General features: G+C 30.9%; 7 protein-coding genes across 12 annotated transcripts; 1 reads left to right on the top strand and 6 right to left on the bottom strand.

Annotated features, from left to right (window-relative positions):
* Positions 1-168: 168 nt before the first annotated feature.
* LOC103490941 (general transcription and DNA repair factor IIH subunit TFB5) lies at positions 169-2,654 on the bottom strand. Of its 2 annotated transcripts, none has more exons than XM_008450697.3 (3): positions 2,434-2,654; positions 1,946-2,039; positions 169-578 (listed from the first exon to the last, which is right to left on the bottom strand). In XM_008450697.3, exons 2-3 carry the CDS (start codon positions 1,978-1,980, stop codon positions 401-403), a joined length of 213 nt encoding a protein of 70 aa, XP_008448919.1. In that variant the 5' UTR covers positions 1,981-2,039; positions 2,434-2,654; the 3' UTR covers positions 169-400. The 2 variants fall into 2 exon arrangements, with proteins under 2 accessions (XP_008448919.1, XP_008448918.1); XM_008450696.3 differs by having other exon boundaries at positions 2,439-2,652.
* A 324-nt stretch (positions 2,655-2,978) lies between these two features.
* On the bottom strand, positions 2,979-5,736 carry LOC103490942 (probable nucleoredoxin 1). Its single transcript, XM_008450698.3, has 4 exons — positions 5,515-5,736; positions 4,700-5,179; positions 4,138-4,617; positions 2,979-3,924 (listed from the first exon to the last, which is right to left on the bottom strand). The coding sequence occupies exons 1-4, from the start codon at positions 5,611-5,613 to the stop codon at positions 3,295-3,297; spliced, it is 1,689 nt and encodes a 562-aa protein (XP_008448920.1). The 5' UTR covers positions 5,614-5,736; the 3' UTR covers positions 2,979-3,294.
* A 5,105-nt stretch (positions 5,737-10,841) lies between these two features.
* LOC103490943 (serine/threonine-protein kinase rio2) lies at positions 10,842-23,398 on the bottom strand. Of its 3 annotated transcripts, none has more exons than XM_051086501.1 (15): positions 23,232-23,398; positions 17,210-17,336; positions 17,054-17,100; positions 16,854-16,924; positions 16,662-16,775; positions 16,372-16,547; positions 16,168-16,256; positions 14,996-15,113; positions 14,527-14,600; positions 14,348-14,395; positions 13,411-13,579; positions 12,673-12,777; positions 12,422-12,511; positions 12,050-12,100; positions 10,842-11,300 (listed from the first exon to the last, which is right to left on the bottom strand). In XM_051086501.1, exons 2-15 carry the CDS (start codon positions 17,291-17,293, stop codon positions 11,106-11,108), a joined length of 1,431 nt encoding a protein of 476 aa, XP_050942458.1. In that variant the 5' UTR covers positions 17,294-17,336; positions 23,232-23,398; the 3' UTR covers positions 10,842-11,105. The 3 variants fall into 3 exon arrangements, with proteins under 3 accessions (XP_050942458.1, XP_008448921.1, XP_008448922.1); XM_008450699.3 differs by lacking the exon at positions 23,232-23,398 and adding an exon at positions 18,431-18,591; XM_008450700.3 differs by lacking the exon at positions 23,232-23,398 and adding an exon at positions 18,485-18,563.
* A 3,800-nt stretch (positions 23,399-27,198) lies between these two features.
* Positions 27,199-30,098, bottom strand: LOC103490944 (ACT domain-containing protein ACR8). Its single transcript, XM_017045092.2, has 7 exons — positions 29,540-30,098; positions 29,334-29,379; positions 29,115-29,229; positions 28,959-29,026; positions 28,210-28,782; positions 28,009-28,113; positions 27,199-27,922 (listed from the first exon to the last, which is right to left on the bottom strand). Exons 1-7 carry the CDS (start codon positions 29,611-29,613, stop codon positions 27,560-27,562), a joined length of 1,344 nt encoding a protein of 447 aa, XP_016900581.1. The 5' UTR covers positions 29,614-30,098; the 3' UTR covers positions 27,199-27,559.
* A 13,390-nt stretch (positions 30,099-43,488) lies between these two features.
* Positions 43,489-46,220, bottom strand: LOC103490947 (uncharacterized). The gene is made up of 4 exons (XM_008450707.3): positions 45,625-46,220; positions 44,996-45,074; positions 44,498-44,566; positions 43,489-43,682 (listed from the first exon to the last, which is right to left on the bottom strand). The coding sequence occupies exons 1-4, from the start codon at positions 45,927-45,929 to the stop codon at positions 43,575-43,577; spliced, it is 561 nt and encodes a 186-aa protein (XP_008448929.1). The 5' UTR covers positions 45,930-46,220; the 3' UTR covers positions 43,489-43,574.
* Positions 46,221-47,206: 986 nt separating this feature from the next.
* LOC103490946 (probable sodium/metabolite cotransporter BASS6, chloroplastic) lies at positions 47,207-50,594 on the bottom strand. 3 transcript variants are annotated; one of them, XM_008450705.3, is made up of 8 exons: positions 50,255-50,594; positions 50,080-50,177; positions 49,181-49,311; positions 48,870-49,063; positions 48,538-48,790; positions 48,199-48,452; positions 47,849-47,931; positions 47,207-47,457 (listed from the first exon to the last, which is right to left on the bottom strand). In XM_008450705.3, the coding sequence occupies exons 1-8, from the start codon at positions 50,427-50,429 to the stop codon at positions 47,374-47,376; spliced, it is 1,272 nt and encodes a 423-aa protein (XP_008448927.2). In that variant the 5' UTR covers positions 50,430-50,594; the 3' UTR covers positions 47,207-47,373. The 3 variants fall into 3 exon arrangements, with proteins under 3 accessions (XP_008448927.2, XP_008448926.2, XP_008448928.2); XM_008450704.3 differs by having other exon boundaries at positions 50,080-50,186; positions 50,255-50,540; XM_008450706.3 differs by lacking the exon at positions 50,255-50,594 and having other exon boundaries at positions 48,870-49,074.
* Positions 50,595-56,207: 5,613 nt separating this feature from the next.
* Positions 56,208-59,507, top strand: LOC103490948 (uncharacterized). The gene is made up of 4 exons (XM_008450708.3): positions 56,208-56,898; positions 57,657-57,893; positions 57,993-58,210; positions 58,888-59,507. Exons 1-4 carry the CDS (start codon positions 56,602-56,604, stop codon positions 59,066-59,068), a joined length of 933 nt encoding a protein of 310 aa, XP_008448930.1. The 5' UTR covers positions 56,208-56,601; the 3' UTR covers positions 59,069-59,507.
* The last annotated feature ends 11,805 nt before the right edge of the window (positions 59,508-71,312 follow it).

Here is a 71,312-nt window from a genome sequence, read left to right on the forward strand (position 1 = left end):
AATTAGTGGAAGGTTTACTATAATTTTGTAAATAGTTGAATTTTATTGATATGAATTTTGAATCACAAAATCCTTTATTTAAGTTCTAAATTTCTAACTTTTGGTCGAAAAAGTTTTCTAAAAATGTAAACATATTTACAAACTTTCAATTATGTATCCAATACGTAATTACCTTTTTAAAGAGAAATATATTATTTTAAATTTGGTGTCCACCTTAAAAATGACCAGTCTCTGCCATTTTAGATCTTCAAGTCAGATGATATACATTGCATAGTGGAGAGACATCACTACAAAGTAAAACTGTTTAAATGCACAATAAATTTTAGAAGCAAAATCTATAACTCCAAAAAAAAAAAAAAAAAATACAATTATATAGTGAAACTTCGATTAACAACATGGCTCAAGTAGGTTTCTCATAAGAAATCTGATCTCGAAATTCTGAGATGGCGTTCCGAATCATGTCAGCTACATGGGGTTGCACAAACATGTGAGTGTTATCCAGTATATGGATTATAAATCTATGGGATGCAGGCAAGGAGGCATTGTAATTGATGATAAATTGTGCCATAGGTACGTCACTGCATAAAGGAAGAAGTTAATTTATCTTAACACAAGAAAATGCCAACAATTCTATTCATCCTGAAAAGCAAGAAGTTTTGCATTTTCTCCCAATCCAATCCCCCCTTAGTAAAGCTAGCATGAAGTTTTGCCAAAAGTTGCAAATTAAAGATGAAAGGAAGGCAACATCAAATGCATATCAAAAACCATTTACCGTGTTCACAAATGGTGTATGATAGAATACACAAAGATATTTCAAGCTATACGAACTGCTGCTAATAACAAATTCTACCACATCATTGCAAAATGGATAACTGCCAAGGTCATTGTGCCTCGTTATTTGAATAAGAAACAATAACTCAAAAGTCGTACCAACATCCCAGTGACCTATTCCAATGTTTAGAAGAGAATATAATCATCAACAGAACAGGGAGAAAAAAATGAACAAGATCCCAAATGGTAAACGATATCACAAAGTTTCGAGTCTTCTAAAAGTGTTGTCATTTTGATTGTCGTACTAATTCTAAAGGCCTATCATAGTGTTCAAAAGAGATCATCCAACAATGACTAGGGAGGAGCAGGGGGAGAGAGAAGAAGAGAACACGACCCCAAGTATTGGTAGACATCATCAAAGCTTTCCTTTAGAATGACATAATGATCACATAAAGGCATGTTTGACCCAAGGAGTCGGAGTTGGGGGAATGGAGTTGCTAACTCTGCTTCTCGTTTGGCTTAACGAGTTCTTAGACCCTGACCCACTATGGTTCCCATAACTAAAAAACATTGATTTCATATCCAAAACTAAACAACTCCACTCCATGCCAAACTCTAGCCCAACGTTTAGAAACAATCATTTAAAAATCAGGGAGAGAAAAAGAAAGACCAACAAAATCCCAAGTAACCAAACAATATCACAATGCAAGTTTGAAGTCTTTTAAAAGTGAAGCCATTTCGATTGTCATACCAAGTCCAAAGACGAGATTATCATCCGACAAGTACTGAGGAAAAAGAAAGAAAGAAGAATCTTATAGCCCCAAGTATTAGTAGACTCCCAGTGAAATTTCTAAGAATTATAAGAAGCTCCACCATTTAAACTGTCATAATAATCACAAACTCTATTACAGTAATCAGAAGAGATCATAAAGAAAAACGGGGAAGGGGGGAAGAAAGATTGAAGTTGAACATAACCAAACAAGAGAAATAATAAACAAAATCGCAATTGAAGTCTCTAGTCTCGTAGAAGCTGTGTCGTTCAAATATCATAGCAATTCCAAAGAGATCAACGAAACAACTAACAGAAGGAAACAAAACTCCATAATCAAACAGAAGAAAGTACACCCAAAAATAGATATCTATCTTTCAAGTAATGCAGAAGAAGGCATTTTACCAGGAGATGAACATCCCTTTAATAGCATTAACCATGATGTCAAAAACGCCGTCCCTCAAACAGCAGCAGAACAAATTTAACTGAAACTCAGTCCCTACATTCCAATTTCAATTGATTAATCAATAAACAAGGCTGGCTCACTTTCTAGTCTATGAAAAAGGATCTTCTTAGGAAGTATGAGAAGAATCTTCAAGCTTCTAAGGCAGCCCTCGTTATAGAAGAGATTTCTAGTTGAAGTGTTCTAAATCATCTTCCTTCGAAACTTATGAAACTTTAATTTCTTCTCATTCTTAATAAAGACGGCAGTAGAGAAGCATTCCAAGGTCAATTTTCAGATTAATCATTTCATGGCTAATAAATCTATTCTAGGGTTAGGGAATGAGAAGAAACCTATTGTCGTAGTGCCGATTGAAAATTGGAAGGCAATAGATCATATTTTCAATTGAAGCTCGAAAAATGATGAGAGAGAGAGAGAAAGAGAAAGAAACCTTACCTCCGGCGGACTGCTGGCAATTCTACACGACTGGCCGGCCGGCAGCAGAACGATCGGAGATGGGGGGATGGCCTTGCTGTGCGATCAAGCGAGAGAGTGTGGCCGACGGGAAGAAAGACCTTTTCTTTCTTTTCTTTAGAGGTTCTCTTAAACACAGACTCCCAATGTATATTTCATATATTTTGGTTCATTTGAAAATACCTTCGATTAGTCTAATTAACTTACTCTTGTATTTATAGTTTCTCTCGAATTTTGTTTGCTCCTAGTCTTCATCCTCGATGGGATTGTACAAAGAGTGTCCAAAAAATTGTGATTTAAATGTACGTTAACGATTTAGTTTCGATTGATCATAATCGAGATATACCAGAACAAACCATTTTTGACGCTAGACCAAGAAGGATGCTATTTTTGACCCTTTGACTACTATTTGTGACAATTATCCCATAAATAATGTTATAATCATCTAGGTTTATTGTACATAACCGGTAGGAAAGAATATCTAAACAATCAATTAACAATATAAGAAATCATGTCGACAGATTGACGAAATCTTAAATATAAATATAAATACTAGAAAAGTAAAGGGTTTTTACTCATATACACAAAGAGAAGTGGAATCTCAAAAGAGAGAATAAGATATGTAAGAAAAAAACCAAAAGTATAAACAAGGTCGAGTTGTCTAATTCAGTAACCTTAGCTCAAGGGAAATCGACATATTTCCCTACTCTAGTAAAAGCTATTTAGAAATCGAAGTTCAATATCCTATCTTTGTAATTATGGTAAATTATTGTACTCGAACAAACAAAAGTTGAGTAGGGAAAGTGTGCAGACTTTTTCAACATGAATGGAGTAAACTTCAACCACAACAACTCCATGCTTCCATCTCATCTTGGTTTTCTGGTCTCTTTTCCAAAGCACACCTGGGATGGAGATCAAAGTTACACTTCTTGCAGCAGTACGACCATAAACGCCCGTCCTTTTCGCATCCGTCGCATACATATCCTTGTCGAGACACAAGTGAAATTGGATGTTCTTCATGGAGTATATGCTTCACCTCCTGCGGCCAATTCTTTGCCATCACCTCAATTTCTAACTTCAACTCTTCAATTCTACCAGCATTGAATGGATAAGCCTTAGCACCATAATTTGAAATAAGTTCAACAGCATCATCTGTCACAGTGCGCCCATCTTCTCCGATAGAAATGAGTGCAGGCATTCCTTCCACTTGAACCTTGAATTTACGCCTTATTGATGCTTTCCTTTGGTCATCAAATGGAACAGCCAACCATGGCATTCTAGAGAACATATTTTTGAACGATGACTCATCCCTATCGCAAGAAATGAAGATTACTTCCAGATTGTCATCCTTCTTCTTTACATTGTGATATGTTTCAATCAGTTTTGGTAGAAATACACGACATGGTGGGCACCAATCTGCTGAGATGTAGATGAGGATGTTCTTACCCACCAGATTCGACACCGGAATCTGAAAAATCAAACATCCAATATAGTTCTTTATGCACCAATGACTTTTATTTTGTCAAGTAAGGAAACTAATTACTATGGCTTACAAAGATAAGTATCCATGACCATAAATGCAGTAAAGAAGTTGCACTTTTATCTTAAAGAATGTCATGTGAATGTAGAGTCGGAGTAAATTCAAAAAAAATTGCATATCCAATTGATGCAAAATTCAAACCTTGGTTTCATCATTCTTGATGACATAATCATGCTCCCCCAAAACTAAAATCGACTCGAGAGTTTGAGCTTCCTCTTTTGCCTTTTCAATCTTTGCAAGCTCTGCAAACTTTTCTTCTGTGAATGGATACGGTAGAAAACCGTGTTCTGCGACAGCATTAGCAACATTAGAGTGAAGAGTTTTTCCATCTTGTCCAATTATGACCAAGGTGGGTAGTGTCGAAACCTCAAAATATCGAATCAACTTATCACATCTATTATCTCTGAATGGTAATGCAAACCAAGGAACGTTTCTCAAAGCTTCTTTATACAATTCTTCATCTTGATCAATGGCTATCAACACAATTTCAAATTTCTCCCCCTTCGCTTTCAGTTTCTCATAAGCATCCACAAGCTTTGGTGTAAAAGCTATACATCGTTCATATGAAGACAACGAAAAATAAAGACCTATTACCTTCCCTTCAAGCTCAGCTACAGGTACCTGGCAAGTAAAAAAAGAAGATTAGAAATAAGTTAAAACAGGTTTTGAAAGAGCAATGTTGAGAAAAATGATAGGAACTGACTTTCTCTCCTTTAGATGTTATTACAAAATCACGTGAGGAAGAGACCATGATAGATCTCAAGGATTCATTCATTCTGGCTACTGCTTCTTGGTTCAACAATTGAGTGATTTTATCCACCGTAAAAGGATACCCCTCAGCTCCGAATTCTAGTACGAAATCGACTCCACTATCAGTAGAAAATTTCCCATTCTTATCAAGGATTATGAGTTGGGGTATTCCCCTCACTTCGAACAAGCTATCCAAATGATCCCTTCTCTCTAAATCCGAAAATGGGACAGCAAGCCATGGCATCTTAGAGAAATATTTTCTAAAAGACTTCTCATCATCATCAGCTGACACAAAAATGACCTCAAAATTGGCTTTAGAAGAGAGTTCATTATACACTTCCACCAAAGAGGGGGTGAATCTTTGAGATTGGCCACACCAAGCTGCTGAAAAGTACAAGCCAAGAGTTTTTCCCTTTAGCATCTCAATCTCAACCTACAGAGTTGATGATTTAGCAGCAACAAGATTATTAGAGCACTCAAAATTCAGGGGAACCAAATATTAAACATCACAAGCTTCATCTCAATTAACTATTTTATATCTATAAACATTATGTTAGATTCTCCATAACAGTTCGTTAGATTCTCCATAACAGTTCGTTAGATTCTCCATAATTAGTTTCAGCATACAAAGTACAGAAACATTGAACAAAAAGAAATTTAAAGAAGTAACAAAATCTGGTTAAAGAGGGTAGCATCGGCAGAATTGGGAAATGCAAGAAATGGATGGAAATGAAAGAATAATAAGTGGAAGAATGAATAGGGGGTTACCTTTTCGCCATTATTGCGGAGAAGGTAGTTCTGAGTCTCAGAACGGAAGAGAGCGTGAAGAAAATGGGGATGGGGAACGGCGCCGTCGAGAGCGGCCATGATCGGTGTTTGTTTAAGGTTAAAGACAAAGAGAAGACTTTTTCTTCCCTGTGGTCAGCGGTCAGTCCTACAATTTCCAAGAACCGACATTTTGAGCTGTTAGTCTTTCCTTTCTATTGGTCCGGAAGAAATGTTGGAGTTCTAATATAAATAATATTTTTTTATTCATTTTTAAATAATAAAATCTATATTTACTAAAAGGAAAATCATTTGTTATAAATAGCAAAAAAAAAATTATCTACAAAATATAGAAAAAAATTCAGATGAATGTTAGAGAGTTTGATAAATTCTACTATGTTTATAAATAGTTTTAATATTTTGTTATTTTTTAGAATTCTCCCTTGATTTAAATTTATTTAAACTCTATTTTATAGTTTTTCTAAAAATATCAATAATTACATCAAAATTACTATAAAATTAAGACTTTGATATTCACGTTAATATTGATATTTTAAACTTTGGTTCTAATTATTATTTTTTTACGTAATTCAATAAATTTTATTTCAATGTTATTATATATATTATGAAAAATTATTATATGCATTTTAAGATGTTCCTATACATGTGCTTCTCGTCTTTCCACAACACAAATTTTATTTTTTAAAGTAATTTTTTTAAAAAGTAAAATTTATCTTTATTATGAAGTTACAAGAAGTGATGCATTGTTTCATCATTTTAATTATACTTTTTTTTTCCTCTGAACTCTAATGCCGCGGATTTTTTTTTTATGTAGGTAAATGCAAGTATTTTCTCTAAATACATGTGCATCATACATATATATTGGAAAAATCAATGTAACCTATCAATTCAACCTGTGTAATCACCTCCACTTCGAACAATGCATCTAAATAACATCTATTGCAATCTATCTCGAAGAGTAGTGACTCGTCAACATAAATTGTATTTAAAAGTCAGATTTACTATCTTTTAAATGAACACTTACACATAAGAAATCATAACCACTCAATCAAAACTAACACTCTAAAAGTCACAACCACTCAAAGGCAGGTAAAGATTTTCTTGACATAGCACTTTTGCACTTTTGATATAGGAGAGATTTTTGTATCGCACAAACACAACTCACCCTCATCCATTGCTCGACCCGAAAAGTGAAAGCTCAAGCTCGACCCAAGCCCAAGCCCAAGGACTTAAGGCATTGTTGAAGTTATGGATTGGGTCGGTCCAACCTTCAATAGTCAAACCCATGATCCAACCTTTGGACCGGCCCATTGGATGAGTCTGTTGAATATTAATGAAGTGATATTAATTATTAAATTTTATATTCTTATTGCTTCTTGTAAATGAAATTATTGATATTATAAAGTTTTTATTTAGTATATGATTATGTCAAAAGGTTTTATGAGTTTTTAACGCTTTTTAAAAGTTTATGTTAACTAAAACTAGAATATACTAAGTATATTTAAAAGGAATTTTACAAATTCCACTTTTTTAATATATATATATATATATATATATATATATATATATATATATATAAATATAATATGTGAAGATCTTCAAATATGTACATGTAGCCAAAACACAAGTCGTTTCATAGGTTAGTTTGATCATAAAAAGGGTGATTCATATCCAATTTAATGAACAAATGAATCAATCCTCGAGCCTGGGTCGGTCTTTGGACTAATACTTTAATAGGTTAATATTGCATGCATGCATACATATATATACCATAAATTACGAAGAAACAAATGCATAATAGACAAAATATATGCTTTTACAAATTGCAGTTACTTTTATACTTAACCAAACACGTAAGAAAAGGAAGGTAAGAAATGAGGACTTAGATCAAGATTTAGAATCCAAATTTACCAAACCACGAGTTATTTCAGCATGTTTTATCCTCACTACTGTATATATTCCTAAGAAAATTCTCATCAGATCACCCAACATAGAATTGTTTCAAGCTAAAAATGTTTAACTTTGAAGTTCCTACGATTGAACTATCGGATTGAAGGTGCACCTTGCTAGTATAGGTAGAAATTCTAAATTATTTTAAACCTTTCTTAACCTTGCTTTCATGTCTTTACAATCCATGTCATTTAAATGTTATCTTGGTTAATTCATTTCTTCCTCCTAAAATGTCTTGACGACAAAGACCAAGTAACCAGACACATAATATATATCCATTCACAGACATTAAGACTCGTCGACTAAACTTTATTACAATATATTATATTATTTATTCACACACTGTGAAATTTAATTTAATGACAAAACTTAATTACAATATATTTTCATGGAAATGAAGACACATACAATAAATAATGAAGAAATTAATACATAACAAAGAAAAGGAAGACAACAGAATAGAAAAATTAAACAAAAAAAAGACACTTTATTTGAGATCATAGAATTAGTATCATAGAATTAGTTAATCACATAGAAATTAAAAGAGTAATTTTAAACATAGCATAAATGAATTTAACAATGACAAAATATGTGATTAACAAATGTTTAAAAAAAATTGCTGTAATCTAAGTTCATGATTTTGATTTAATTTAAATTTTCTAACCAATCAAACAATAAAAACCCCATTTGTTTTATTTCTTCATTCAAATTAGAAAGAAAAACTTTAGAAAAATTAAATAAACCAGTCAATTAATTATTTGCTTCAATTTATGTCATTCATGCATATGTAAGAGAAGGATGTGAAAACCCCAACATGAAATTTAATTAATAGGGTTTATATAAAGGAATAGAAATCTTTAATACATACATATATACATATAATTTCGATCATATGGCATCATGCAATAATAAAGTTTGATCATATAATATTAGTAACCCAAAAAAAGAAAATAAAAAGTTTGATCATATAATAAATGAGAGTAACAAAACAAAGTTATGAATGGAAAATGTCACAAAAGAAAATTTTGATTTGATTTTTAATTTGAGGTATTACTGATAACATTAGTAGAACAAATTTGAATAAGCAAATGGTCTCTTAACTTCTCTTCTCTCCATCTCTTGTTCACCTTTGCTATAAACTCTTCAATCCTCTTCTCCAACTCTTCATCTTCTTCTTCCTCGTCCCACCTCTCGGCCTCATATTCATCTTCTTCACCTTCTTTCTCATCCCATTCCTTCATTTCATCTTCAATAATATCACTGATCAACTTGTCTTCTTTCTCATTTCGGTTGTCATATTGATCATCAGTATTTTGATTATCTCCATCATCGTCATCTTCTTCTCTTGTATCTTGATGATGAGGCTTATTATGATAGGGAGATAATCGAAGAATAAGTTGATCATCCATTATCTCAAATTGCTCATGAGGCCGTTGTGGCTCCTCATGGTTTCTCATAGTTATGAGAAGAACTATGGAGTTGAAGATTGAGAAAATGAAATGAGGACTACCAAAAAGTAGAAAGCATGGAGATGATTTTGATGTTACCAACAAAACCATCACCACCAAAATTGGTATTAATCCCAACATAATTCTCATTCCCATTTTTCCATTCACTTTCTCTTCAACAAATAAACTCATCCTTTCATTGCTATTTATACTCAGCCTATATATATATATATATAATTTAAAATCTATAGGTGTATTATATGCCATAATCTTTTTAAAGTGTTTTACTTGTATGTTTTAATTAAATATGTGTACTAATTTTGCTCCTTATTGTCATCCTAACTTTAAGATTCGTAAATAAAATGATATTCCACCATAGAAACTTAGTGCATATACTGTGAAAGTGATTTTAAAATCACTTTTTTTAAAAAAAAAAATCAAATTCTAAAACTAAACAAGTTTGGTTGATATGAAAAACTAAATATGAAAATCAATTTTGAGGGATGAAATATGTACAAACAACACTTGAGATCATGAAAAGAGAAAATAGACTTCCGATAAATGAGTTCAATCTATCATACAGTTTTTTTTTGCGATAAGATTACGTTCGTTTTTTCTCATTGAGATTCATCAAGATTGTTCAATACTTCTCTATATGAAATTTTAACCTACAAATAAACTCATCACCTATAATAACATTACAAATTATGAATATTAAGTAATAGTAAGAACTTGTGTTATTGAGAAAAAGAATAAATGTTGCATTCATTTTATTACGTTCCGAATTATTGATTGCTTAAAATAGATTCATAATGAATAAATTTAGGAGAGAATGTAGAATATAGAATATTAATTTGGCTACATTTTTGTGAAGTAATGAAAACTTGCAAGCATAATATGGGGAAGAGAATGGGATTATTTGTTAATTAAGTAAAATAGAAGAAAAGGATAATCCATTGTTCTTGCATTAACATAAGGGCATTAACCCATTTTATTGAATTTATTGCCTCCTATTTTGAGGAGAATTTATAAGATATCAAGTTTTTATAATATTGCCCTTTAAGACTTTTCCTAAAGAAACAAAATTTACCCAAATAGGGGAATGAATTTCTTTAAACCCTATATGCCTTTGATTATAAGAAACCCTTCTTAAAACCATGCTGTTTTGTGTGTGTTAAACATCATTATCCCATTTCGTTTTTGGTATCCAACAAGAATTCTAGTGTTAATGATTTAGATTTATAGGACATGTTTTAGAGTGAATTTTCAAAGTGTTCAAATAGTGTTTCAACTTTATTTTTAAATACATAAAAGTTGATTTTAAAGAAGTTTATAAACATCGGTAAAATTCGATAAGTAAAAATATATTTTCTCGACTTAACAAGTATATAGTTATGAAAACATTGATAAACATTCAATCACTATGTGACTTCGACATCTGACATTGCAAAAATAGAATACCTTCAACTCGCAATGAATCCAATTTGTTAATAGATTTAAGACCAATGGTACATTTGAAAACAGTCATATATGATTCAATATTTATTATTATTATGATTTTGTTACAATTGGACCAAATTTTATTGATTTTGTTTTAAAATCACACTTTTGCCAAATTATTCCAAACAAACTATAAGATATAATTGTAAGAAAACCTAAAAGGCCTTTTTTATATTGAAAAATATGTTCAAATATGTAAATAGTACTAATAACATCGCTACAAATCATTAATATCAACAATTATCATCCTTCATAAACTATTATCCTTTTGCAAACTACTAAACTTTAATGGATATTACCCTTCACAAACTATTTATTGCCCAATCAATATTGTAATTTTGACAATTATCTTACCTATTGAAACGCAAATTAGATTAAAATTTAATTGCAATATATCAAATGCAATGCACAAAATTAAATCACGGATATATATTATATACATATGTGAAACAAAAAATTAAATTAAGTTTTTTTGTCAATATACTTTCATCATCGTGTAAAGTTCATCCTTACATATAAAAAAAAATCAAATAAGACTTCTCAAAGTAGAGCAGTAGAGGAGGGAAGAAGCCGAAATCAGAACCGAGTTTTCTTCCTGAAGTGCAAGGACAAAATTGACACAATGGTACACCACGGTACCGGGATGTGAGCATCATCAAGTATGATAACAAAACTTCACCAGATGCTGATTTGTTTATGGATCTTGGAATTATTAGAAGACTTTCTACCTTTGTCTTTATATGTGTTTCGAGAAGAACGAGCCTTTCTTCCTCCACTGGCCGATGCTATGGCACGTCTTCTCTGCTTGTTCAATCGTTTGTTCAGTTCTTCGTCTTCATTTTCATCTCTGGACTCACCTCCATTGTCCCTCTGTAATCCAGAACAGACATCAAATGTTACGTTTGCTAATACTTCTTTTCCTAATTGTTGTGACTACTTTTTTCTTTTCTATTATGCTTAATTGCTCACTAATCCTTATGGTCCCAGGGATGTTGACCACTGGACGGCCTAAACCTATGACAAGCTTTTGAGGTTTTAGTGAACCCAAAAGGTTAGAGACATTTCCAGACTTCCAAAAATCTTTATACTTTTTTTTTTTTCAGTTTAGGCCTTGAGCCGAGTTTTCTTTCACCTCAACTGATCTCATTAGATCTCATTGGACAATTGCCCCATCCACAACATGTACTCGTCAAGAAAACTCAAATAATATAAAATGGAAGGATTTAAAAAGGTCAAAGGCGTTGTTTAAATCCATTCCCCTTAAAGATTCACACTGGCCTTAATTTTATTTTATTCGGTATCCCTAGTGACCAAGGACAACCCTGGATGTAAAGGATATGTGCTTAATCTCTTCAACGCTATCTATGACCAACGTGGAGATAAGCAAGCCCTAAAGTTACTTTGGATTATTTCACAAGTACTAATTTCAGTGATGGCCAAGGAATAGAAGGAAACTTTTTAAATTTTTTCTACGGCTAACATTCATAAATTGAGGACTACATTCTCAAATTGCATTGGTGATATTTGCTAAAGCAAAACAAACTTTGCAATTAGACTCTAAAACCAATTTAATGGAGACAAAAAAAGGTAATAGGGTTATAGATTGTGAGGAAAGATACCATTTCACTTGAGTTATTCCCGGAGATTCTGTTTTCATTTTCTTCTTGGTTCTGCAAGGTAAAGGGGAGAAAAGACTATCAAATATGATTTAAACTAAACATACTATTCATGAGAAGCCAATAGATATCATAGAACCTATGTGTTTTCCTGCTAAAACTGTAAAGAAAAGATGTACGTGGTTTAAAACCAAGCAGATAAGTTGAAAATCTTGCAAGGTCCATTACCCCACTCAACCCCCCAAGGAAATTTCCAGATTAAACTGAGTTTTATGAAAATGGGAGATATTAGAAATATATCAACAATGTGAGGGATAAAGGAGTTTGATTAGAAACACCAAGCAAGAGAATGATAGTAAAGTTTAGAAAGAATACATCTGAATCTGAGTCATTCTCAGACACATCGATCTGACATGCTTCATGATTCCTTTGACGCTCTGCATTTTCATCACCATTCAAAGTTTCCTAAATTACAATTAAAATGGAAAATTATCAGCTCCATTTTCATAAACAACACCCACCCATGATTGGACTTCTATGGCATCAGAAAAGATGAAAATACGACTTGATTGGAAAGCTCATCCTAATTTTCAAACATAGTTCAAGTACAATGATAAAATGAATACCTCCTCTGAAATGTGTAGATGTTCCACTTCCACACCATCAGTGTCCTCCGCTTCATCTTCTTCACCGCCAGAATCTGCATCTCCCTCAAGTCCATTTTCAATAAACTGCATATTGTACCCATATTGAATGGTCAAACTTGATAATTGCCAACCAATCTAGATTGGATAACCATGTGGTCAAAATCATTCTGAATATCCACAAAAAAAACTGACATAGAGTTATCAGAAGATACACTAGAAAAAGATTTTACATGAGGAAGAACCGACATAAATTACACTAACAGCGGACAGCTCAGACAGAGACAGTAAGCACGGCAAAAGACCAGCAATTTTGTCAATAAGGTCAATGATATCCTGATCTCAAGTTTCCTTCATATATTCTCTTTACTGTCTCACATTCAATTACTTAATCGTTGGGGAACTTGTGTATTGCTGAAAAATCAGCAATGTTTCCTCGGCATATGGCTTGATCAGTGGTCAAGTTGGCCATAGGTCATTTGGCTGACATATCGTTAAAATATCGCAATAATTAGGTAAAATACACCTCCACCAATATCGGGTATGAGAACTTCACGAAATATTTTGGTCATATGTTCATCATCACTTAGGAGACGTATCTAATATGGCATACCAGTGGCCTCAAGAGTCGAGGGTTTAGAACTACATTTCATTCTAAAACTATGTTTACACAATATATTGCAATACCATATCTCTGTACTAAAAAATGGTGTTCTTTACCTTTTCGATGTCTTCCTGATCCTTTCGTGTGAACCCACTGGCAGCAAGTTCCTTGTCTAAACTTCCAACACCTTTAGATATCGAAGAAAAGCAAGGCCTTACACTTTCATCATTGTCAATTTCTACATCATTTTCATCATCCACGGACTCATGGAATGTCAAGTTAAACCTGTGAGATAAAGGAGCTCAAGTCTTTAACATAGCAATAAGAAGAGCCATTAACCCTCTGGAATAATGTGAGTTGGCTCAAATAACCTCCAAACCTACTAGTTGAATTCAATTGTGAACTTAATAGGATCTAAAATAAACATAAAAAACACCACCAAAAAGAAATTACAGAAAGAACTCTTGACTATTTAAAATAATTGACTCAAAACCCACAAGGAAGCCTGAAGACTGAAAAGCTACAAACAGGAAAGCTATTTAAGTGGAATTAGCAAAAGTCTCCAAGCCTTAAACGGAGGTGTCTGCTTCCACTTATCAAGCGTAAATTTGAACTTGTGGCAAGTGAATCCAAAAAACTTGTCATGCAATAGTTTCATATTATCGGAAGGCAGTTCAGTATTACCACAAAAGCACCTTGATCTCTAGATAAACACTTCCGGCTCCTCTCAACCAAAGTCATAGCAAACATTTTTTGCAGGAAAAAGACCATAGTTCCATATTATTGGAAGGCAGTTCAGTATTACATAATGGTTAAGAATTTCCACTTCTGCGTTCAAATTAATTATCGTGAAGAAAAAATTCCATGTGCATTGTAAAACAGATTTCCTACCAAACTCATTCATCATGCAAATTTCAAAGACTTCTTACAATATCAAATATTCTTTCATAGGTCAACAAGCCATTACTTGTAGTATCATAATCCAAACACAACTCAAGACAGTTTAACAATGAACATACACAATTTCGATAATCTTAACAACTAGGCACCAACCTTTTTCTGAAAAACTTAAAGATGCATTCAACATCACGATCAAAGTACCTGAAATTAAAAAAGATATTTTCAAAAGATTGTCACTAAGTAAAGGCTAATTATATGATTCATATGACATGAGAATTTCTAGCCAAAAAATCAATATTTTATTGTACTTCTAGTCATATTGCACTCCTTACATTTGTGCATTACGATGCGAGACAGAAACCATTTGTGGAAAATCGATCATGGTGACCTTCTCATCATCATCAATCTGAAAAGCACAAGAATAGAAAGATTGAATAAACAGTAGTGAGCTGAAGACAAATGTTGAACTGCAATTAGATTTTTTTACTGAGACAGTATATTGAAAAACATGTGAAACAAAAGGTTGTACGATTTCTTGAAGGAGATGACCACCCCCCCCCCCCCCCCCCCACCCCGAGGGAAGGCCAATTGGTCAGTCAGAATATGCACAAAATCAAAATTGCAAGAAGAATTCAAAATAGAACACCAGATAGTTTACAAGTTCAAAAAATACATTCACAACTCAAAAGACAACATATATGAAGTTCAAGAAAAGTAAAAGGCTGTTTGAAAGGAAAAGGAACAGTAATAGAAAACAACAATCGGTTTTTGTTTCTTCCTCAAAATTCCTCAAGAGCATACCATGATGTTAAATTCGTTGAAGTCACAATGAATGAGTCCATGTTCTGCTAGACGAACAACGAGACCAATGATCGTTTCGAAAACCACATCTGGATTTTGTAATTGTTTTACCTGCACCCTGCATTAAACCAAGGATCCGTAATCTAGACTGAACAAGGAATTAAAGGAATGGTACACCATAGAGAATTTATAATATTCATCAAAGCATATATGCTCATCAAAGCTTGCCTAACCTACTCTGCCTGCTTGTTTCCAAAACTAAAATTCAAGAATGGGCCACTTAGATCAATATAAATATTCATTCGTTTTAATAGTTTGAGAAGGGCTTATTGTGTCATCCTCAATCAGTTGTGTCGTTCTCCCTTTAACAAAATAAAAATCCTGGGTTAAGATAATAATTTTGGTGCCTAAACTTGAACTTTATTTCTGTTATAGCTATACTTAATAAAATCGCATAATATGCAATATTGAAAATTCCTCTAATTAGTTTCTTCAGGAAAACTGCAAGCCAAGAAATTTGGCAGTCAATAGATTCGACATTTGAGAGAATTATCAATTTGTAAGAGGATTATTATATAGCTTCAGGTGCAAAAACATCTAGATGGGACTATTTTCCTTGAAAATATGTTCTAGCTTGATTTTTTCCATATTTTATGACACTAGAAATTATGGGATATACGATATAATATTGTATAAGATGAAGTGAAAATCTAAAAAAGCTCAAAGAACAAAATATCACCAAAATTTTTCCATGTATCCTAAAACATAGATGCCCTCTAAGTTTTCCTCTCTGCCATGAAGACAAGCTAAAAACTTCATTTAACTAACAGAGGAGGGACCAACAATATAGCCACGGTTAGAAACATAGAACCCCACCCCTTTACACCTTTAGTTCCAAATCATGTGTTAAAATTAGGAGCTACATGAGTAAAAAGTTGTTTCTCCTTTGTCCCTTGTTACAGCCATGTTGCAGTCATATTATTGTCTCTCCTGTACTGTGATATTGTTATCTTGTATTTTCTTTTTACAAATTTTCATATTATTGTCTCTGCAGCGGCAGTTGTTGATAGAAAAATACCATGTACAAGACAAAGACGAATCTAAAACTTTTGAACATAATATTGATGATGAATGATTAAAAACGAAACCTTGTTTGGCAATGAAAGACTTACAGCGGATAACCTTCAACAAGTGACATAATGACACAGTGCCTATTACAGTCTACTGCACTTGGAACAGGAAAACCATGTTCTTCCAAAGCCTATTGCACAGAGCAAAATAATCAAGCCTCCACCAATACCACAATTCACGATAATAATTTTTTAAAAAAACCCTAGTTAATAAAATTCATATCTAAAATCAAAGCACAAACACACCTTCATGAATGCAAATTCTTTAACTGCTGCAAGCCGAGACAAGTAAAGCCAATTGTAACTACTGCGATGCCTCAAATAATCACGCTTAGATTTAACCGACCTAAAAGATATTCTACCGAGTCTATGCAACTTCATGGCAAGCACGGTACCATCTTCTTTGGCAACCTCAAAAATATCTATAAGCAGCAATAACAACCCAGGAAAAGAGTAATAATGGGTCAAACAGTATTCCATCTCATAGATAACAAAAATGAAACTACTTTTAAAGTTCTAACTAGCTAGAAATTTACCAGACTCTTTCCCAACTCCAATTTGTCGACCAACAGCCACAAACACTCCACGGTTGACCAAAGTTTTGATTGCAAGAAAATCATAGCCAAGATAGGTAAGTCGAAACCCATCATCTAGACAAACACAAGAAGGATAGTGAGATAGATTGGTACAGTTAAGAATGCCCACACCATAATTTAATAACAACTCACATTTAGAAGAGTCGTGGTGCAATAATTTATATTTGAGTAAATTCTTCAAAACTTTGTAAGTGCCCCCGTGCCTATACATATCAATGTAAGACATTCTTATTCACCATTCACCGGTAAAAAAGGGTAATAGCATTAAAGACATAAGTTATGAGATGCAAAGGAAGAAATTTTTGTTAAGGAAAACAGAATTGAAGTCGTACTTAAGAGACGCTATACGTTCCACAAGTTCTGAAGGAACAATTTCATGCTGAAACAACAAAAAAAAATTACACTAGAGTAAGAAACAAAGAGAGAGAAAAAGAAAAGGAAAGAGTGAATGAAACTCTCTCCCTCAAGAGAAGAATGTCAATACATACATTCCGCATTCCCATCTCAACAGCAGTAAGAACCCTAAAATCATCTTTTGAGAGATAGCGCAGGGCATTAACGTCCAGCTTCATCTTTAAGTTTGTCCCAGACCAAGGCAAGTCCTAAATACTCAACCTATATTATCAAGCACAATAGAAAGTAGGCATCAATAGAGCATAAATAAGTCAATGAAAACAACTTTGTAAAACAAACGAATCAAAAGAATGATAAGAATAATGTGTTTTTTCAGAGGGAAAAAGTTGTTCTCCCCTCCTCCTTTCTTCTTCTTCCTCCGATCACCAACCTTTGCCTCCTTCATTCTATCAGTGTTCACATCCAAGTTTAAGAAGCTCATCTGGTTTTGAATCCTCAGGTAAGTACTAGTGTTACTTTTCAGATTCTTTTTAAGTGTTGATTCATGAATGTACTTTTTTTGAGTTATAGAAATAAGGAGGCACATTGTATCACAAGTACTTTAGCAACTTTAACATCTGGTTTGAGAATGAGACTTTCTTTGTTGAAGATATGATTAACAAGCTACAAGCTTGTTATCCTTCTCTGCTTAACATCTGGTTCGAAGTTCGCCAGTGGTTTTGCACCATCCTGGGCGTATGCATTTCTTCAGACACGTTAGAGCCAAGTGTGGTTATCGAAACAAATGACATCTTTGGGTTGGAGTACAGAATGTGTTGATGGGCAGCTAGTCGAGATATGATAAAATATTTTCTAAACAAGTACGAGGAGAATCTTCAAGTTTCTAATGTTTCTGTTAAAATCCCCCTGTTATGGCTTATGGGTGACACCCTCAAAAAAGCCATGCTGAGGTTTGAGAAAGAAAATCCGAAGTCGAAGTTATTTTCGTTGAAGTGTTCTAATCTAATTCATCTTCCTTGGAAACTTCTAAAGCCTTAATTTTTTCCCATTCATATTGTTTGAGAAAGGAATATGTAGTGGTGAGTATGAACTTCGGTGAAGTAATAGTAGTATAGTAACTACACTGTTTGCATGCGATAATTAGAAGAAAATAAAGGTGGCACCATTCCAAGCCCAATTTTCAGAATAATCCTTCCATGGCTAATAAATCTATTTTAAAATTAAAGAATGGATGAAAAACCTACGGCTGTACTGCCGATTGGAAATTGGAAGCCAACACAAATCGTTTTCACTTGAAGCTCGGCACTGAGAGGGAATTGAACGAAGAGCAAACAAGATAGAGAGAGAATCTTTACCTCCGGCGAACTGCTGCGGCGAACTAAAACCGAGAATGAGGGAGAGAGACGTACCCACCGTGTGTTTGCTGGCAGTGCTACGCGACCGGCAGGCCGAACGATCGGCGGGGAGAGAGAGAGAGAGAAAGAGGAGTGCGGAAGGGCATGCGTGGACCTTTTCCTTTCTTATTTATGTGTTTGTGTGTTTTTTAACCCAATTAAATAACCCTAATTATGTAGACTAAATTAATCATAAACTTTTTTTTTTTATTTGGAATGGAACTCTCTAAATATGATATAACTAAATTTATATCATAACTTTACAAAATGAAACTTTAAATATCACTTACATTTTGGATTTGGATTTGCTTTTTTTCTTTGTTTGTTTGGCGGATGGTAAATAATTTAGTCAACCTTGAGCATTTTGATCTTTCTTGGAATAGAAATTTAAAATGCTTCCCAAATTCTATTACTGAGTTGTGTAAATTGATGCACTTATTATCTAGGATGGTAAGAAAGTAAAAGAACTATCCGGAGATATCAAAACTTGGATAAATCTTAAGCATCTCGATCTTTTCAATAATAAAATATAGAATTTTTCTCAGATTCTATCACTAAGTTGTGTAAACTAGAGGCACTTATCCTCTGAGGTTGTATGAAATTAAAAAATTGTCGGGAGATATCAAAATTTTGATCAATCTTTAGTATCTTGATCTTTTCATGAATGACTACATAAAATTCCTCCCAAATTGTATTAGTGAGTTATGCACAAAATGTATTATTGAGTTATGCAAATTGGAAGCACTCATCCTTGGATATTGTAGTGAATTGAAAAAATTGCCTAGAGATGTCAACAATTGTGTCAGTCTTAGGCATCTTGATCGGACCACTAAGTATGAAAAAAGAGTTTCTTCCAGACTCAATTATTGAACAGTTCTCCTTTGTAATTGTACGAGTTTCAAAGAATTTCCGAAAGATACTAAAAAGTCGATCAACCTTAAGCATCTTAATTTGTCTTCCTGCATGACTCTCACTCATAAGTCAAAAGGATTAGGTTAACTGACTAATCTTTAAACAATGAATAGCTTTGTATTAGGAAGGCACAAAGGCTGTGAATTGAGTGAGTTATATGGACTTTAACAAGTTAAAGGGTGATTTAAATATCTGAAATTTTGTACCTCTGTTGATCTACAAATGAAGGCTAAGTTCTTGCAATTGAAGTCGGGTCTTCAAAAGTTGGTTCTACCTACACTAGGGCTATCGATTTGATCTTAATCCTACAATTGATATCTTTGATGATACCTGCGAAAGAGTTATGGATTGCTTACAACCACATTCAAATCTTCAAGAGATATGTACACATAGATATGAGGGAGCGAATTTATGTAATTCGCTATCCTCTGATTCCCTTGATTGTGTGATCACTATAAGTCTTGAAGGTCGTGGAAGATTACAACATCTTCTCCAGTTTGATTAGTTTCCTAATCTTAAGCATCTTTATCTTAGACTTACCCAAAATCAAGTACATTCTCAACAATAATTCTGTTTCTTGTCAATCCTTTGAGGAATTAAGAATTCCTTGGCCTTTCTAACTTGGAGATTCATGGTTGTCCCCTACATAGTTTGATGTCTTGGCATGCACCTTTGAAGTCATTGACAAATGGAGATTCAACAAACAAGCTTGATGTTGTACCTTGGAAAAAATTTGAAAGTCTCTCCTCTCTACCGCTTTCCAATATGTGGAAATTGGAGTATTTGCCTTAGTGTTTGCAACATGTGACAACTATGCAATTTATTACTCTACGACATTGTCCAAATTTAAAGTGCCTACCACAATGGATTGACAACCTCACCTCATCCACAAAGTTTAGCATTGTTTCATGTAACAATCTAACTTTGCTATCGGAAGAGATTTGCCACATCCATGGTTTAGAATCATTAAAAATCTGACACTTTTCCAAATTGGAATAAAGGTGCGAGAAAGATGGAAAAGATCAGCCCAAGATCACACATATCCCCGACGTATGGATTTATTAACGAATCCATAAACTTTAATAATCAAGCATGCAAACGAATTTCCTTTCTCTCGTTATTTTTACCTACAGTCTTTGAAATGATTTCAAAAATAAGACAACACATAAGGGGTAATGCTAATGATGAACCGATTGGTTTCTCATATTTTTCTTTATCCAGTCTAAGAAGTTATCAATTTTGAACGTTTATGATAATTTTTGTTTTGTTGTTATTGTATAACTATAGTACAATATTGTTGTTCTAGTGTTGTTCTAAACAAACTTATCAACAATGCTTTGCATTTTGTGTTGAATTATCGAGGAGAAGACCTTTCACTGAGTGCTGAACGGCACAATTGGGCAAAGAGTTTTGATAAACCAAGGCAGGTTTAATCTAATTAATTGGTTGCCTTGTCCCTTGCCTCTGACTCCATATCCTGTTTTGTCTATAAGATTCCAATTCCGCCATTAATATACTAGATGGCAAGCAGGAGACAACTGAAGCCAATCCTTAGGTATAAAGCTTACTCAAATTCAAATGGAGTCCTTTATCCTGAGAAGCAACGGCTACATATAGACATCATATTAGAATTTATTGGTTTACAAACATTAACTAATACATCTTTTTATCAAAATCATATGGCTGCATAATTTAGTTAGAAATAGTGCGCTAGATCATGTTGAAAGTACAAGGGTGGTTGAGATTTACTTTGTCCTAATTTTTTTATTATTTTAATTAGTCTCGTGTTGCCAATAAATATTTTCTCATTTGTATTATCATAAGAAAATAATAATAAATATCGCATCGTAGTTTTTCTTTTTGTACTAAGGTTTCCATGTAAATTTGGGTTTATTCCACATCTCTACTTTCAGTAAATTTCAACCAAAAGAATTATTACTCAACATGATTTGAGGAGTTGTCTCCTTCTAATTCCATTCCTAATGCTCTTCTTTATGTCCCCTAATTGTTGGCAGGAGAATAAATTTTATGTATGTATGTATAAATAGTGAAACTTAAACTGAAATTTCCAATCATTTTTGCTCTCATCCACTCCTTACTCCCATCGGTTCCCATCATTTGTGCACTAGCTTTAACATTTCGTTTTTTTATCACAATTTGATTTGCTTGTTTCTTTAGCCTTAATCTATGTGATTTCTTACCGGACACAAGGGCAAGGTTTATGTCACCTAAACTTCAAAATAATATAGTTTGAGGTTGAAAACTTGGAAGCAGATTCAAAAAGTCTGAGAGCAAACAAGCACAAAATGGGTAAAATGATAAAATTGCTTTCATCCTGCCCATCTACATTAAGAACCTCTACCAATTTGAGATTCAATTATTTTGTCCTTGGTGTCCATGATATACTTGGACTTTAATCTCTCTTGTTATCTTTGAAACTGAAGGATGATTGAGTTAGGTTTTTTTCTATTTTTTCAAAAAGATTGCCCAACAAAGTTATAACTTTAACTCAAGAAAATGTTCTAATTGACATTTTATCTCTCACAACAAGTTAAAACTACTCAAGTGTAACTTTCAAACTAAAAACCAACTACAAAATATCTAAAAAGTGTCTAAGTAGCACTTTAAATGTCACAACAAATTAAAACTACCTAAGTATGACTAAAACTCAAGCCTACGAAATATACGTAGGATAACCACAACATATTACAACTAAAGCGTACAATAAATAAGAAATATATGCATGATTGGCTACTGTAGCTGCAGGATAGCCACAACATATTACTACTAAAGCATACAATAAGTATGAAATATATGCATAATTGCTCACCGTAGCTGCAGAATAGCCACGACACATTACTAGTAAAGCATACAATAAGTATGAAATATATGTATGATTGGTTATCGTAGTTGAAATATATTCGCACGTAATATCAAAGTCAACCTAAAAGTTTCTTGAAAGTGTGAAAATATCAATATAACCCTAAAAACAAGTTAAAAAAGTGTCTATTTAACACATTAAATCCCATTAAAGTCAAAACTCCCTAAATCTGACTTTCATACTAAAAATCAACTAAATCACTTACAAATTGTCTTGACCCTGAAGACAATTTTCAAAATGGTTAAGTGCGTCTTCCAAACTCAAAACCAAACACAAAATTTCTATGAAGTGTGGAAGTGACACTTCAACTCTCAAAACAAGTTAAAAAGTGTCTTGGATATGACTCTCAAAACAATTTATGAATGATTAAATGTGACTACCAAACTCAAAACCAACTACAAAATCTCTTAAAAGCACCTAAGTGACGCTTAACTCACAAAACAATTTAAAAATACTTAAATATGACTTCAAAACTCAACCAACGTAAAAGTGTGCATCAAATCTCATAATAACTTGAAAATGTGTAATGCATTTTACTCTCAAACAAACTAAAGAAGTATATAATAAGTGCGTAAATGTGAATTTTAAACTCATATCCAAGAAGTATTAAAGAAATATTAAGAGTTGACCATAAAACATTATATATATAATGCTTCAATAGAAACACTCCATCTGGCCAATGGAATTTTGTCATCTAAACAGAATGGATAAAAAAAACACATTTACCAATTCAAGTATTTTCCCCCTACAAAGAAAATTCAAGAAGCTCAATGAAAACCCAAAACAAAAATAACCCATATAGCAGTGTAATCTTCTTGAAAAACAGAAAATGCAAATTCAATTATCGGAATCAATTAACCTTGGTTTCACACACAATAAAAATCTACTAATCTATAACAATATCTTATACAATCAAGCAGAATGTTTGAGGCTTTGAAATATTTGTAAATAAACTAAAGTTAAACTTACTTGGGGTGGGAAGCCGCGAATGGAGCACTTACGGCGAGTCGGCGACGAGTTCGGCGAGCAGGGGAGTGGCGGCCTTCCGCGACGTTCGGATGGTAGCAGGTAGCGACGGCGTTCGGATGGTGGATTGCGAGAAGAGGAAGAAGGAAATCCTGGGGTTGTCTGGGAGAGAGAAAAGTGAGAAGGAAACGATGGAGGGAGAAAGTAAAAAAGAAAGTAGGAGGAAAAAAAAAGTAAAAAGTAAAAAGTAAAAAGAATGGAGGAAAATTAAAGTAATTATGTTTTTCTTTTAACTTATCTCCGTACTATTTTCATATTCTCTATGTATAAATTTTGTATATGTATAAATACGTATAAAAAATATAAGATCTTTCACCACGTCGATAAATATTTAAAATATATTTCACACATGATACGTGGCATAAACTAAAATAAATGTTCACATAAGTACAACTTAAAACTTTTCCTTATAAAACCACATATCTTTTTGCTCAAGTGTATATTTTCGTGGGCAAAAACAAAGATGTGTCCGAGCAATGAAAACTACTTAGTTGAAATTTTGACTACAGTCACGTGGTTGGATTTTTTACTTCTCAATGTGAGAGATTTTTCCATGATAAAATTAGCTATATTATGCGTTTGTTTATTGTTTTTTGCTTGCTTAATTCATATTAGATATTCAAACGAAAGAAATAATATGATTAGTAGCCAAACATGTTTAACTCACACAAGAGGCTCAATAAATGGCTTCAAACGTTTTAGTCATGGATTGAATACTTGTCTCTTGACATAAAATTGATTATTCATGATTTTTTCGTATACATTAATGGAAATTCTTTCTTTTCTTTTCTTTTTTTTCTTATGTCTTTTCTTTAAATAAAATATTGGCGATTCTTTTATTATAGTTAAACGGTCAAAAGCATAAAATTGTTAGAACACGAGATCATTTTCTAATGGTTAAAAGTACGTGACAAAATAAAGAAACATATGGGTTGGAACAGTGTTTATAAAATATTTGTAACCAAAGAAACACCATATCAGACGTGACTTAAATATGCCAATATAATTGTCATATGTCTCGAACAAAATATTGAAGACGAATATACAACTCTACTTTTTTTATGAAACCATTTGTTTTAGATCACTGTTTAGATACGTCTACTATTTTAAATTCAAACAACCTTTAAGTCAAGTTTTGAATGTTTTATTCTCATATCTTTTTTATAATAAAATTTAGTTTGAATAGTATAAAAGTATATATCAATATAACATCGCAAAACAACAAAAAACTCTTTCAATACTACGAAAATGAGAAAACACAAACCACAAATATCTCAGTTGTTGCCACACATGCTCTATGTTGGTTAAGCGATACATACCGTTATAAACATGCAATAGATAATTTTAATTGAAATAATACACTTGTAGAACTTAGAATGAATTACAAAGTAGGAATCAAAAAAAGCTTTTTAAGAGGTTGATTAGTTTCAAAGCTAAAGAAATATGGTTGTGAGAATGAATCATCAAAAGTATATGAATAAATGCCTTAAAAAAGAATATCTTATATTATGTTTTCAATTGATTTCTTCATTGCACTTTATTAATTAAACCCCTCTTTTCTCCAAACACTAAGGAAAGAATATATTCCAAGTTACCCACAAATTCTTTTTTTAATCTTAAATCACATCCTCTATGTTTAATAATCATAACAATAGGAATCTTGTAAAAATATATTTGTAGCATCAGATTTCCTATACCAACAATGATATATATATATATATATATATATATATATATGTTATTCTATAGTTATCTACCTATATACCCCTTCTCTTATTCTTTTCTTATTATTGATATTCCCAATTTCTATCTTAATATCAAAATTAATGTAACGATAATATCATCATCTTCATCTCATCTCGATAAAACGTTGATGTTAAATGATAATTTTGGAAAAAAAATTATAAAATAAATAAATTCTTGAATTTTTTTATGATTTTTTTTTTGTTATAATTAAAAATGTTTCTAAATTTAAATGAGGACTAAAATTATATTATTAGGGTTTCTAATGCATTTTGCAATTCTTACCAAACTATATATCTACTAATATTTAGACATATGCAAATATACCTTTTTTCTATAAAAGAAACACTTTGTTTATTATTATGTTTTGTTTTGTTTTAAAGTGATTTTGTAGAACACATTCCAAAAACCACTTAAAAGGGAATTGACAAATGTTCCTCTTTTCAATGGGTGGGATTTTGTATAGAATTACACATTGTATTCCATCATGTTTTTGTTTTTTAAATTACAACCCTTCACCTTTATTAAAACCCACATTTGAATTTTTTTTTTATGTTACCATAAAGATGGAATTTTAATCCCTGTTCTTTATTATATTATTTCTCTCTCTCTCTCTTTTTTTTTTTTCTATATGATTTTTATCCTTTACTTTATTTTATTCTATTTTGAATATACTAATGGTATTTAATAAATTTTCTAGTTTCTAGGCTACAAGTTTTGTTTAATGTATTTAAAATTGTAGGTATAAATTTGAGAGAAAAAATAATTTTATTATTATTATTTTTAAGAGATATTTTTAATTATCATACAATAAATCAACAAAACTTCATACTCTATCGATTATAAACATTAATAAATAATGATATTTTAAAAAAATAGGTTTATAAATATATATCGTTGATAGAATATGATTTTTTTTATATTTTGTAAATATTTTCAATAATTTTGTTTGTTATAATTCTTTACCAAATATTTTTTAAAATGTTATAGAAATTTTTCTTTTGTTTTTTTATAATCATAAAGTCTTTAAAATTTATATGTATTAGGGAAGAGTTGACTAATAAAAAAAATAAAATAGAAGTTGAAAAAGTGAAAGTCAAATAGTTGTAGTTGACATTTGACATTTGACATTTGATTTTACATGCGAAGTGGGAATTGAGCATTAAAAATTAAATTGCAAGAGATATATTGTCAAGAGGAAAGGGTCAATTAATTTTTCAATGAAAGAACAAAATCATTATTATTATTTTCATTTTACATATTATAAACACTTCTATTATTAATTATTATTAGGAGTGGTTTTAAAAATGGTGTAGTTAACAAATAATGGTTTTTGTTTCTAAATCTTAGAACCATAGTATATAGGAAATTTAATATAAAAAAAAAAACAAGCATAATTTCAAAAACAAAATTGTTATTAGATGAAGATTAAATAAAACATTTTTTAAAAAAAAAATTATCTAAGCATTCATGCTTTTATTTTAGTTTAAAAAAAATGGAAAGATGAACAATTATAAATTTCAATTAAAACCCAAATAATTTTTCAACTTAAAAAATATTCATGGACTTAAAGATTATTGATTATGATTATGAACATCAATGGAAAAATTAATAAATAAAAAATGTAAAGATTAAACAAATGAGATAGTCAAAATTAAATTTAGAGATTACAACAATAATTATTTAATTAAGAGAGGATGGCATTAGCAAAGACAACCAGCCACCTCTTTATATATATATATATATATATATATTTCTATAGTTATTGATGATGAAAATAATATTATATTATAAAGTTTATTATTTTTTGTTTGACCATACTTTCAATTCTGAATTTTTGTCACGCCTGATTAAATTATAATTAATATATAAATATATTGTTTTTATATCGAGAATTCGATGACCCTTTGTATTTATCTTCGTCCATTGATTTAAATTTTTGTATTTTTCGAAGATCATATGTTTATATCCGTTTGTCTTTGTACTAAAAAGAATATCTTTATTCTTTTATTCTTTGAAGTTTGATAGTTGAAGAATGAGAGATTAAATTTTCGATGGGATAATTGACTATTTAGGTTTTTAAAATTAAACTTATTAAAAATAAAAATTGACAAAGTAGTAAAAATTATAATAGAGAAATTAAGTGATTAAAAGTAAAGCAAAATGGTTATCAACCCAATACTTTTCCATTCCATTAATATAGAACTTGGTATTTACATCACTGTATTGAACTTTGTATACTAAAAACTACTCTCTTTTCCTCTCACTCCCATCAACAAACCCATTTGTATATATAACATTTCATATCCTTCTAACCTTTCAACAACCAATATATATATATATATATATATATATAACTACCCATCACCAAATTCCACCCTTTTTCTCCTTTCTCTATTCTATTCTTTATATACACAAAATCATTTAACCCCATAAGCAAAGAATATTTCTCATAAAGTAAAAACCCAATCAATCCATCCATCTCTTTTCTTTTCTAGAATCGACTATCGAATCGAGACCCCCCTCTTTCACGAACACGATCTAATCAGTCCTAGATTGTATAGGTTCCTCCTTACCATGCTTCCAAGAGTAAACAACACAGCCCCACCAACTCCAAATGTTTGTTCTTCCCTCTCCGTCGTTTGATGATAAGTCGATGGGAGTTCCTTCACTTTCAAGTTACTCAAACCAATCCTTTGTCTAACCGACTCGATGGTTTTTTGATCAGCTGCATTTCCTACTACATCGGTTACGTAGAACACATTTAGAGCCATGTCCCTTGTGGTGGAGATCTCGGCCCTTGTTACGTTCAGACCGTTCTCTCGGAACGTCCTCATGACATCGGCTAAAAGGCCTGGCCTGTCTTCTGTGCATAGTTCTAACCTCACACCCTGAAATTGACAATCATACATTCATTAGTTTGGTATTTACAAGAATTATTAGGGAGATAACAAAATCAGTGGTAATGACAAATTACCTCAGATGCTCTTCTTTGAATAGCAGCTTGTAAACATTGAATAACTCTTTGCCTCTCAGCTTCGGAGCTAATCGGGGTTCCATCGCTGTGCCTAATGTAGAATTCCTATATAAACCGAAACCCAAAAAGTTTCCATGAGATTTAACATTCAATCTAGAATCACAGCATAACAATAGGCTTCAGTTTAAAACTCATGTATACCAGATATGCTCTTTCTTGTGAAGTGTTGATGGTGGCATGAAACACCACGTATTCCATGTCTGTCAAAGTGAATATCACATCAAACAATAGTTTCGTTCGATCTTTGCACTGAACACATACAACTGAGTAACCCCTTTCGGCACAGTTTTGAACCGATACAGTGGGGGAATTATCAGCATTCAACTTCAATATCGGCTTCCTCTCATAATCACGATCAGCAAACATCATTTGATGCAATCTCCTTTCGGTGTGTGTGACTGCCATCGAGACTGAAGTCTTGGCACTACGAATGTCATTGTCTCCTTTAAGAACACTCCTCAATCGTGCAACAATGGTGTCGATTTTCTGTCTGTCTTCTATGGGGGAACCGGAGTTGCAATCCTTGACATAGATCAAGGAAGCAATTCTGCCATTGTGAGTCCAAACTTTAGCCTCTACCACATCACACTGCAGATCGGCAAGAACAGCAAACACCTCGGAAAGAAGACCAACACGGTCGGTCCCGGTGAGCTCCAAAGCTGTGGTAGTCCCATTAAATTCTTCATTCCTTCGATAATGAGTCGTCCCAAGAGACTGCCAAGTAAAACGAACACCCCAGATCCAAAAATGAGTTTCAATCACACAAACCAACAACAGAATGTTCGTAATTTGAGATGAAATTTCAATCAGGAACAAAACCAATATTCATCATATGAGTTGAGAATTCAATCAACAATGAAACAAATAACAATTAATCAACTACAAATCACCTGCTCGATGTAGCTAATCACGCTTTCGTCAGTTAATTTCTCGCCGTTCTGATCGGTAACATGAAACACTGATGAAATTAAAAAAAAAACAGCCATTAGAAAACATTCAAAAAGGGATACAACAAAAGAAGAGGGGAAAAACGTTCTCAATCGTACCATCCATGAACCATCTTCCATCTGAAGAAACATAAGCTTTCTTGATCGAAAGGTTCAAATCAGTAAGAACCTGTACAGCTTCCAAGAGATTTCCAAATCTTCTAGCACTATCAACCTTCAAAAACAAAACACAAACACCAAAACAAAAGTTTCAATCACAGAATCAAACACGGTTCCAGAAGAACAGAGATCGTTTTAACAAAGATTTTTTGTTCTTACCTTCACCAGAGTGGCCGTAGAGCAAGTCCCATTGTCAATCACAACCCTGAATAAACAAAAAAACCAAAAAAAAAAAAAAAGTCCCAAGTCAGAAGGATGATCCTAAAATCTTTTAAAGATAAATTAATCAAATGGGGTTCAAAAATTTCAACCAAAAAACAGGGGAAAATAACCAAAAATCAAACAAAGAGTTGAACCATACAAACCTGGGAGTGTTCATCCTAATAACAAGTTTTTCGTATTCATCAAGACAAGAAGGCCATTCCATCTCCATCATCATCTTCAAAACCCAAAACCCAAAACCCAAATCCCCAATTCGTTTAAACTTCCCTTAAATACCCAGAAAGAACAACAGAATTTTTTTCTAAAAAAAAAAAAAAAGAAAGGAAAAAACCCCAGAAACGGACGATTTGAGTGCCGAGTGAAACAAAGAATCCGAAAAGAAAAAAAAAAGGGGGGGGGGGGGGGGGTTTAAAAAACTGTAAGAGTTGAAACGAATTAACAAAAGGGCTTCGACAAAATCGCCATTAACAACGCTCAGAAAGAAAATGCTGTCTGTCTGTTCTTCTTCATCCGTTTTCAAAAAGGGAACTGTTATGTTTCTGTAATTCCCTTTTCTCTTCCTTCACCTCGATCTTTAAATCTTCACCCGCCTTCTTGAGAAACCAACATTTATGATTATATAATATGGAATCAAATCTTCAAAATCCTTTTTTCTTTTTTTTTTCTTTTTTTTTTAAAAAATTTCCTTTTTATCGAACAACTGTTACTCACTATGGAATCGTTTTTTGAGCTGAGAAGTCGTAAGAGTGATGTTAATTTTGTAGCCTGCCCGGATTATGCTGCCCGGATTTTTCATTTTTTTCCTTTTTTGTAAAAGTGTAAGAGCTGCCCGAATTTCCCCTCTTAATTAAGATTTAAAGATCTTTTTAATTACTTCTTCAACGTGTCTATTTTTAAAAATGCTTAACTCCTCCTTTCATTCCTTTTTTATTTTATCTTTTATTTAATTGGGTCTTTTTTTTAATTTAATATCAGAAATTTAACAAATAATTTGTGGTTATTAACCTAACCACTTTAGTTTATACTCCAATGTTCATGAATTGTAACCAAAGAACCTAAATTTCCTTTTTTTTTTTTTTTACATTTTTTTTGCTACATGTGATGTTAGAAAATTGGAAAAATAATATTGTAATTACTTAATTGGATATTCATTCATTGATTAAAACATTTGATTATGGAAAGTAATTGCGAAAATAGAAAATGTCAAATGTTACTCAACAAAAATTATTGTCAATATGGCAAGTTACATAAAATTGTCAATTGATCTATAGAATATTGTTTTTTTTTAAAAGGACATAACATGGATTATTATTTTTAAAAAAAAAATGGCTTAATTAGAAATTAGCCTTTTCAAATTTATAAATATGAAAATGTTATCCATTTTCATAAATTTTATATTTAAATATAGAAAATTTAAAACCAATTTATTAATCTATCATAAAAGAGACCCTTATTCGATAATATTTGACCTCTACCTTTAATGATTCTATTTGTGATTAATTTGTTTTCATAATTAGAAAATTTAGATGATATACATGGTTTAATATTGTGTAATTACATTGCTGTTCAATTAAAGTATTATATATATATATAAAAAAAAGATAAAGTTTTAAGAGTTTAGAGGTCAATATTTTAAATTTTACTGCAAGACAAAGTTTGATTTTGTTGGTGGGGGAAGTTGAGGAAGGGAAGTTAGCTGGAATGTCCAGCAAGGACGACACGTAAGGTAAATGACGTGTTATGTTTGCTTGCAATTGACTCGATAGTATTGGGGGAGCTACCTCCTAGAGGAAACCCAGTTGTTTGGTCCACCTGGCACAGGCCTCCCATCTACCTGAATTGAAACACAACACAATGCCACACCCCTTTCCCCCTCTTTTTTCTTTTTGCCGACCAAAATTATACCCATCGCACGTGCCACACCCCCTCCCTTTTCTTTTCTTTTTTTCTCTCTTTTTAATTACGATTCTAATTCATTTTCAATTTTAAATTTATGTCCATTCACTTTTATATATTTAAAAAAAAAAAACTCTATTAAATCAATAAATTATTTTTCTCATATCTATTTAGTTTTTCAAACTGTATCGCTATTAGGAGATTATTAGATATGTCGAGGGTTGTCTCAGGCAAGGTCTAAAGTTCATAGATGAATCCAAACTTAAGAAAGTCAAGGCATTGAATTAATATATATGCGTGTGTGCAACCCTCTTGATGTCACTAATGATACACGTAAATACACTAGAAACAATCTCGTGTGAAAGAAGTAAGTAAACTCCAATGGAGAACTCTAACCCTCTCTTGATATATGTTTGATTAAACTAAATAGTAATCTCTATACGACTTAAGTACTAGAGAGTGTGAACAAACTTAAGATTACGGATCACTATCATGGAGGTCATTTCATACGATAAGGTCATACCAAATGAACAAAGTCAACAATATCCACAGAAGTCATGTGAGACATGCAAGTTTCTCGCACCAACAAAGTACGAATTCTAAAATAAATAAATTTACTCGACACAAAATTAAAACATTTCATACTAAATAAGATAATATATTATATGTAACATTGAGAGATCCAAACCAATGACGTTATGAATTTATGATTTAGCTTTTTCTTATTATTATTATCTTTTTCATTTTTTCGTTGTCCAGAAGCATGTCAAGAAGCTTTTCCCAAGATGTACATGATTGCCCCCGAATGAATAGAAGAAAAAAGAGGGAGAGATAGGTGACATGGGGGGCAAAAGGGTAAAATAGTAAATAATTATTGAATGAGGAAGTTATGAAGTGGTGGGATAGCACGCTTGCTTTACATAACAAACTATCTCCTCCCCTCCGCCTGCCTTACAACACCGCCTTAATCAATTCATATATTTTCAATTATTATTTCCTTTTATCCTTTTCTTTTCGAATTATGTTGTCTTATTTCTTTATATTTTTCATTAAAATAATAATAATAATAAAAAAAAACAATTATTGTCCCTAATTTTTAAATCATTACCATTTTAATCTTTACGAGTTTAATTTCATTTGATTTAGTGTATGAGTTTAATCGGTTAATTTTGTTTTTAGACTTGTTTCACACTTTTGAATTCATTTAAATTATTCACGTTCGCCTTCAATTAATTAACTTAAAATTTTACTATGAAATGAAAATTTATGATTATTTTAAATTAATTAATATATTTTAGAAAAAGCAGATATTTATTTAATAAAAATCAAGTGTGAATTTTGAAACTTAGAAATTCAAATAGAAACCATGTTAATATTAATTAAGTAGTAAAATATGTAATATTTTAAAATTTAAAGACGAAATGAAAATTAAACCTAAAACATAAGGTTAAAAAGTTGAGATATTTGGACTTTTTTTTTTTTTTGTTCTCTCTATGTTTTTCTTTAAAAGTATAAATAAACCAATATTAAAGCACTCAAATACTTAAAATATCACTTTTTTTTCTATTTTAAATGGGAGCTCATAAAGTAATAATGTTATTTTAACTTTATTTCGTTATCATTTAAGGATAAATAAACCTTATCTATTTCCTAGAGAATGATTATGTTAGGATTTATGGTAGGGAATAAAAACAACAATTATTGAATAAAATACTAAAAATGTATAAAATGATATAAAAACAACTATAATAGGGTTTTAAAGATTAATCTCGATCATGTAGCGACAACTTGTGATTTTGTAACAACCCTAAAACATTAATAATATTATTATTTTCGTAGTATCACTTAGGAGGTTGAGTGAATAGATCCTATGATGGTTTAATAAACTCATTAAATGTTGAAAATGTAATTATTTTATACAAACTTTAAACACCCATGTGAGAGAAATCAATTATATTGCAATTGATTCAAATAAATAGTGTTCCAAAGCTCCACACATTTATGGCTTTTAAGTAAGTAAATGAAAAAAATTGAATTTGAGTAAGTTGGTTATAAATATTTGCAAGTGGAAAATAAACTCCACGTATTAATTATTCACCACTTTATTTCTTTACATTTATTTAAATTACTAATAGAATAAATAAATAAATAAATAAATAAATAAATAAATAAAAAGCCACAAATTCGTACGTACGAGGAAAAGAAAAAGCTGAGTAAGTTTGTTGGATTTGGAGATGTCTTTAATAACGGTACTCGTAAAGAAATATATATATATATATATCATAAAGAATTTGTATTATCGTTTAGAGTTTGATTCTCACACTTCTATTTTGTAAAAAATATCATAAAGAATCGAGAAAAACATATGGTCATACAAATTTAGGAATATTGTGGTATTACTTTGAGGAATAATAGAGTACAAAAATACACATGTAGTTAGGTAAGAGTGACATAATACAAAAATGTATAGTGACCATGTGCTTCAACATTCCATATTCTTCTAAAGAATTTTGTACTATTTTGATTCTTTTTAAGTACGTATGCATGTTTTTCTAATCAATATTTGTTTTATTTTTATTTCTTTTACGACGTGTGACGAAGAAGATAAAATCAATAACATCAAAATTGATAGTATATATTTGATGTTAATTGAATTATGCTCATTTTAGTTATATCGATATTCATAAAAAATTGAAATAAATGGTTGAAAATTTAATTTAACAATCTAAAAATATTAAACTTGAAATAATTATTTTTTTAATAAGTCTGAGTACTCAATAAAAGATAGAAATTTAAGAAGCTAAAATTAAAATTTAAATCCATTTGGAGAATAAATCTTTTGTTCTTTCTTTAGTGATTAATTTCCCATCCAAAACCATTTTTTTAAAATAAAAGGAAACTATGGAAAGAATAAAAACTAAAATGGAAAGAAAAGAAAAGAAATTTTTGTTACCCCTTTTTTATAATAATATTTATTAATAGTTTTTACAAAAAGAAGGGAGGGGGGGGGCCCACAGGGGAGGTGGCGTTTGTCTGAAAATCACGTGGAAGACGTGTCAGAAATCACGTTGCTGAGTTGGCGGCTGATTTCTTTTTTACTTTCCTTTTTCTTCATCCACCGCATATGACGTGGCATCACTTCAAAAAGCTCTCCCTCTTCCCTCCAGTCTCCACTACGGTAAAACTGTTGATAAAATGATCATATGAAACGAACTCAAAGATTGAAAATTCTCATCTCCTAATTATACCCACAAAGTTTTCTTTTAAATTAAATTGAATTGAATTATGAACATTAAGTATGTGATTGGAAATTTGTAATTTTAAATTGAATTTAGGAAATGAAAGAGGGGGGAGGGCAGTTTGGTTCAGAGAAGAAACAGTTAAGAGAGAGTTAAAAAGAAAAGGACATAATTAGGGCGGCCTTAATATAATAATAAATATAATGGGGAATAAATTTCCAAATGAGTTTACGGAAGGAATGCAATGAATTGATTGTTCCACGTCCATTGCCTTTTCGCAATATCCAAAGGCTTTTTCTTTTTCTTTTTCTCTTTACTCCTTTTCATTTTTCATATCTATAATAGGATTATGAAATATTTATAAAATAGAAAAATCAATTTTGCAATGCACCAAGATAAATATGGTTTGTATTATGATAAATATAAGTAGTAGTTCATTTAAAAGGTTAGGATAGGATTTTGGGGTTGGAAATTGTATTAAACTATGTATGGAATGTTGGAGAAGAAAAGGAAAAGTAAAAATAGTTAATATGGAAATATTTTGAAGGTTGGTCAAAGGTGTAGATGTGTGTCTTAGACTATGTTTGGTACTGTTGTCATATTTTAAAATAAAACATTTGTTTCACAAACTTTAGATTTTAATGAGTTGGGTTACCATTTAAGTAAATGTTTTAGGTATAACAATGATATTTTAAATTAGGAATTGTTATGGATAAAGAAAATGAAAATATTTATAAAATATAGTAAAAATAATTAAATAGACAATTGGATGAATTTTACTGTAGTGAAATTATTGAAAATGTATAATTATTAAATTACTCTATACAATACATATATAAAATAAAATTTAATTTTATATTATAAAAGTAGAAAATTAAAGTTTATTTTAGAAAAATGTATTTCCTTTTTTTTAAAAAAAAAAATGCATGTGCTTTTAGGAGAATTTGAATGCTTGGTAAATAATTTGAAATAGCGATGACCAACGAAGAAATAACGAAACAATAGAAGAATAAGAGTTATTGCACCCCACTAAGAACATATTCATCCAAAGGAAGTTATTCCTAATTCTTTTAGGAATGAGAAATGGAAGAGATCAAAATTGGCTTGAGTCACTGTTGATGAAATATCGAGGTCTAAATTTTACAAAAGTACGATGCTTTTCGAATAAGTTGTTTATTATTTATATTACAGTTACATCAACACTATTTTGTTACTTTTTATTATGTCCACATATAATTCTTTATGATATAGAATGAAAATGCTCGTTCACACTTTCGTGCTGATATATAACCTACGAACAAAATATAAATATCAACGAAAATATCGACACAGGACGATATTTTAGGAATTAGGACTTACAAATTGGAAATATTCCTTTTCTATTTTACAATTGGGAATATTCTCTTCTTTAAAATAGTAAATAATGACTAATGACAATGGAAATGACGAAATAAATATATTCTTATTCCTATCAAAGTACACATGAAGTTTGGCTACCTAACGTTATACTTTATGTAATGGCATCATATATCGTCAAATATTATACATTTTCTTAAAACAAAAATATTACGACACATTTGGAGTAGAGAGACTTTCAACGTGCGACCTATTAAGTGTAAAAAGTCGATGTATGTCTTAATGGTTGAATTATGTCTATGTCGTCGTTGAACTTAAATTAATATATTTCTTACTTAACTTTGTATATATAACTACTAGGACAATATATCGTAATTAATTAGATCAACAAACCATATTTAATTTTGGATTTGAGGAAGTTTTGTTCACTTTTATTCTTCTAACTTAAATTATATACATAAGTTGCTATCTAACAATGTATTTAATAGTGTAATCTTTAATATATTAAAGATTATAAATTCAATTAAATATTTGCAAAGAAAAATACAAAAAAAGACCAACAAAAATAAAATAGTATTCATCACTAAAAGGTATGTTTTAACTTATTATTTGTCCTTCTCTATGGATGAATAAAACTTTGGCCAAATTGGAACTTTATGTTATGTATTAATGTGTAGCCGACCCCTACTGCTTTTATTTATTTATTTTTCCCAAACCCTAAGTCTTAATAAAAACAAATCTAATATACAATACCACAATTTGTTCAACTAAATATATTCATTTCTTTACCTATCATCTAAAGTACTTCTAAACATTGGGTGCATTTATTTTAAATTATGTTTTCTCAATTTCATTATTCAACTTTGAAATTGTTTCAAAGTCTAAATCAATGTCGTCTATTATCTCAATTTTTTTTTAATAAATATTTTGTATAATTTAAACCAATAGTAATGAAAAATTTAAATTTTTTATTCCTAAAATTTGTTATGTACAAACCATTTTTTTTAGTACAATTAAAATAGAAGGATTTGAATCCAAATATGATCCCTCATAATCACTTAGAAATTGAGAATCACTTTTCTTTACTTAATTAAACAAGACAATTTAAATTGAAAGGAAATATAATATTTCTTGTTTCTGTTAAGTTGACATAGAGACTAATATGCATATATATTGAATCATTTGTATATTAATTTTGTACTTTATAAAAATAATATTAGAATATGATTGAATGGATACAAAGAAAAATACAAAATATTAAAATTAGTAGCCTTACTAAAAAGTATATTTTTGGCATATTATTTGTTTGTTCCTTGTGAGAGTTATTTAATTAAAACTTTAACAAAAAAAAAATTGGATACATAACAATTATTTGAAGTAAAGCCGACCTTGTGGGTTTATGTTTTGGAATAATGTGTATATATATATATAATAATAATAATAATAATCTTCCAAAACATAATTATTCTTTGTTATGTTGTATTTGTTAGTATATATGTTAACAAGTGAGTTAATTATATATAATTGAGTTGGTTAATTAATACAAACGATATTCTTGAATTATTAAATTTATTGAGAACAAAAGTTAGAAGAAAAATAGGAAACTAAACAATCATATATTATTGCTTTTCCTTTCAATTTATTATTATTATTATTTAGAATTACATGACATCTATTTTTGTAAAATTGATTTAATTGCATACAATTTCTCTAGTAATGAATGAAATTAATATGGGTTACATTTCTTAATATTAAATAAAAAAAATTGAATATGTTAATAAATATAAACATAATTATAAAGGGATGGATTTTATATATATATATAAAAAAAAAAAAGATGAGAAGAAGTTAATATAATTGAATGAGGTACATAAAATTGCATGTGAAATAATAAATATCCATAAATAGAAAAATAAATTGAAAATTGATGAGAGAGAAATAGCAAACAGGAAAGAGAAAGAAGTGGTTGGAAAATGAAAGGGGTAATAGGTAGAATTGGAAGAATAAAAATTGACCATTCACCAAAAGTATAATTGAAAATGGAAACCCTAATTTATTTGACTTTTTCTTTCTTTCTAAAAGAAAAATCCAATCACCAAAGTCTTGGTTTGACCTCAAATTCCTAAAACAATCTTTTCCTTTTAGTCTCTACGTTTTTTAGTTTAGATTTCATCTAAAATCGTTAAATTTCAAAATGTTACAATTTTACTGTGATATTTATTAAGATTTAAACCTTTTCTTAGATTTTTCACTTTTGTAGTAATGTTTATTGATTGAAACCTTTGAACAATCGAGACTTAATATTGGAAAAATATTCCAACGTAACATATATTTAAGTAATTATTTATTTTACAATGATTAGTATAATATAAGAGCAAAAGAGTACTTAATTTAGTAAAATATTTTAACTAAAAAAAGGGATTCAAATTTCAAACTACAAATTTTACGGTTATTAGTACAGTTGAATATCATTTGAGCTGAATTTTTGAACTTACAAAGTAAGAGAGTTGAAACTAATAAATAAACATTTATAATCAATACTTCTAATGGTTTTTTTTTTTTTTTTTTTACTCAAACACAAAAGTCAAAATCTTTGGTAACTTTTACCTTAATGATCTTCAATAAGACAAAATAAATAACTTTCTAGGGGTCCTTTCATGTTTGAGTAATTTAGTTAAGATATGGAAATTATTTTCTAAATCTCTCTCAAATTCCTTCCTTCCTTCCTTCATTTCTTTCTTTTTATGCTTTGATTAAGTTTTCGAAACAAAAATATAACACAACCATGAGTTCCTTTTAGTTTCATTTTATTTTTCAAATCACAATTGAGATATGAATTAATCGAGATTACATTTGATCTTGAAGATATGAAAATATTATTAAAAAATATTTGAAATAATAATTCAAAACTTAAAACAATTCTATATTGTGAGATTTCTGGATTTGCAATTTAATATTGTATTTCTTTTTTGTAATTTAAAGCAAAAACTATATTTTCTATTTTTAAAAATTAACTTCAAGATTTGAGAAATAAAATAAAAATGTTATAAAAATGGAAAAATGAAAAATAAAAGCATTAAAAATAATAAGGTTTATTTTATTATTATTATTATATATATATTTGAAAAACATTGAAAATATTAATTTGGAAAAGAAAGAAATGGAAAACTGGTGGACAGGTGCAACTAATTACATTATTAAAACCTTACTTTTTCAATCAAAGAATCTACAAATTTTGGATTTGGGATATCATCCCTTTTTTTTATTTGGACTTTTTTTTAATACCTTTTTTTTTTTTGTCTTTTATTCTTATTTTTTTTCACCTTTTGTAGTTTTCATCCACATTAATTTATTTTTATTTTTAAATTTTAATTTTAAACATCTTACTAAAAACGAGTTGGAATGAAATAGCTAAGGGTTATTGTCATTCTTCGATAGACAAAATTAGTACATAATTCATGTTGAAAAAAGAAAAGAAAAGTAAAAGTTTGACTCTATTCGTATCAAGTAAATTTGGTGACTTCAAAAAGAAAATAATTACCGATCAATTATGTTAAGAACAAAATAATTAGATAAGTTTTTTTTCTTCTTTATTTTCAAGTATACAAAATGACTTTTGAGATTTTAATTAAATCGATAATCCATATTAGCTCGGTAGAACTCATCTTTATAACAAACTTTTTAAAAACATATATATAACAATCTACCCGACTTACAAAACTTTTAGCGTAAAGAAGACACGTAAAAATATTAAGTGTTAGATAGGTGAACACGATTGGACCGAACTCATATCCTCCTAATCAATTATCAAATTAATTTTTACCTTCTTAAGCTTTCAATCCAAATAGTATTGAAATTACAATTGAAATGATATTAAAATTTAACTAATTAATAAATGACATGAAAACAATAAAGGTAGAACCATAAATAAAAATAAAATAAGAATAATTCTCAAACATTTATTCTTAAACTACGAGGGATTTTCTTCTAGAATCTATAGAGAAGATTTAGGAAATCTATATGCAATCCTTTCTTTCCTCCTAAATTTAGTGGAGACCCACCTAAGAAGAAAAGATGGGTCATAATATGCCCAAAAATCTTTGTACCAAGATCTTGTGAGATATAGACATATCAATATTAAAAATCATATAATATATATATATATATATATATATATATATATATATGTATGTATATAATTATAGATGTCCCTCTTAATTAGGTGTTACATTAGATGACCCTTTACCATGGCATGCCCATGTGGTTGCTTTGTCCAATGGCATTACATGTAGCAAGAAAATGAGGTTTAATGACACTCACTATGACCCCATCAATTGGCCATTTGGGGGTCGGTCCCTATGTCCCAAAATTAGGTTACTCTTTCCTTCATTCCATGTCTTTATGCCTTCCCCTTCAACGACCATCTTCTTCAATTTGTTCTCCTTCTTTTTCTTTTGAAGAGCTTTGCTTTTGTGTAATTAATAACAATAATAAGAATAGAGATAAACCAAATGTTTGCAATTTTGTTGTTTCAAAGTGGTTTTTAGGGATGAGGTCTTATGTTTCGATCCAGATTTTACCACTAAATATATACGTAGAATTATTGATTGTATTTTAATTTTTTACCTATGCGAGTTCATCATTCACTGAAATGGTAGTTAGTGTCATATAACCATATTTAGTTTGACAATTTTTTAAAACATTTTCTTAGAGTTGTTTATTTCAAAAAGAATAGATTGTCATGATATTACTACGTTAATATAGATTGGATCTCACGGTATTTGATATAATGAGAGAGTTTAGAATATTAACGAAAATAAAATAAACAAATTTAATCTCAAAATGAAAGAAACAAAATCGTTAAATATAAATTTGACTCTAATGATGAGAAGAAAGCTAGAATTTAGTCACTTTAGTTCGATAAAATCTCATACATAGTGCTTATGGTTTTATAAAATCCTTATAAATAGTCCTCAATCATAGAAACTAAAAATTAAATCCACAAAATAAAACATAAGAGAGTTTAGTTCATAGATATCTCACAAATAGAGGGAAAAAAAACCAATATTGTCTAAATCCCTAGACTTTAAAGAGTATCTATTTAGTCCTTAAACCTTTAGACCTTTAGTTTCCATTTAATCAGAGTAAAAACCCCTTGTTCTCTTCAACACTTGCTAAAACTTATGAACGTTTGAAGACAAAATCGAAAGTTTCATGCGATCTAATACAGATACAAGATTGGCTAAAAGACATATTCGACTAATTCTACAAAAATGCAAAAATAGATCAACTAAGTTTGTAATGTAACCTTTTTCTTTTTGGTCATAAGAAAGATTCATCAATTAGTAGATTGGGTGAAAGCAAAATGTAATGTGTAACACATTACATAGGAAGAACATTAGAAAAGTAGCCGCAATTCTCTTCCTTTTTTTTTTTTTTTTTTTAACATTAAAGATCTCAAAAAAGTCACCCAAATCAAAAACAAAAACAAAAACATAATTTCAAACAATTTTTTTTTCTTTGAGTTCAAAAGAAATTGGATGTGGACATTCTTGTTGGTCATAAAGGGAACTGTTTTTCAAACATAATTTTCTTGGGAGAAGACTCAACCGACAACCCTTATCTTTTCTCTCTTTTCTCTCTTTACTATAAAATTATAAATTTTTTTCTAGAATGGAAAAAAGTTTATTTTTGACTATATATCATCTAATTCAAAATATATTCACAGAGTTTTTATTATTGCATTAAAATTATTTATTATAAAATAATGTTGGTGGATTAAATCTAAGATATAATAAATATTACAAAAGACTAAAACTTGGACAACTAAAGTACATAAACCAAGGTTTGGTTTGAGAATGGTGTAGCTTTTATACAGTGCTTTGAGAAAAATCAATTGTAAGATGAAAAAAAGGATGGTGTTTGGTAAAAATTTCAATTTTAAACTAAAAAAAGCATACTAAGGTGTTTGATAAAATTACTACGAAATTGTTATGGTTTAATTATAATGATTAAAGTTAACGTATTATTTCATTTATATATTGATATTTTATATCAAATTTACGATAAAGATGATTATTTGAAACTTTAAATTGAAAAATAAACTCTTTCTATCTAATATACGTAAAAGAATAATATATTTGTAAATTAAAAAAATAGTTAGAAAAGATACCGTTTTTTGTGCAATGCAGTTATAAAGAGAACCTAAAATAGAATGAAACTAAAAGTACAAAGCCCGTCGTAGTATTTCAACCTTAATATTATAGTTATCTAAAATTATAATGTAAAATATCCACCAAGCAAAAACACTGATTGATGTAACATAAGGTAACAAATAACGGGTAGAAGAAAGTAAATAACTAGACAAAATAAAAATGACATGATCTAATTTGACATGCTATTGCTTCAGAAAGAAGGTTAGTAGCACATGACACTTTATTAGTTTGTTTTATGATTTTTGGTGTTAGTGGGAAAAGAACATAAGAAAGGAAGGAATTGTTGTTGGCCAATGGTATTAAATTTCTAAAGTGGGAAAAAAAAAATTATTTAGAACAAATGAGTTCTTGAGAAGGGAGAAAAAACAAGTAATATTGCAAGAAGGTCCCTTTGTTTATAGAGCTCACATGGTGTGAATGATGAGAATGGACAATAATGGTGGTAGGTGGGTGAGGTAGTTAAGCAATGACCATTAGGACCATTTACTTGAAAGAGATGAAGAGAAGAAAAAAAAAAGTTCAAACTCTATGATGGTTTGCATTTGGGATTGAGTCACTTTGCGAGGAAGTTATGTTACAATCCCTTCTAACTTAGACTTAACATGATCATTATAATGTTATTGCTAATAATTATTCAACATCAATGCACATTCTCACTTTTTGTTTATCAAGATAATCATGAAGCATTTAAAGAACGTATTGAATACTTAGTAACTCCAAAGTCTAAGAGTCCAATCATATAAGTGTGAAATTGACTATAATCATTGATGTATATGGGTGGGATTAGTATGTAAGATTACGTGATCAAAATGGTTGAACGCTAATGTGAAAAAGAAGTAGGAGTGTTGTTAGGACAACACTCTATGAACACCCAACTGAGTGAGTGCATACATGTGCCTACCCTTTCAACAAACTTCTAAACAAGTTCATTCAATCCACCTATGGTTGACATTTTGACTTATTGGGCCAAGGTCTGGACCCTTTTGAAATGTATTTTGTGGGTTTTAAATCTATTGGTTGACTTTTGAAATTTGGATTAGCCTTTTTGTTTGAATGGGACTTTTTAGGCTTCCAAGCTTAAGCCTACTCTCCTCTCTTAGCCTTAAGCTTAAGCCTACTCTCCTCTCTTAGTTTCAAGAAGGATTAAGCCAAGTTAACTTCTGTTATTTCTTTACTTAAGCATTCTAGAGTTTTTGTGGTTGTCCATGCATAAGTCTTCATTCTACTTTGTTTTGAGAAGTTGAGCTTGTCCTGAGTTTCATTGGGTGTGTGAATTAGTATAGCACATGGACATTACAACCTTAGAGTTAAACTTGTGGGATGATTTAACCTTGAATTCGAAGCCAATCTTCATGTAAGGAAACACTAATAAACAAAGTAGAATGGTGGATGAAAAATGATGATAATATATAATGAAACAGGTTGTGGTGATACATACATTAGTATAAACAGAGACTTAGCTTGAGTTTGCTTTACAAGTTCTTTGAACGTTCTTGTGATGATTTGTAAATGCGAAATGCAGCAATACACATTGTGGCATTTCCTATGGCTGTTAGCATTGCCTGAATGGCCACCAAAACCTGCACTCAACACCAAATCCAAGTCATTTTATATCCTTTCAATGGTGAGGACTGAGGAACTTCATGTTCTTTTGAAAGTACTGCACTAATACAACTAAATTTCCTAACCAAAAATAATCAAGTTGAAGTGTGAAAGACAGCTAATTCTAAATTTATTTCATGGATTGCCTTATGCTTTTGAAACTACAGCAATGGAATCTGAATGACGTGAGCCTTAAACTCGAAAAGAGAGAGAGAGACCACTCTATATACTTTTCACAGAAAGGTTGCTCTTGTTCTTTTGAAACTTTGCTAATAGAATCAGAATACTATTAACCTAAAGCCAGAGAAAGATCAGTCTGAATAAGTTTTTCTTCAGTTTCCCCCTTCTTTTCCCTGGTCAACTTTGAACCTTCAAGTGGTTCACAATCATATGTGAGATAAGGAATTTACTTGCGTGGTTGCCCAACAAACGGTTTTTCAGGAAGTAATTTGAAAGAAACTTAAAGCAAGAGTGAAGCAATGTAGACGAAGAGAAATAAGTTGGTGGTTTTCGTCCCTTAATAGCCTTGAAATTATGAATTGAGCTAAATAATTGGTTTCAAGAGAGACTAAAACAACTGAACCGAGATCAAGAAAATCCAATTCATCAAACTGTTTTTCATTCTAACAGAAATCAAATAACCCAATAAGCAATATCAGAGCAGTTTCCTAAACAAAAATCATCAGGATCATAAACTAAGTAAAGATTTGTACGCATTATTTCAAATATATGAAAACCATCAGGTATGTCAATTAGTCCAGAAAGATCTTGCGAAAACCAAAACTTACTGTACCTCAAGAGACTCAGAGTTGTAGAAAAAATGCCATGTGCAAGCACAAAATGCTCCACCTAGCAATGGTACCTGCTCAAGTTAAAAATTGTTAGTTATCTGTAATCTGTCTATGAGTCGTTGAGTTGAGCCCTTCAAAAGAAATCTAAAAGCTTTGATAACCTACACAGCCAGATTATGACTTCATTGAACATAAGTTAATACTTCTTTAATCGAATGATCCTACGACATCGAGGATAAACTGAATCCAATTTTTTCCATCTGTTCTCTGTTAATGATAGTTTACTTTAACAATAGCATCTCAGGTAATATAGGTTTAGGACTGCCTAAGCATCAATTTTCTCTTTTTCCACTCTAAATAGAAATTCCATTGTAATTTTTACTTGAATTATTATCTATTGAAGTGGATGGGATTCTTAAATATTCAGAGAAAACGAAATTCCTAATTCCTATCTATAAGATAGATGAGAAAGCAATTAGAGACAAAGGAAAGGAACTTACCATTCCCCAAGAAAGTCCTTTCCAAGACTCATTACCAGATTTCTCTCCATATTGCCACACCAAAGCCATTGCTGTAATCCTAACAACACGAGACTTATGATCAACAAATTATAAACCAAGGTAGTCACCAGCAAGAATTGATATGGTTTACTATTCTTCCCTTTCCTTCAATTGATTATCTATCAAATGAGTAACTAAAATTCATAGTTCATTTCCAAGACAATTAATCAAAGAAAATTCTAGATTTAGTACCGGTTTATCATAACATAATAGTCTACCTTGGAAGTCCTATAATGCCATTTTCTCTCCAAATAGTACAAATATCCATCAAACCACAATTAGACAAGAAATTAAAAATACCTTAGCTTACTAAAAGCTTTTGTGTTTAGGGTTAGTACAGTTATCATCTAATTTGGAGCAATATTTCTACACTTCTCAGATATTACCTGAAAAGATGTCTGTGTAATCAATTTGAAGAACTTATCACTTCTTACATGCACAATGAAGACAATAACTACAGTCTATTCTGTTTTGTATCCCTACTTCAATGAAGATTTAAATTTGAACATCAAACAAAATTACACAAGTTTCGTTAAAATCATTACAAAAGAGAATTGATGAATCCCCACCATTCAACAACGCTGGAAACATGAATGGCCCAGGTGGGCAAGGAGAGAGCATTTTGGGGCTCGTTAAAAAGCAGCGAAGATTGCAATTCCGTGGCAGCAGAAGCGGATTCAGGTCCCAAAAGGGCAAGAGTAAAACCCGTACCGAGCAAAACCACCATGGCTTTGGAGGGAAAACCCAAACGGGAGATGGGTCGCCGGAATGAGACTCCGGTAGGAAGTTGAGTAGTAGGGGCAAAATCTGTGGAAATGGGGAGTGGGGATTTGGGAATTGAAAAGGAATATAAGAGTGGGGAAGTGAGTGACATGGTTTAGGATTGATGTAGAAGATGAAAATTTTGAATGGGCAAATTCAGTAAAGAGAGAAAGATTTGGCATGAAAACAGAGAATCGTGTTCATCATCATCCTCGTCTTTCTTTGATTTTGGTTTGTTGTTGATTCTTCGAGGGAAAAATGGAGTAATAATTAAGAATTGCGATAACATTTTGAATTGAATTAGTGGTCGAAATTTGGCTATTCAACTCTCTGATTTCCAACGTATTTACATTATGTCTAAAACTTATAGGCATAGTTTTGTCACGTAAATCTTTAAGATTAAAGGTTGAATTTTTTATTGTTGTGTTGTATTTTCTTCCTATTGAAAAAAGTCCTAGCTTTTTGTTAAATTTTGATAAAAATTAATAGTTCTTAATTTATGAAAATAAATTGAATATTTTTTAATTTGTTAATTTATTAATTTAATTTGTCGTATACTTATTTAAAATATTAATAAAAAAAATTATTCTCAAATATAATTTTAGTTTCGAGATTTTTTTCAAAAAAGCTTGACTAACTATTTTTACACCATAGAATGAAAACAGTGAAGTACAAATTGTTAAATATTTTGTCAAATGCTCAATCTTTTTGACAATTTTCCTCTAATTTTTGTACTTTAAAATTTTCTGTTTTTAATAGATCTTAGTCTCTCAAAATTGCCAAAATAATAACTTTTATCATTTTTATTATTTTGAGAATTACATTAACAAAAAAGTTAATTCAGAAACCTTTTCATTCCATCTTAATTTTTTTAAAAAAAAAAAAAAAAAAAAAAAAAAAAAAAAAAAAACCTACTCTACACTTAAAGCTCGAAAACTAAAATATTTTCCAAAATATAAACAATGTGACTTTTTGTGGTATGTAATTTTACATATAATCACTTTTTTTCTTTTTTGCTCCATTTTATTAAAAAAATTGACAAAAAAAGAAACAAATTTTGATAATATAGTTTGGGAAACCAAACATCAATAATTTTCCAAATTCAGAAACTCTACTTAAGAAATTTTAAAAATCATTTTCCAAATTCAGGGACAAATAAAAAATCAAATTTAATTTAAAGCATGAAACTAAATTCAAATGTGAAGACTTAAAAAACATTAGTTTCAATATTAATTAAACCAAAAATTCCAATATTAATTAAAACCCACAAGTTAGTCATTCTCCCAGCCCCAATATATTGTCAAACAAAAAAGGGCAATATCTAAACTAATCAATACTATATGAAATTACTATAATTGAATTTCCCAACCTTGAATATGAGCCAATTGATTAAACTATCAAATAAAATCTTTAAAAATTGTAAAGTTTGAATCCTCACTCTCATTTGAATTTAGCAAAGGTTTTGTATGTAACCTCAAGTCCGAGTGTTTGATGCAGTGCTAGAGAAGAGCTCTTCAACTGCCTCTACAACACATGTATAATAAATACAACTTTCTCTAACTCTCTTTCATCATATTTTTTTCTTTCCCCTTGTTCCATATCATAACCAGAGAAAATCCCATCAAAGACATCATCACAGTCTGCAAAACAAAAATAAATTAATCTTCTGTTACATATTTTCTATTAAGGGTTTAATATCTTGTAATTCTTTATCGTTTATCTTTCAATATATTAGGGATATTAGGACAATCCGCTAATTAGGAAAGTTCTCATGAAAGCTAATTTATTCACTGTCATTAACTTTTTAATAAAATAGGTATCAAAGATGTGATGTAAGCGCACTTTTTGTTTGTTATCTCAATAAATGTTTGCATAGGCAAGTATTTGAAGCCATATCACATGTGGTAGGTTAAAGTTCATGTTCATTGATTAATAAACAAATTAAGTTCCTGATTAGGATTAGCATAAACCATGACAAGCTGCTATACAACACATCACACGAGTTTAAAGAACAGATAGAATATAACTCACTGAGATTGCTGGGGGCACACTAACGAGGGGATCCTGGAAAAACCTGTTGGCAAGAGCGAGGGCAAGGAGGCTGCTTTGCATTCCTACACAATGGCAAATTTAATCAATTCTCTATAAACGTTGTGAATTGAAGGAAAATTAGAAATTGGTTAAATAGTTTGTTCGGGAAGTTTGGTAATAAATACGGTGTGTAGGAAAAGAGAAAAATAGGCAATATTTAGATGAGTGAATTAGAGCTTGAGAGTGATCTCAAGATTAAGAGGTTCTGTTATTTTCTATAGTTCAATATATTCAGGTTCTATATCACATCGTAATATTTTGGATATTCGACTTCTGAGAAATGGTCAAACCTGTCTCATAGGATAGTGTTCTCTGCAGTGCTTTCACATCGAGTGACCGATGAAATGCAAGACCAGTCAAGGCGTACCCGGCTATAAACGCAGATAAATGAAAAGCAACAATGAGCAGCAATATGGAAAATCCAAAAGGGGATATGACAGCGTGGATGTTAATTGCAAGTGGAGCTCCAACACAACAAGCTGTAACCAATACCGAAAGTGGAGGCAAGAAAGGTCGAATTGCTTCACAAATCCTAGGAAAGAACCTGAAAGGATAATCATATAAGATAATAGCAAGCTTTCATCATCAGATGGCATTTTGAATATGACGTCTACAAAATGCTCTGTTACCGGTTGAGAAGCAAGCCTGCAGCAATTGGTGCAACTACAATCTGTGTAATGCTGGATATCATCCCTTTAACATCAACTGGAAGTCTCTTTCCAATGAGCAATAAGGATAAAAACGGTGTGACGAAAACAGCAGTAGCAGTGGATAATGATGTCATAACTACACTTAAGGGGGCAAGGGCTGGATCAGTTAAAAACGTTGCATAACTTGAGAGTTGTGCGCCACTAACACAAGAGACCAGCATAATCCCCGCACCTGATGTATTTATTGACAGAAGGTCAAAATTCTCCAGAGTCCAAACAGTGGGATATAGGTTGAGTAAGCTCATTCTCACCTATTGCTGTAGGAAGACCAAAAAGGGTCACTGCAATTGTACCAAATAGATAACCAAGAACTGGCTTCACAAAAAATTGGCCCACATAACCAGCAAAGATAGCTGCTGGTTGCTTGAATGCTTCAAAGAAATCTTTCTCACTGGAATTAACCCCAACTGCAAACATCAAAAACCCTAATGCAGGTGCATAGTACCTGTAAAAGCACTGAAATATATTCAGAAGATAGTTAATATTCTAGTAAACATACTAGTATAGTACAGCAAATACGATATATTGGTCAACCAAGCTTCACTTGAATAACCTTTATCACCTGCTTGTAAACCATGCAAAAGACGGTGGGAAAATAAGGGCAAGCAATGTGCTAGCAAGGACAACATGAGGCAGAAGAGAATTTGACTGCTTCAATACATCGACAAATGTAGTTTTCTTCTGGTTAAGTATCTGATGCATAGGAAAACAAACTTCAGCAGCTACAATAGAATTAATGTTGAGCTTTGAATCCATAATAATAAAATGGCAAAATTTTGAATACAAGAATACGCATATCTTATTTTTGTGATGAAATAAATTTAAAGAATACTCTTCGAAAACAGCAATCTTTCATTTCACAAACTAAGCGTAGATCGTATTTGATAGACTAATTACACAAATATCCAAGCTGATACATTAATTATATGTAATGAAACGGTTTTTAAATTAACCTTCTTGGCATTAATTAGAAGAAATAAAATTTAAGTTTCTTTTACTTCTTCCAAAGGACAGTTAACTTTATCACATCTAAACTTCTACAGCCAACCTATTTAGCCAAGGAGAAAACTAGACACTCATCCAACGTTTGAAAAATTCCACTTCCAATTTGTCATACCAATCTTCATTACAACACATCAAAGCAGAAATTCTCACTATTAAGAATCATAACGCCAAGAAAGAGGAAAGAAGATGCATGTTGTTGACTTCTAGTTGTTTTACCTTTTTTATAGATTATTTAATAAAAATAAATTATGTAACATGCACAGTGATGACCTAGTACAGCACCAGACACTTTATTTGTTTCTTATTGTCTTTCCTTCAAAAGATCATTTAAAAAATTAACTCAGACTTTCTCATCTTCTCTTCCTTCCTCACCACTAAACCTCAATATTTTAAGCAAAAGAAGCCTCAATAGTGAGTAATGTTGATAAAGAGATATTTATGGAACAAAAGCATTACCTCTGGCGAACTGCTCGAAGAATCACAATCCAGCCGCAGAGATTCAGAAGAACTGTCCGGTACACATCTAGTGGATATGGAGAATCTGGAACTCCAATCTGAAGAAACTAGAGAAAACTAAACTCAATCAGCTTTTCGCATGCAAATGAAATCAAGAATGAGAGGAGAAACTCACGGAAAGAATTGGAACAACGAACAGAAACTCCATTAATCTGCGGCGGAAAACGATGCAACGGATGTGAAATTGACTGATTACGAGAAGAAATACACGTAGGAAATTCCAATTGAGAGCGATGAAGACGATGAATTTGTAACAAATTCTTCCCCAAAATGCTTGAACTCAAATTCATTTTTCTAATTTTTTTTTACAAATGGAGAGAGAGAGAGAGAGAGAGAGAGAGAGATAAATTGGGTTAGAAATGTTTAGGAATATGAGAGAGTAAAGAGTTGACTAATTTGGAACGTAATGAACCGTTTTGTGTCTTTTACTTTATTGAAGCTGTTGTTTTAAATAGAATTTATTGTTTCCTTTATGTTTTAAGAACTTTAAACGTTGTTTTTTTCTTTTTTTTTTTTTAAGTTTGTGAAACACCATTTCAATCCCCACAAAATCGAATAAAAAACAAATCTCTTTAACTGCGTAAGCTTTAGTTTCCTCGATCAACATCAAATTTGGAAGAACGTCGTCTTTCTTCTTTCTACCAGAATATAATGATATTAAAGATAATATTGAGAAGAAGATAGCATATTCAAAAACTTATTAGTTATTTATTGAAGTGACGTTGAAAATAATGGTCGATTATAATGAAAATTGTTTACGAAATTAATGAAGCTTTTTTCTTGAATTTGTGTAATGGTCCCACCCAAGGATATACATTACAACTTACAAGGTTGGGCATTGGTGTCATTGATAATTTAATATCACGTAATGTTATAGTTGCATGGAAATGTTATCTATGGAAAAAGAAAAAAGAGAATTATTGTTTACGTTTTTCAAAAATTACATATAGCGGTTATGTTGGAATTTTCTTAGATAAGAATGAAAATAAGGTGGTTAAATAATCGAAATTAAAGATGGATCGTTCCATTTTTCTAAAAGAGAAGATTAATAAATAATTTAGGGTAACTAGGACGATGAGACCATTTGGGATCTAGACAACAAGTGGAGTATTTAATGTTAAAAATGATTATTTGGTTAGTACAAAGCTTGCCAATTTGAATATTATTGTTAGCTTATCTGATGGGGACATTGTGGTCGGTATGACAATCTATAATTTTTAATGATATTTTCTCCGTTAGAATTAATTTGTTACACAAAGGAGCCCATTTTTTATTTGATGTGTGTGTTTTGCATAGAGCAAGTGGATTTTGTGTCTCATATTTGTGGAGGTGTCTAGTCTCTAGAAACATTTGGCCTAGATTTATTTCTATTGATTGAGATGATTTATGGGATGGTAGAATTAGTTGGAGTTACGAAGACTATTGGTAATGGATCTTTGGTCATTTTTTGAGTTGTGGATCTTGATAGAGTTGTCATCACCGTGTGAAAAATTTAGGAGATAGGGAATAAAGTGGTGTTTCGAAGCCAACTGGTTGATATTGAGACTATTTGCGTTTCAATCTCCAAACACATCTCACAAACTAAATTTGATGGGAATGAAGCAAATTGAAAAGACAAGGAGTCCTAACTACTGTCGAGACCTCGTTGTTGGTTAATTGGCTCCCCTTAAAGTTTGTTTTTGGAAGTTGGATTTTGATGTGTTTGGAGCTATCACTCAAACGTTGATGGTTTGGGTTGAGTGATCTAAGACCCATTTCGGTCGTGTTCGTATGGTTAGTCTAAAATACATTTTCCAATGCAAGGAGGTAAAATTTTTTAAAACAAAGGCGATTTGTGTCGGATTAGTGTATCACTACAGGGATATCATATCGGTTTTATATTGTTATTTTGATACATAACAATTAATTTATTGTTATTCAAATGTGTAGGAAAATCTTTTTTTCGAGAAACAAGAAACAGAAACAGAATATGTGTTTAATAACTATTTATTGTTTCATGATTTTCTTTGAGATTTATTTTTTATTTTAATTATGTTATTTTATTCGAATTAAATAAAAATATATGTCCTACATTAAACATAAAATAAAAAAGTAAAATTATCAAAAGTTTATTCATTTAATACAAAAAATTACCAGTGAACAAATAAAAATAATAACATAAACATAAAATTGTATCTATCATTCAAATATTGTCCAAATATGATTGACAATGTCATTTATCATTCGTGTCTGACCATTTCTCTTAAATGATGTCAACTCATTTACAAATCCATCAATTTCAACAACTTTATCGATATTTGTGACATCTAGAATGTAATATTAATTTTAAAATAAGTTATTATATCTTCAGTATACATAATTGAAAGAAATAAAACAAAAGCTAACTTTTAACTCTACTACCTATAATATTTTAGAGAAAAACTTACAATGAAAACCCAAATCTGCGCAAAAAGGAAGACGAAAACTATGGATCTAGCGAAGAGGACTGGCAAAAACTTTGGATCCGACGAAGAGGAAGGGTTCGGCTTATAGAGGAAGACAATGTGCAGAAAAAGGATGAGAGGCAAAGAGGAAGACGACATGTAGAAAAAGATGATGAGAGAAAGAGGAAGATGATAGTTATTTAGGGAAGACGACGGAGATAAGAGGAAAAATAAAAATCGCGTGGAGAGGAAAATGGAAAAGGAATAGGAAACCAATAGAAAAATAATTGAGAAAAAGAAAAAGGAAACCTATAGAAAATTAATTGAAAAAAAAACAAAAACTAATAAAAATAATTGAGAAAAAAAACCAATAAAAATAATTGAGAAAAAATAAAAAGAAACTAAAAATAATTAAGAAAAAGGAAAAGAAAACCAACCGAAACAATTAAAAAACGGGACGTAAATAACTAATTTTTCTGAGAACGTTATCAAACACCTCAATTTCTCAAAAAATGAGAGAACAGAAACAGCAAACAGAGAACAAAAACATTACCAAACATGCCCTAAAATATATCATTTGAAAGTTTAGTCCAAACATATTAAATGTGTATTTTTATAAACATATATTTTTTTAAAAAAAAAAAAAAAAACAAACAAACAATATATAGCATAGGATTCTTAATTAAAAAGAATTAATTATAGTAATGGGATTAGAAGGCAGAGATTAGTGAGAGATGAATGAAAATTATTGTAGAATCTACTCTACTCTTCTGGTAGATAAGAAAGAATCAAAATTATTGGGTTACAATTGTTAGAATTAAATTAATTTAATCAACATTATTAATACATTATTACTTTGGTACTATTTAATTAAAACCGAATTATCCAATATTTTTATGGGTTCCCTAATTAATTAATTGTAAGTGGGAGTCGGTCTTCTAATAACCAAAAATCGAATAAATAAAATTATTTATTCTTTATTATTACTAAAAAAGAAAAAAAAAAAAAAAGAAAACGGGAAAGGAAATGTCATTTTCGTATCACCGTCAACGCCACCGCCCCATGGAAACTAGACGTTAACTTCTACAATGCGCGGCGTCCAACCCAACCGACCATAAAAGAAAATTAAAATCCCATTTTATTTTTAATAATTGTATGCCAAATTACATTTTAATTCTTTTTATAACTCAATTAATCTACACTAATTCTTATGATTTGCATCCTTTTTCAAAACTTGGGATGTTTTTCCTTTACGAAAGCTTACGGATTTGTATTTCGAAACAAAATATAATGGAAGGCGTGAATCGATAAACTTGTAAAAATTCGAAATTATTTTAAGGAAGTTTTGTGTATATAAAGAAAATAAATTGAAAAAACTAGTTTCTGAGAATTCCACGTTAGTAAAAGTGGTGGAACTTGCATTCCTTACAAAATAGACAAATTACTTTTCTCATTGTCAATTAGTTTTAAGATTGAACTTCGTATTGTTTAACCTAAACTATTTACGAAAAGTTTATTTCTACTACAGTAGAAGTCAATACTCAATGATGTGACTATTAATACATATAAACTTGAATGGTAACAATGACCTAACCTTTTCATGTAATTTTAAATATCGTATTCCAGTGCATCCCTGGTTTTACCAACTATCACCCCAACTTTTACATTACGTTTGATCATAGAAAATATTTATTGTAAGAGCTTCAAAGTTGGATGATAGTCATGCTAAATTTAAATCTAAAGTTTATCTTTTGATTATCCATATTAATTCAATTATTAAGAATGTTTGGATTGTTTGTGAAATAATATTTTTTTTTATAAAATGAGTTTAAAATCTAGACATTTATATGTTTGGTTTGATCTATTCATAAATATTTGTATGCAAAATTGTGTTTGGTTTGTCATATACTAATAATGTAGGCTATTAAACATTATGAAGTAATTTCTCACAAAAATATACATTTTGAATATTTTTTTTTAAATATATTTATACATTAATCTCTCGTTATCTTGAAATTATTAATTTTTTAGTTACTTGAAATTATTGAAGTTTAAACTAAACATTAATTTCTTTTTTTGTACGATTCAATTTTAAGCACACAAATACCTTGAAAATATAAATACATAACCATAAAAAATATAATTGATTTTCAACAACAAAATATGAAAAAGATCAATAATTTTTCAAATACAACATAATATCAACTAGGTAAAAAGGTATGCAATTCGATCACGTTCTTCATTCATATTCATTTCACGGACTGAACGATCATGTTCTTAATTGATGTCCATATGATTTCTTTCACAGATGTTAAGACGAACTAGATCTGGCTGAAAGATAAACATTTGCAAACTCATATATCTAAATATATACGAATATATTGAAAAATGTTTAAAAGTTGAAGAAACAAAAAGAATGACCCAGTGAAAAATCGACACGAATAAGAAATAGAAAAAATAGATGAAGAAAAATAGTTATTTAGAAGAGATTTTTGATTCCACCCCAAATAAACATTTGTGGTTAGATCGTATGTTTCTCTAAAATGATTTATTTAATAATATCATTTTCTAAAATATTATTTTAAGTAAATAACAAACATGTTAGTTTATTTAAACTAAATTATTTTAAAGATTAACCATTTAAAAAATCAATTCAAAAACTCTAAAATTAGTTAGAACAAATAAAAAAGATTTAAATTCAAATTAGTTAGAACTTATAATTAAGAAAAATCAATAACCACTTTATGATGTGGAAAGTTAAAAGTCCTACATCCAAACAAAAAAAAAAAAAAAAACCAAAACTAATGATTTAAGGTAATAACCATTTCTTATGGTTGAAAGTTAAAGTCCTACCTTCACTTAAAAATGGGTGTGATCTTATTTTACTTTTTTTCTTTTTAGTGTTTAATTTTTAAACTAATTTATTATTATTGTGATATTGAAATCCATTTAAATTATAAATTCAAATAAAAAATAATAATTTTAGAATATTTGTAAAAAAAAAAATAGTTAATTTAAAATTTTTTTCAAAAAAAAAATAGAACAAAACACAAATTATTTACATCCTATATAACATTTTTTTTAAAAGAAAAAAGCCTACAAGCTGGTGATATAACAAAAATTTATTTGCAACTGATTAGTTAAAAATGATATTGTATCAAGTCTAAACAATCTCTTAGTAACCATCTTGTAGTAAGTCTAAACGATTTTGTACCATGCTACTAAGTCGAAACAATCTTGTACCCTTCTATCTAGTCTAAATGGAGAAGAAGAAATTGAGCCATGAATAAATATTTATATAAAGTAATAGTATAAAAATAATAATAATACGAGAAGGAGATGAATGGATAAATTTATGGAAAATTCAGATCTAAGTTGTTTGGGTTTTTTTTTTGTTACATTTGCGAAAATTAACTTTTTTTTTTTATTATTATTTGGAAATTGGAATGGGTGACGTTGAAGCTCAGTGGAAACTGGAAAGCAAGTGTGTAGTCCCGAAAAAGGAACGCGTCATTTTAAATGAGTAATCTCATCTGACCGTGACGGAAAAGCCACGACAGACCAACGACAGAGCAATCCACCACACAAACAACCAATTAAATACCGCCATCTGTCACCTCACCCGCACTATCCCCTCCAGGTGTGACCCCACCCCACTGGCTAAATCGTAATTTCCAATTCCCTTCTCTTCTTCAAGAAAATCCCAAATCCTCACACAACGGCAATCTTTTTTTTTTTTTTTTTCCCTTCCGATTCTTTCATTAATTCTTCCTTTTTCTCCATTACAAAATTGCTTCACGGAATTTCTTTTCTTGCTTTTCAGTTTCAACTTTTTTTCTTTCTCCGATTCTCTTTCAACTCTTCTTCTATCTCATTTCTTCTCCATTTCCTTCACTTTTTTTTTTCCCTTCTTTTCCTAGGGTTTTCTGATATTTCCCATCGTCGATTTCTAACGTTTTACATACACTTCTGACGTGGGTGTTACCGGACGACAAAACCCATTTGTCTGATTTTTAAATTTCTGGGGTTTCTTCCACCGATGACATATTATGAGACGGATAACGGTCGGAGAGGAGAAGTGGTGGCGGAGGATATTGAGGTGGGAATTCGATGCGATGATGATGGTGGTGATCATAATGGTGATTATGTTAGATTGAGACAGAGTCCTTGTAATTGTCAACATGAGGTTTCCTCTGATGGGGGGGATTCTTCTTCTCAGCCTTGTTCTCCAGCTAGGTCTTTGTGGCTTTGGGTTCGTTTGGTGGTGTTGTTCGTTTTCTTGGTTTCATTAGCTGTTGTTTTTTTCAAATGGGTTGGACCATTTTTCATGAATAAGGTTAGTGTTTATGTTCAATTTTGACTACAATTCTGATCTTTTTTCTTCCATTTCAAATTGAATTAGCTTTGATTTTGTTTGTTTTTTTTGTTTTTTTTTTTGTATATCCCAATTGGGTTTGCGATTATTGACTGTTATTTTGGGTATTTGTTGAATTTTCCATGCCAAATGGTTTTGTAGGCGTTGTTGTTTTCTGGGTTTGATTTACTTGCTTCGTTTAAGAATTTTTCTAATTTTTTAATTGCAAGTTGTGGGTTCTATAACTTCTGACCGCATGCTCATAAAAAGAATATGAATAGTTTACTAATTTAATATGTGTCTTAACCTGTATCAGTTCATTTTAAATAAATGCTTCTGCCGTTTTGCTGGGTTGTGTTTAAGCTCTGCGATGTGTTGTTTTTACTGGGTTTTGGTTTTGATCCTTTGAAACTTGGTCCATTATCTCACTTATTGTGGTTACATCACATTTTTGTTAAAGAAAGTTCTTGCAATTGGGCTTATTCAGCAGCTTCAGATCTTTTGTTGTCGTCTGATTATGCTATCTTCCGGTTAAAAGAAGAACATATACATGTATATATATTTTATATGGCTATTACAATGACCATGCAATGCATTAGTTTCTTACTTCAAACTAAAACCAATCATGGTGTCTAGTTTTTGGGATTTTCACATTTCGAAGTATTTGATGGCGTGGTATTTAGGGAACCTGAACCGTGCAAAGTTTCATTGTAAACTGACGGGTGTTTCATTTGGTACAGGAAATAATACCGATTATAAATTGGGAAGCTGAGACTTTTAGTACTCCAGTGCTGGCGGTTTTCGTTTTCGCCTCTGTAGCACTGTTCCCTTCATTGCTTTTACCATCTTCACCTTCTATGTGGTTGGCAGGGATGACATTCGGCTATGGCTTTGGATTTCTGTTAATCATACCAGCAGTAACGATTGGTGTATCACTTCCATATTTCTTTGGATCTTTATTCTATCGTAAAATTCAAGTTAGTGCTTGTTTTAAATTTGTATCTTATCTATTTGTTAAATGCTCAACATAGTTTGTATCTCTTCGTAGCTAAATTCTGTTCCCCTTTTGTTTACAGGGATGGTTAGAAAAATACCCTAAGAGAGCTTCTGTTTTAAGATTAGCAGGCGAAGGAAACTGGACTCATCAGTTTCGGGCAGTAGCACTAATTCGGATTTCTCCATTTCCTTACATTATATATAATTACTGTGCTGTAGCAACCAATGTCAGATATGGTCCTTATATCTTCGGGTCACTGGTTGGAATGGTGCCAGAAATATTTGTTACAATATATACGTACGTATGCCTAACTTGACACTGAACCCTACTCATACATGCACATGATGAATTCCATCTCTCTTGAATGCTTGCTTGTAAGGCTACATTAAGTATTTCTCTGGCATTTAAACACATGAGCATCAGCATCATATTCCTACAGGAAAAAGCAAAAACCCTTTCCAGATCAATACAACCTGTTCATTAGTTAGCTTGGGAGTTTTTACACTGTAAAATGTAAGTTATGAAAATGCCCAAGTCTCATTTAAGTCAATTCTCTTTTAAGCCAGTTTGAATACTCTCTGGATACAGAAATAAACCTGTTTTAGGATTAAAAGGTGGTTTTTAAACTAAGAAACTTGCCAGTTCCTTTCCAGTTTCTTTCGTTATTGGGTGAACTTTATGTACATGGTTGATATGAAATCTAAACGGTTTCCTATTTGATACTGCCCATATAGTCATCTTTGAAAATTTCTGCAAAATACTGAAGATAATTTAGTTCATGAATATATGATTTATCTAGGAGATATAAGCTTTGAAATGATTGGATGCTCTTTCCCAAATAGCTCTCTGAAATAGATCATTTGAGATAGTTTTTTTACCTGATTAACGCCATAGGCCTTTATTTTTCCTGTCTTAAAAATATGAATAGATACTCATTTACCTAAACTTTCATCATCTTCCTTTTGTTACTGCAGTGGCATTTTAATCAGAACACTGGCAGATGCTTCACAAAATCAGCAGTTCCTCTCGGCCCCCCAGATTGTGTTCACCGTCGTTGGGTTTTGTGTTACTGCAGCTACTACGGTTTTCTTCACTGTATATGCAAAAAGGAAACTCACGGAATTGCAGATAGAAGATGATCAATTATTGCAGTAGTTGAGGCCTTTTCCTTAGCCAGGCTAAACTTACTTGTTGGAGCACATAGAGCTAACGGACTATGGTTGCATCAATTGAAATTGTTCGGTTTCAAAGGAGCTTCGAGTAAAACAGAAAACAGAGAATAGGGCAAATATCATAAATCGACTACGAAGCTCACATCGAAAAAGCAACAAACAATACGAAACAAGTATGTTGTCTTTCATCTCTATGTCTGCTTTCAAATCTCAATTGTAATGGTTGGAACGTGCTATAATATAGTATTGTTGGATTGGATTGGATTGGATTTAGGCAAATGCAGGGTCTGTATATGATGTTATAGTGTTGTTTGGTGATATGATGGTACATAATATTCATTCTTCTACTGCTGAGTTCAATGTCACTCAATAGTTTAACAGTGAATCAATGTATACAATTCCCATCATTTTTTTTCTTTCAATTTACATTATTCAACCTCTGTTGGCTTCACATGGAAGTCCTTTGTGGTCTGCCTTTATTTGTATGCTTGGTGATGAGACAGAAGGATAATGCCACCATGAGATGTAAATATCTTACAAGGAATCTTTGCTATCTCCTAATGCTTGGTCCTACTTACAGGCATAGATTAGATAAATTGGGTTCCGTTTCTTTTGGACACTTCCCTGAAAGAACAATATCTCGAAACTAGATCTTTCTAAATCGTTTTCAGATTGTCAACAAAGCATAATTCAGTCCAATTTGTAACCAGAATTCTCAACTCCGTGGTGATGGATTCACTGTATTTTGATTGTTTGTCCTATATCAGTGGTGGGATAAAGAGTGTAATAATGAATATTGAGTCATTAAATCTAGGGAGTTGTGAAGTCGAATGGCTTTAAGAAGTTGATAGGCCTTGATAGTGGGATTTATCAACTCATACCTTCTTTTGGATCAAGCACACGCATAGCTTTGTGTACCTACTAGGTACAGTCAGATCATCTTTTTCACTTTTCTTCTTTTAAATATTTGTTTGATTGCATTTTAGACTATTTATAAAATACTAGCATACTCTATATAAAAAAATAGACAAAATAAAAAATTTTAGAAAAGAATAAAAAAACATAATTTGATTTGCTTTTCTTCTTCACCTCTAGCATTTCGTTCTGATTGAACATGAGTGAAAAAAAAAAGAGATTTATACCCAAAGATTTGAAAAGATTGAAAGAGATATAAAAGAGTTAACATGAGATGAGGGAATGTGAATCTGGGAATGTAAATAGAGAGGAATGTGAGTGGATTTGGATAAATTTAAATAATATAATTAATTGGAGAGAAAATTTTTATATTTGTAGACATTTTTAGAGACATTGGAAAGAAAAGTCTTTTTATAACTAAAAAAAGTACATTTTGAAAACTCGATGACCAAATGAGTATGTTTAACCAAATGAGGTTGAGATCGAATGCAAATATTCATAAAACCTATGGACTAAAAAGGTAATTTTTTTTTTATAATTTATAATGACATTACTTGCTTACTTACATAAGGGTTAATATGAGAGAAGGGAATGCGAATAATTGGTGAATAATTGGGAAATAGAAGATTAAAGAATAGAGAGGAATGTGAATGGATTTTGATAAATTTAAATGACATAATTAATTGTTGAGAAAAGTTATAAGAAGAAGATGAAAAGTTAAAGAAATGTAACTCCTATCTTATTGAATATGAAAATGGACATAAACATTAGAATAATGGGAATGATAAAATTGTCACTAAAACAAGACAAAAAGGAAAATTATAATGAAAGGGTAAAATAAGGCTAAAAAAATTCAACTTTTTTTTTTTTTTTTTATGTATATATATATATATTATAGACAATATAGATAGTAATAGATAAGTTTGTCTTTATATTTGTGATTTTTTTTTATATATTTGTAGACATTTTTAGAAACATCATAAAGAAAATTCTTTTTGTAACTAAGACTAGTTTAAAAAAAAAATGAATTTAACTATCTTGGGGGAAGAAAGAAAATAGATAACAAATAAGTTATGAATAAACATTAGTTATAACTTTATATAACAAAAGGTTTCTCATGCTCAAAACATAACTATATATTCTTATCATCTTGTTTAACCTATTTCAAACTAAACTCCCTAAGATTATGATCCCTACTAATAATCAAGAAGAATAATCAAGAGGGGTTTTTCTAATGAAGTGATCAAATGTTCTATTTTTAACCATTTTTCTAATCGCACGAAAAGAATTCTATTGGAAAAGTATAATAATAGAATTATAAATTAAAATTGTACTTTTTTTGTCCTTTTGAGAAGAAAATTAACCTTACTCTAACCCAAATACCTAAAATTAAATCGTGATATTATTTCAATTAACTAAAGTTTATTCTATATCTAGGTGTAAAATATAATTATAGTTTGATCGTTAATTAGTGTGTAAATAGAAACAATTAATTCTGTAAACTTTAAATGTAGAATTCCAAAAGTTAACAAAAGAAAAAAAGAAAAAAGAACACACACACAAATCAAGAACTTTGGGCTCCCTCCTAAGCAAAATGGTCCGTTTAGGATCTATGTGAACGCACCGATGGGTTGGTTTTGGTTCTAAGTGGTAGGTTGAGTGAGTCACAAGATGAGGTCTCACGAGAGTCACCCTCGGTCTCTATCGAGGATGAGGCCATGGTTAGCCAATTCGAGCAAAGGGCTCGCAATTTCCACACTATAAACTTTGTCTCAAAGGTTTAGATAATTTGAAACGTTCCACTCATAATTATTATTTTATTGTATTTTAACTACTTAATATTAAAAAAAATTATTTTAATTAATATAATAATATTCATTTATCTATATTTTAAGTCATCAAATATAGATACATAGTTGAATAAGTCCCAAAGGTTTGAATCCAACAACACAACTTTACTAAGAAAATAAAATAGTTATTTAATTTTTTTTTCATATATTTAGTGCCATATTATTGAATATGTTAGATACATAGTTGAATATAGATATTATCAATACATATATATAAAACAATATATTTCATTTATTTTTAAAGAAAAGGAATTGATAAAGTAATAAATGGGTCAAAGCCCATGGGCTTTTGTCCAATGTGTTGAAGTAGTCAAAACACACATTAATGAATCTTTAGAAAAACTGTTAAGAAAGTGCTTTAGGATTGAAACATGCTCATGTGTGTTTATCTTTGTTAAGTTAATTTAGTCCAAGTTTGTTCCTATTTCTTAGGAATTAGTCATTCATGATTTGTAATCATGGAGAAAGTCTAGGGTCATGTTGATTAGTGGAGAAAGTTTAGGGTCATGATGTTAGTGGAGAAAGTTTAGGGTCATGATGTTAGTGGGTAGTTATTTTTAAGACTTTAAATACTGTATTTTTCTTTGAATGTAATTGAAATGAATTTGTCTTCAATTTTCCATTGCAATATTTATTTTTACTCTAGAAAATAACAATTGGTATCAGAGCTCTCTTCTTAAGGGATCTGTGAGTGTGAGTTGTTGTGTCATGGACGCCATAACAAGTTCTAGTTTCACTTCAATTTCTCCATTGATATTTGATGGAGACAACTACCAAGTTTGGGCAGTTCGTATGGAAGCTTATATGGAAGCTTTGGATATTTGGGAAGCAGTGGAAGAGGATTATGAAATTCCTGCTCTTCCAGACAATCCTACCATGGCACAAATCAAAGCGCAAAAGGAGAAGAAGACAAAGAAATCCAAGGCAAAGGCATGTCTGTTTGCTGCAGTCTCATCTACTATCTTCACTAGAATAATGACTCTGAGATCAGCATATGAGATATGGAATTATCTCAAGTCAGAATATGAGGGAGATGAAAGAATCAAAGGAATGCGTGTGCTAAACTTGATTCGAGAATTCGAGTTGCAGAAGATGAAGGAAACAGAATCAATTAAAGAGTATTCTGTTAGGTTATTGGACATTGCAAACCAAATCAGATTACTTGGTTCTGTGTTCAAGGACTCAAGAATTGTAGAAAAAATTCTTGTATCAGTGCCTGAAAAATTTGAGGCATCTATTTCTGCCTTAGAAAATACCAAAGATTTGACTCAAATCACTCTTGCAGAGATACTCAATGCTTTGCAAGCGCAGGAACAAAGAAGAGCCATGAGGCAAGAAGGTGCTGTTGAAGGAGCCTTGCCAGCGAAGCATCATGAGAACGTTAGGAACAATAAGAAGAAGAAGTTTTTCAAGAAGAATCAAATTTCTACTAGAGAATCTTCAACTTACAACAAAGCAGGAGTCAAGAAGGGATCCTATCCTCCCTGTTCACATTGCAATAAACAGGGTCATCCTCCTTTTAAATGCTGGAGGAGACCAAACGCCAAGTGCACCAAATGTAACCAAATGGGGCATGAAGCTGTAATTTGCAGGAACAATAATCAACAACAAGGTGTAGAGGCCAAAATTGCTTATCAGGAGGAGGAGGAGGAGGATCAATTGTTTGTGGCAACATGCTTCGTGGGTGGTGAGTCAAATGAAAGCTGGCTGATTGACAGTGGATGTACCAACCATATGACTCATGACAAGGAGTTGTTTAAAGATCTGAAGCCAACAAATATCACCAAAGTCAGAATTGGCAATGGAGACTACATCTCAGTCAAAGGAAAGGGGACTATTGCGATTGCCAGTTGTAAAGGTACAAAGCATATACAAGATGTTCTTTTTGTACCTGACATTAACCAAAATTTGTTGAGTGTGGGTCAACTTATTGAAAAAGGTTTTAAAGTTACTTTTGAAAATGAATATTGCTTGATTAAGGATGCAGCAAATCAAGATATTTTCAAAGTAAAAATGAAAGGAAAAAGTTTTTCACTTAATCCTTTAGAGGAGAAGCAATCTGTTTTTGCTCTCAAAGAAGATGAAACACAGCTTTGGCACAAAAGAGTCGGTCACTATCATCATCAAGGGCTGCTACAACTAACGGAGTTGGCACTTGATTTTCCCAAGCTTAGTGAAGAAATCTCAAGCTGCAAAGCGTGTCATTTTGGAAAGCAAAATAGGAAGTCATTTCCCAAGTCATCTTGGAGAGCCACTCAAAAATTGCAGCTCATTCACACAGATGTTGCAGGTCCTCAGAGAACACCTTCTTTAAAAGGTAGTCTCTATTATATTGCTTTTATTGATGACTTCACCAGAATGTGCTGGATTTTTTTCTTGAAGTTTAAATCAGAGGTTGCTCATGTCTTTTGGAAGTTCAAGGCAAGAGTTGAAAATGAAAGTGGTTGCAAAATTCAAATGGTAAGGTCTGACAATGGGAAGGAGTATGTTTCGGCAGAATTTGACAAGTTTTGTGAAGATTCAGGCATAAAACATCAACTTACAGCTCCTTACACTCCTCAACAAAATGGAGTTAGTGAGAGGAGAAATAGATACATCATGGAGATGACAAGATGCATGCTGCATGAAAAGAGTTTGCCAAAGAAGTTTTGGGCAGAGGCAGCAAATACAGCTGTATTTCTTCAAAATAGGCTTCCCACAAAAGCATTGAAGGAAAAGACACCATTTGAGGCATGGTATGGGTACAAACCATCATTGAAATTTCTCAAAGTATTTGGTTGTTTGTGTTTCACTCATGTTCCACAGAGCAAGCGTGACAAACTTGATAGGAGAGCTTCACCGGGTGTCTTTATAGGCTATAGTTCTATCAGCAAAGCCTATAAAATTTTCCAACCACAAACTGGAAAGATTGTCGTGAGTAGGGATGTTCACTTCGAGGAAGATGAAGAGTGGAACTTTGATGATGCAGAGAAGAAAGGTCAAACCTTGGAAAAGATGAAATTCAAGTTTTTTGATTCAAGCATTGAAGAGGAAGATGACAGGCAGAATGAAATAGTAGATGATGCTTCCGTGAGAGGAACAAGGTTGCTTTCTGATATTTATGAAAGGTGCAATGTTGCTGTGTGTGAACCTGCAAACTATGCAGAAGCAAAGAAAGATCAAAGGTGGATAGCTGCAATGGAGGAGGAGTTGTCAATGATAGAGAAGAACAAAACTTGGATCCTTGTTGACAGACCTCAAGATAGGAAGGTAATTGGAGTTAAATGGGTGTTTAGAACCAAGCTTAATGCTGATGGCTCGATTAACAAGCACAAAGCCAGGCTTGTGGTTAAAGGGTATGCTCAAATCTTTGGTGTTGATTACTCTGATACTTTTGCTCCTGTTGCTAGAATGGACACAATCAGGTTACTATTTGCAATAGCTGCACAAAAGGGGTGGAAATTGTATCAGTTGGATGTCAAATCAGCTTTTTTGAATGGTGTCTTACAAGAAGAAATTTATGTTGAGCAGCCCGAAGGATGTGAGAAGCAAGGTGAAAGAAATAAAGTCTATCTTCTCAAGAAGGCTCTTTATGGTTTAAAACAAGCTCCAAGAGCTTGGTATAGCAAAATTGATGAACATTTACTGAGCTTGGGATTTTTGAAAAGTCTATCAGAATCAACCTTATATGTTAAGCACAATGGTACTAACATTCTTATTGTTTCACTGTATGTTGATGACCTACTGGTTACAGGAAACAATGCAGATCATATTCAAAATTTCAAATGGGAGATGATGAAGATGTTTGAAATGACAGATCTCGGGCTCATGTCCTACTTCCTTGGCATAGAGATCAAGCAAGGGCAAGGTGAAGTTTTCATTTGCCAGAAAAAATATGCAAAGGAAATACTAAAGAAGTTTAAGATGGATGAGTGTAAGGCTATAAGCACTCCAATGAATCAAAAAGAGAAGTTGTGCAAAGAAGATGGTGCTGACAAAGTTGATGAAGGATATTTTAGGAGTTTAATTGGTTGCTTGATGTATCTCACAGCAACAAGACCTGATATTTTGAATGCTGTGAGTATTTTGTCTCGTTTCATGCATTGTGCAAGTGAATTACATCTTAAGGCAGCAAAAAGAGTGATACGATATGTCAAAGGCACAAGTGATTTTGGTGTTAAGTTCACTAGGGGCAAGGAGTTCAAACTGATTGGTTTTTCTGATAGTGATTGGGGAGGTTCCATTGATGATATGAGAAGCACTTTAGGTTACTGTTTTACTCTTAGCTCTGGTGTTTTCTCTTGGAGCTCGAAAAAACAAGAGATTGTAGCCCAATCCACTGCTGAAGCAGAATTTATTGCTGCAACAGCTACTGCCAATCAAGCTTTATGGCTGAGGAAAATTTTACTTGACCTTGATCTGGAGCAGAAGAAAAGCACGGAGATTCTTGTTGATAACAAAGCGGCTATTGCTATTTCTCATAATCCTGTGTTTTATAAGAAGACTAAACATTTTAACATCAAGTTATTTTTTTTAAGGGAAGTGCAGAAAAGTGGAGAGGTGATTCTTGTCTACTGCAAAACAGAAGATCAAGTTGCAGACATATTAACTAAACCGTTGCCTACTTGCAAGTTCGAGTTTCTAAGGTCAAAACTTGGTGTTTGCAACTCCTAAAGCAAGGAGGAGTGTTAAGAAAGTGCTTTAGGATTGAAACATGCTCATGTGTGTTTATCTTTGTTAAGTTAATTTAGTCCAAGTTTGTTCCTATTTCTTAGGAATTAGTCATTCATGATTTGTAATCATGGAGAAAGTCTAGGGTCATGTTGATTAGTGGAGAAAGTTTAGGGTCATGATGTTAGTGGAGAAAGTTTAGGGTCATGATGTTAGTGGGTAGTTATTTTTAAGACTTTAAATACTGTATTTTTCTTTGAATGTAATTGAAATGAATTTGTCTTCAATTTTCCATTGCAATATTTATTTTTACTCTAGAAAATAACAAAAACAAAAAACAAAAACAAAGGAACAGAACAAAGTTCCAAGCACTTGTCTTTTCCTTTTATTTATTTCTAACTTCCCTTTCACAATCCATAACTAAATACAAATACAATATAATACAATACAATACAATACAATACAATTTTTTTTTCAATATAAAAAGAACACATATTATTTATTTAGTTTAAAAGGGTAGTGAGAATCTTTAACAAAGATGCCAACAACAAAATATGGGCAACCAAAAGCGTCTGAACCACACGCGCCCAAGACTGACTGCCCTTTGAGAGTGGGACACTACTCTACTCTACTCTACTCTGCGTCGATCCATCGGTCTTCTTCTGTTCTATTCATCTACTTTCAAAATGTTCAATTTTAGTTTTTGGCCATCTTGATTCTTCGAGGCTTCATTGTTTATGGCACATTTTGTTTAATGTAATGAAATTTATTTATATCAAAGTTGATGAAGAAATTTATTTCGGTTACATGTTTTGTTTTAATTCTGATATAAAATTTTAAGTTAGACAAAATAAAATGTTACGTTAAAAATTAGGTTCATAAAACTTATAGATTTATGTTTAACCAATCTTCCAAACTTTAAAAAATCTCATCGAAGTTTTCTAGCTTTAGAAAATGTCTTACAAGTTATTATTAATTAGTAGTTTAGAAACTTTATTCGTTGTAAAATTAAAGCTTCGTAGATTTATAGACACTCTTTCAAGTCTAAGATTCTTAAACCTTAACATTTAAAGGTGAAGAATCGTTTTAATTAAAATTTGGAGATTTTTCAGACAACTCTTAATATACGTTTGGGGGAAGGATTACGATAAGTAGTGTTATGATAGTATGCGTTTGGAAAAAGAATTATGATGGTAGTGTTATGTGATATGTTTGGAGGAGGATTGGGGAAGGTGTGGAATAGAGAAACGAAGGATTATGGAAAATCTATTCCCCAAACGTGGAGTGGGTTAATAACCCGCTCCTCCCCCATAGTCCTAGGGCCAAACACCTCTTAAAGTCTGTGAATAAAAAATGTAATTTTTTAAAAAAATAAAACTAGAATAGTCACTTTTCTAAATATATGAGAACAAAAAATGAACGTTCTAATAGTATAAGTACCAGAATTATAAAAAAAAATAGTTGAAAATATATTGTTGAACTTAAGTAAGCATGAACTCAATTGATTAAAACATATAGAAACTAAGTCTGTCTTACCATCAAAAATTGGGTCGAAGACCTAAAAAAGAAGAAAGAAACCTTCTGTTTAAACAAAGATTATCAACGTGTACAGGAAGTGACTGTAATATACGGACCATTTTGAGTTGAATATAAGTAGGATTGTGGTGCACGCATTTTATATAATTAAAGCGAATTAAAGTTATATTCGACGTTGATTCATCATACGATATTTATTAAAATAAAGATCTAAAAAGGTTGTTTTCGTATCACTTTTAATAAACCCTTAAAATAATAATAACAATAATAACAAAAAAACCTTTCAATTTAATGCCAGATTTGTAATGATCAATACATTATTAGTGTAATGGGAAAATCAAGTACAATTTAGAAATTGTACAAATATTAGCAATTGCATACATTAGGTGATTAAAGCTTAATATCAATGAATTTATTGTTATGTACTAACTTTTTTTTTTTTTTTGCACAACTTAGCCACCTTGACTTCCTCCAACCCTTTTTCTTTCTCAAGTACGCTCTTTAACGTTATCCGTCTTTATATGTGTAACAGATCCAATCTACTACAACTAATTATATTATTTTTCAATCGGTATATATTTATTGGTTCAAATGGTCAACCAAAAACTCGATGCACTAATATTTCACTTTTGGGACGCACACTCCTCTATGTCTTCTTCCTTTACCGTGCATACTTAGGTCTACACAAAACTTTAAATTTTGTCTTCAACTTATTGTTGTTATATTTAGTAATTTGTCACATCAACCCTAAATTAATAACAAAATATCATCTAAATATTCTATTAAGTTAAATTTAATTAATCAAAATCTTTTAAAAAATTAATTTAAGAATAAGAGATCGAACCTCGCACTTTAAAAAGTTTATTTTGATAATATGATTCTCTAATTCATTTTCATGTTAGATTGTGGTGATTGAGTATAGAAAGAAGAGCTACACCAAACCAAAATATGACATTCCCTTGAAAAACAGGAAAGGAATCTCATTTTGATTATTAAATGTGTAGACCTCACCATATTTATTCTCTTCTCTTTATTTAATTTTAGTTCTTCCATTATCTCTCAACTTTCAACTTTTTTTTTTCTTTTGTTGAAATTTTAAAGTGTAAACTTTAGGCACAAATGTTGAAAAAGAATATATATCTTAGATCAATCATGTGACTTCTGATGAATTTGTATGTTAAACGTTAAATACGTGTATATTACTGTCAACCAGGTTTAGAATTTAAGGTTTAATTTTTAGAAATACTATATTGTACGTAACCAGTTGAGATTAATATATGCATGTTGTTGTTTTATATAAATGTAACAAAACTTACCCATTGACCTAATGCAGTTTATATGTGTTTTTCGATTTTAACTAATTATTTTATGGATATATGTTGGTATAAAAATCTAATTAAATCTCAATATCTTTCTATGCTAAGAACTAAAACTTTACAAATTCTTAACTAATACTAATTAAATAATTTCATATTAATTTTTTTTAAAAAATAAATTAATACGATGGAATGATTTCAAATAAACATTTAAGAAATAAAACGTTATTTATAAATATTAAAGAAAAAAAAGATATTTTTAATTTTTGTTTATTCACTATAGTTAAACTTTAATATCAATCTTTCAGGATATTTACATAATTGATTAAGATTAAATTACATAATTTTAGTCTTCAATAAAATTTGAAATTTAGGAGTGTTGTGAATTAATTAATTTGATTTTACATTTTTGGGGTTTATTTGACTTTTTCCATTTTAGTTAAAATTAATTTATTTGGCATTAAATGAGAACAGTTGTGGTGTAGTTTTGAAACTAAAATTGCATACAAATAATTAAATAAGAGAGCAGTATTGGTCCATTTATCACGTTTTCACATCTCTTTTTTCTCTCTTTTATTTCCTTTTTCTTCCTCTAAATAAATAATTAAATATGGATGGGGGAATGGAAATGGAAATGGAAATGGAAATAAATAAATCATAAAATGTTCCTTTATTCAATTGTTTTTTTTTTTGTCTTCATAAGAAAATATTGTTCCTAAGTTTCTATAACCTTTTGCATGCACATTAATGATTAGAGAATATTGACATGTATGAACGATATTGTGAATTTATCACTCGTATTTCAACGCTTAAGTCAAAAAGTAAAAAAGAAAAAAAGGAAAAATGTGAAAAGTAAGAAATTTGAGTATAAGTTGACCTTGATCTCACTTCGTAGTTTTTTTGGAAGCAAGTTATCAGCAAAATTAAACTAAATATGTTGTGGATTGTTCGATCGATATAAAGTATGGTAGATAGACATGCATGCGCTAAGCTTTCAGAATATTAGACTCAACCTCAGAGTTTGAGGTTAGAGGCCAAGGGATGAATTCTTTCCAAAGGTTTAATTTGTCTTGTCTTGACTTTGGTTCGATTTTGTTTTTCATTATTTTTTAGATTTAGTATCGAGGAATTATAGCAAATAGTAAAATCAGGAAAAGAATATGAAAATATAGTACGATTTTAAAATATTTGTAAATACAGTAAATATTGACCAGGCAACTTGTAGTTTATTTTAGAAATTCAAGTTTACTGTTCATTGCACACATTTCTATCACTAATAGTAGTTATTAGTGATAGCAATTCATAAAACATTTATTAAATTGAAAACTATCACTGACAGCTGCTATCAATGATATTCACTAATGGTAGCATCATTGATACAACTAGCAGGATAGCAACTGACAACAAAATTGAAAGTTATCACTGATAACAACTATCAATGTTATTCATTGATAGCAGCATCGATGACTTATCACTAATAGTTATTGTTATCAATATTATCCATTGGGTAGCATCATTGATACAACTATCAAAGATAGCAATTGACAACACATTTCTCAAATTGAAAGTTATTAATGATAAGAACTATCAATGTTAATTCCTTGATAGCTGCTATCAGTTGAAATCATTTATAGTTATTGTTATTAATAATAGCTTTCATTTTAAGAAAATTGTGAAGAAGCACGTGAAATAGTGAGCCAGGCATGAGTTTTTTAGTCTTTTACTAATTTTGTTTTATATATACAATTACGTTATCCTTGTGCTATATATGCTATTCATTTTTTTTTGTTTGTTTTGCCATTATTTATGCAATTAACCTTTTATCATTTTAATCCAAAATTAGTCATGATGCATATACTCTTGAAGTAAAGCAAGAGAGCAAAAGAAACGCATATGACTTAGTTAGAAATATAGGTCAACGTTAGCATAACTCAACTAATTAAGGCACGAGTCATTACCT

The sequence above is a fragment of the Cucumis melo genome, chromosome 6 (genome assembly GCF_025177605.1).
Source record: "Cucumis melo cultivar AY chromosome 6, USDA_Cmelo_AY_1.0, whole genome shotgun sequence".
Taxonomy (NCBI): Eukaryota; Viridiplantae; Streptophyta; class Magnoliopsida; order Cucurbitales; family Cucurbitaceae; genus Cucumis; species Cucumis melo.

Coding starts and splice junctions, on each gene's coding strand:
- LOC103490944 (XM_017045092.2), bottom strand. CDS start 29,613: ATGATGATGGAGATGGAATGGCCTTCTTGTCTTGATGAATACGAAAAA. Junction 29,027..29,114: donor TGGAAGATGGTTCATGGATG/GTACGATTGAGA, acceptor TAATTTCATCAG/TGTTTCATGTTACCGATCAG. Junction 27,923..28,008: donor TTCAAAGAAGAGCATCTGAG/GTAATTTGTCAT, acceptor TGTCAATTTCAG/GGTGTGAGGTTAGAACTATG.
- LOC103490941 (XM_008450697.3), bottom strand. CDS start 1,980: ATGGTTAATGCTATTAAAGGGATGTTCATCTCCTG. Junction 579..1,945: donor AAAGGGATGTTCATCTCCTG/GTAAAATGCCTT, acceptor TCCTTTATGCAG/TGACGTACCTATGGCACAAT.
- LOC103490947 (XM_008450707.3), bottom strand. CDS start 45,929: ATGTCACTCACTTCCCCACTCTTATATTCCTTTTCAATTCCCAAATCC. Junction 44,567..44,995: donor AAGGACTTTCTTGGGGAATG/GTAAGTTCCTTT, acceptor TAACTTGAGCAG/GTACCATTGCTAGGTGGAGC. Junction 43,683..44,497: donor ACAACTCTGAGTCTCTTGAG/GTACAGTAAGTT, acceptor TGTTGAGTGCAG/GTTTTGGTGGCCATTCAGGC.
- LOC103490946 (XM_008450704.3), bottom strand. CDS start 50,429: ATGAATTTGAGTTCAAGCATTTTGGGGAAGAATTTGTTACAAATTCAT. Junction 49,064..49,180: donor TTTGCATGGTTTACAAGCAG/GTGATAAAGGTT, acceptor GTGCTTTTACAG/GTACTATGCACCTGCATTAG. Junction 47,932..48,198: donor AACACTATCCTATGAGACAG/GTTTGACCATTT, acceptor GCCATTGTGTAG/GAATGCAAAGCAGCCTCCTT.
- LOC103490942 (XM_008450698.3), bottom strand. CDS start 5,613: ATGGCCGCTCTCGACGGCGCCGTTCCCCATCCCCATTTTCTTCACGCT. Junction 5,180..5,514: donor TCCGCAATAATGGCGAAAAG/GTAACCCCCTAT, acceptor TCAACTCTGTAG/GTTGAGATTGAGATGCTAAA. Junction 3,925..4,137: donor TCAAGAATGATGAAACCAAG/GTTTGAATTTTG, acceptor TTGATTTTTCAG/ATTCCGGTGTCGAATCTGGT.
- LOC103490943 (XM_051086501.1), bottom strand. CDS start 17,293: ATGAAGCTGGACGTTAATGCCCTGCGCTATCTCTCAAAAGATGATTTT. Junction 16,776..16,853: donor GCACCACGACTCTTCTAAAT/GTGAGTTGTTAT, acceptor GTGTTTGTCTAG/ATGATGGGTTTCGACTTACC. Junction 12,512..12,672: donor ATCTACACATTTCAGAGGAG/GTATTCATTTTA, acceptor ATTGTAATTTAG/GAAACTTTGAATGGTGATGA.
- LOC103490948 (XM_008450708.3), top strand. CDS start 56,602: ATGACATATTATGAGACGGATAACGGTCGGAGAGGAGAAGTGGTGGCG. Junction 56,899..57,656: donor GACCATTTTTCATGAATAAG/GTTAGTGTTTAT, acceptor CATTTGGTACAG/GAAATAATACCGATTATAAA. Junction 58,211..58,887: donor ATATTTGTTACAATATATAC/GTACGTATGCCT, acceptor TTGTTACTGCAG/TGGCATTTTAATCAGAACAC.